This window comes from Carcharhinus amblyrhynchos, chromosome 9 (genome assembly GCF_965287045.1).
Source record: "Carcharhinus amblyrhynchos chromosome 9, sCarAmb.v2.hapA, whole genome shotgun sequence".
NCBI lineage: Eukaryota > Metazoa > Chordata > Chondrichthyes > Carcharhiniformes > Carcharhinidae > Carcharhinus > Carcharhinus amblyrhynchos.
In genome coordinates, this window is record NC_137332.1 from 27558348 (window position 1) to 27630436 (window position 72089).

At 42.5% G+C, this 72089-nt stretch overlaps 1 long non-coding RNA gene across 1 annotated transcript; it reads left to right on the plus strand.

The window, feature by feature from the left end:
- The first annotated feature begins 9678 nt into the window (after window positions 1-9678).
- Window positions 9679-59499, plus strand: LOC145348334 (uncharacterized). The gene is made up of 3 exons (XR_013887928.1): window positions 9679-9739; window positions 46527-46651; window positions 59430-59499. It is a non-coding gene; the product is annotated as an uncharacterized LOC145348334 (long non-coding RNA).
- Window positions 59500-72089: the final 12590 nt, after the last annotated feature.

Genomic DNA, 72089 nt, shown 5'->3' on the forward strand with positions numbered 1-72089 from the left:
TATTAATGTCTTCCAACATTAAAGACTGGCACAAAGTATTTGTTTAACTCCTCTGCCATTTTCTGATTTCCCGTTATTATTTCCCAGTCCCGTTCTCGAAGGGGCCTATGTTTAGTATAGCCTCTCTCTTTCTTCTTATATATTTAAAGCAGCTCTTGCTGTCTGTTTTTATATTACTTGCAGTTTATGCTAATAGTTTATCTTTTCCCTCTTTATTTTTTGGTCACCTTTTGTTGGTTTTTAAAACTTTCCCAATCCTTTGGCTTACCATTAATCTTTGCTACATTATACATTTTTCCTTTTGGTTTAATATGATCCTTAATTTCCCTGATTAACCCCTTCCTAGAATCCTTCTTCTTCATCGGGAATGTGTCTTTGTCATGAGTCATGAATTATTTTCATAAATGTCAAATACTGCTGATTAACCATCTTTCATGCAAAAGTTCTTTCCCTGTCCACGCCAACAAACTGCCCTCGTTTCTTTGTAATTGCCCTGATTTAAAGTTAGCACAGTTGTTTCTGACATAAGTTTCTCACTCTCAAACTTAACGCTAAATTTTACCATGTCATAGTTTACCTTGTTTTGGTCGCCGCACTTACGCAAGGATATTTTGGCCTTGGAGGGAGTGCAGAGGAGGTTTACTAGGCTGATGCCGGAGTTGAGGGGGTTAAGCTATGAGGAGAGGCTGAATAAACTAGGCTTGTACTCGTTAGAGTTTAGAAGAATGAGGGGAGATCTCATTAAGACGTATAAGATGATGAATGGGATGGATAGGATAGAGGTGGAGAGACTCTTCCCGCTCAGAAAGGACAGTAGGACTAGGGGGCACAGCCTCAAGATAAAGGGGGGGCGGTTTAGAATGGAGTTGAGTACGTTCTTCACTCAAAGGGTGGTGAATCTCTGGAATTCTCTGCCCGTTGAAGTGGTGGAGGCTGCCTCGCTAAATATTTTTAAGACGCGGGTTGATGGGTTTTTGAAAAGCGAGGGGATTAAGGGTTATGGGGAGAGGGCGGGAATGTGGAACTGAGCCACGACAGATCAGCCATGATCTTATTGAATGGCGGGGCAGGCTCGAAGGGCTAGATGGCCTACTCCTGCTCCTTTTTCTTATGTTCTTATGTTCTTATGGTCACTATTTCCTAGGTGATCTTTTACTCTGAAATTGTTTATTAAACCTGCCTCGTTTCATGTTACTGATCCAAAATAGCCTGATCCCTGGTTGGAACCCCAACATTTTGTTCTGGCAAACTGTCACAGAATCATACAGCACAGAAGAGGCCCTTTGGCCCATCGAGTCCACACTGACACATTAGAAACACTGAAAATCCCACCTAATCCCATTTGCCAGCATTTGGCCCATTGCCCTGAATGTTATGATGTGCCAAGTGCTCATCCAGATACTTTTTAAAGGATGTGAGGCAACCCGCCTCTACCACCCTCCCAGGCAGTGCATTCCAGACCACCACCACCCTCTAGGTAAAAAGGTTTTTCCTCACATTGCCCCCTAAACCTCCTGCCCCTCACTTTGACCCTATGTTCCCTTGTGACTGACCCTTCAACTAAGAAGAACAGCTGTTCCTTATCATTCTGTCCGTGTCTCTCATAATCTTGCACACCTCTTTCAGGTCACCCTCAGTCTTCTCTGCTCCAACGAAAAAACCCAAGCCTATCCAACCTGCCCTCATAACTTAAATATTCCATCTCAGGTAGCATCTGGTGAATCTCCTCTGCACCCCCTTCAGTACAATCACATCCTTCTGATAATGTGGGGACCAGAACTACACACAGTGCTCTAGCTGTGGCCTCACCAAAGTTCTACACAACTCCAACATAACTTCCGTGCTTTTGTTATCTATGCCTCAATTGATAAAGGCAAGTGTCCCATAAGCCTCATTCACCACTTTACTAAAATGCCCTTCTGCTTTCAGCAATCTGTGGATAAACACGCCAAGATCCCTTTATTCCACAGAACTTCCTAATGTCCTACCACTCATTGAGTAATTTCCTGTCAAATTACTCCTTCCAAAGTGTATCACCTTTTTAGGATTAAATTCCATCTGCCACTATCTGCCCATTCCATCTATAACTTCTTGAAGCCCAAGACTGTTAATCACCTGTCCAGTCTTTGCATCATCCGCAAACTTACTAATCCTATCCCTCACGTAGTCATCAATGTCATTTATATAAATGATGAATAATAGGGGCCCCAACACAACCCCTGTGGTACGCCACTGGACATTGGCTTCCAATCACCAAATCAGCCTTCCGCCTTCTACAACTGAGCCAGTTTTGAATCCACTTAATCAAATTACCCTGTATCCCATGTAAATTTATCTTCTTTATAAGTCTTCCATGTGGAACCTTGTCAAAGGCTTTGCTGAAATCCATATAAACTACATTGACTGCACTACCCTTATCTACGCACCTGGTTACCTCCTCAAAAAATTTGATCGAATTTGTTAGGCATGACCGCCCTCTGGTGAAGCCTTGCTGACTATCCCTGATCAAGCTTTGTCTCTCCAAGTGGAGATAAATGCTCTCCTTCAGAACTTTCTCTAATTGTTTCCCTACCATTGATGTGAGCTCACTGGTAATTCCCTAATTTATCTCTACAACTCTTCTTAAATAGAGGAGTCACATTAACTGTTCCTTGGTTGTCTGGCACCTCCCCCCACTCTGTGGCTGGGGAGAAATTGAAAATTTGGGTCAGAGTCTCTGCAATCTCCTCCCTTGCCTCCCTCAGCAGCCTGAAGTGCAATTCATCTGGGCCTGGATATTTATCCATTTATAAGGCTGGCAAGATCTCCAATATCTTGTCCTTCCCTACGTCAATTGCTGAAGAACCTCACAGTCCCTCTTCCTGAATTCCATACCATCGTCCTCATTCTGTTGCGTGAAGATGGATGTGAAGTATTCACTCAACCAACATCGTCTGGCTCCGCCCACAGATTGCCCCCTTTGTCCCTAATGGGCCCTACTCTTTCCCTGGTTATCTTCTTCCCATTGATATACTTACAGAATATCTTGGGATTTTTCATTCTTTTACCAGCCAGAGCGTTCCCATAACCCTTTTTGCATTCCTAATTGCTTTCTTCAGCTCCACCCTGCACTTTCTATATCTCACCAATGTCTCCACTGATTTGCTCCCCTTGTATTTTTTAAAAGCCTTTCTTTTCCTTCTCGTTGTATCCTGAATATCTCTGGTCCCCATTGTTCTTGGGCTTGTTATTCCTAATTATCACCCTGGAGGGAATAGGCTGGGCTTGCATACTCCCCATTTCCTTTTTGAATGCCTCCTATTGCTCTTCTGTAAACTTTCCCATTTGTAGCTGTTCCCAGTCTACCTTTGGCCGGATCCTGTCTTATATCACTAAAATCCGCTCCCCCACAATCCAAAACTGTTTTTTGTTTGCAGCTTGTCTCTTTCCTTGTTCATAACCAGCTTAAATTGTACCATGTTGTGATTGCTATCACTAAAATGCTCCCCCACCAGCACCTCAACCACCTGTCTAGCTTCATTCCCTAGAATCAAGTTCAGCACAGTTCCCTCCCTTGTTAGGCCCTCCACATATTGATTTAAAAAGTTCTTCTGTACACATTGAGAAATCTACGCCATCCAAGCCCTTAATGCCATGTATATCCTAGTTAATGTTCTGAATACATTAAATTAATTCTTTCTCATGGCTACCTCTGCCAATTTTATTTTCCCAATCTACATGAAGATTAAAGCCACCTATAATCAAAGTACTGCCTTTTCTACATGCCCTTATTATCTACTGCTTTATTATCCATTCTACAATATAGCTGCTGTTAAGGGGCCGACATATTAATCCCACCAATATCTTCTTCCCTAGTTGTTTCTTACTTCAACCCATATGGATTCAACATTTTCTGATCCAAGATCATGTTTTCTATTGCACTTATTCATAAGAACATAACATAAGAACATAAGAAATAGGAGCAGGAGTAGGCCATCTAGCTCGTCGAGCCTGCCCCGCCATTCAACAAGATCATGGCTGATCTGAAGTGGATCAGTTCCATTTTCCCGCTTTCACCCCATAACCCATAATTCCCTTGTCTATCAGAAACCTATCTGCCCTTGACTTAAATATATTCAGCGAGGTAGCCTCCACCACTTCAATGGGCAGAGAATTCCAGAGACAAATCCATCTTGTACTAACAAAGAGCATAAGAACATAAGAAATAGGAGCAGGAGTAGGCCATCCAGCCCTTCGAGCCTGCCCCGCCATTCAATAAGATCATGGCTGATCTGTCGCTGCTCAGTTCCACTTTCCCGCCCTCTCCCCATAACCCTTAATCCCCTCTCCTATCAAAAACCCATCAACCCGCGTCTTAAAAATATTTAGCGAGGCAGCCTCCACCACTTCAATGGGCAGAGAATTCCAGAGATTCACCACCCTTTGAGTGAAGAAGTTCCTCCTCAACTCCGTTCTAAACCGCCCCCCTTTTATCTTGAGGCTGTGCCCCCTAGTACCACCCTTTCCTTCCTGCTTGCCCTAACAAATAGTCACATACCCTTGAATATTTATTCCCAGCTTTGATCTCCTTGTTACCACATCACTGTAATAGCTATAAGATTATACCCATTAACCACAATTTGAGCCATCAATTTATTTATTTTGTGCTGGATGGCATATGCAGTTAAGGAAAGAGCCATTCATTTTGCCTTGTTACCATTTTTTCCTCTTGGATCCTATTTGTTGCTGTTGATTTATGTTAGTATTCTCTGTCCCTCCCTATCACCTAGGTAGCAATACCTGAATAGCTGCCTTATGATGCTGCCATATCTTTTTGCTTTGTAAGCCTACATATCCCCTCTCCAGAACTAGTTTAAAACACTCTCTACTTACTTAGTTATGCAGTTTGCAAGCACATTGGTCTCAGCAAGGTTCAGGTGTAAACCATGCCAATGGTCCAGTCCCCACTTTCCCCAGTATTAATGCCTGTGCTCCATGAACCAAAACACCCTTCTCTTACATCAGTCTTTGAGCCATGCATTCATCGCTCTAATTTTATGGACTCTATGCCAATATGCATGTGGCTCAAGTAATAGAGAACAGTGTCAATCCCCCTCACTATACTGTCCTCTACTACATCTACCTCCTTATGTGCTCCCTTGCTTGAACGGCTTCCTTACCACAGTGACATGGTCAGTCACATCATCCAACTTGCAGCCCCCTCCCTCATTTAAATAAGCCGAAAGAACCTCAAACTTGTTGGACAATTGCAGTGGCTGGCACTCCAGTCCTTTGGGTCCCTTACCTGCCTCAGCTGTGGTCACAGCCTCCTGACCCTGACTACTTTCCAAACCGGAAGAGTCTATCCTAAGGGGTGTGACTGCCTTCTCAAACAAAACGTCAAATTCACTGTCTCCCACCCTGATGTGCTGCAGTGTCTGCAGCTCAGCCTCCAGCTCAATGAGGTGCACTTGCCCTTGATTACAATGTTATCCATGAACTCCCATTTGCTGCAGCCTTGACCCATCACCTGTCCTGCCATAATTATGATCTTTAATAAGTTAACTAATTATTTTATTCAATTGTTTAATTTCTTTTAGATGTTAATTAATCTTATCACAAACTGCAGGGCAAATTCAAACCTTCGGGAAGTTGACCTTGACCACTTACCGGATATTTACCAGATTCTCACCAACATCTCACCACCTCCCTTGGAGAGCAGCAAAATCCAATTCCTAAAGGATGAAACATGTAGAAGAGCAAAGGAGTACAGTGTTCCCCTCCTCAGTAAACCCCCTCTTCTCAACAAACATCTACACTCTATCTGAAGTTGCACTCAGTGCTGGGCACATGGAGTATGCCTGAATTTTTATGTTTTGAACAAAGGGACTAGCTAAGCCTATGTATAGCAGCAAACAGTTCAAACTAGTTTCCTTAAATAATTAGGAAGGGAAATAAGAATGACCCTGGTAATTATAGGCCGGTCAGTCTTACTTTGGTGGCCGGTAAGTTAATGGAAATGGTCCTGAGATATTGAATTTATGACCATTTGGAAAGATGCAGCTTTATCCAGGATAGTCAACACGGATTCTTGAAGGGTAAGTCTTGCCTCACAAATTTGATTGAATTCTTTGAGGAGGTAACTAAGTGTGTGGGTGAAGGCAGAGCAGTTGATGTCGTATACATGGATTTTAGTAAGGCGTTTGATAAGGTTCCCCATGGTCGGTTCATGAAGAAAGTAAGGAGGTGTGGATAGAGGGAAATTTGGCCAATTGGATAAGTAACTGGCTGTCTCATAGAAGACAGAGAGTGGTGGTGGATGGAAAAATTTCATTCTGGAGACCAGTTACCAGCGATGTGCCACAGGGATCAGTGCTGGGTCCTCTGCTATTTGTGATTTTTATCAATGACTTGGAAGAGGGGGCTGAAGCATGGATTAGTAAATTTGCTGATGACACAAAAATTGCTGGAATAGTGTATGAGTTGAAAGGATGTTGTAGGCTGCAAAGAGACATTGATAGGAAGCAGAGTTGGGCCGAAAAATAGCAGATGGTGGTTAACCCTGATAAGTGCGAGGTGATTCATTTTGATACGACAAACTTGAATGCAGATTACAGGGTCAACGGCAGGGTTCTGAAGAATGTGGAAGACCAAAAGATCTTGGGGTTCATATCCACAGATCTCTGAAAGTTGCCACTCAAGTGGATAAAGCCGTGAAGAAGGCCTATAGTATGTTAGCGTTTATTAACAGGGGGTTAGAGTTATGGGGTGGGGTATAGAGCCGTGGGGTTATGCTGCAACTGTACTGGACCTTGGTGAGACCACATTTGGAATATTGTGTGCAGTTGTGGTCACCTCTCTATAAGAAGGATGTGGAAGCATTGGAGAGAGTGCAGAGGAGATTTACCAGGATGCTGCCTGGTTTGGAGGATAGGTCTTATGAGGAAAGGTTGAGGGAGCTGGGGCTTTTCTCTTTGGAGCGGAGGAGGATGAAAGGCAACTTAATAGAGGTTTATAAGATGATGAGGGGGATAGATAGAGTGGACGTGCAGAGACTATTTCCTCGGGTGGACGTAGCTGTTACTAGGGGCATAACTATAAGGTTCACGGTGGGAGATATAGGAGGGATGTCCGAGGTAGATTCTTTACTCAGAGAGTGGTTGGGGTGTGCAATTGACTGTCTGCTGTGATAGTGGAGTCGGACACTTTAGGAACTTTCAAGCGATTATTGGATAGCCATATGCAGCACGCCAGAATGATAGGGGGTGGGATAGCTTGATCTTGGTTTTGGACAAAGGTCAGCACAACTTTGAGGGCCGAAGGGCCTGTAGTGTGCTGTACTGTTCTATGTTATGTTTTTATGTTAATTAACGCTTCAGCTGTTGCCAATAGATAGCTTTTCTTCCACTACTTAGGCCCCTGGATGAAACTTAAAAGTTAAACAATACCTGCAGTTAAACATTAAACACAAGCACAATCAATATTATATTTTATGAAAAGATATGTAAAATTTCTTTCTTCTCTCCAAACGCCCAGATTCTGTCCAAAGCCACACTCTGTACTTTTGTTCCTTATCCCACTGCACTTTATCATTTGTCACCTTTTTTGCCCAGCAGATCTTTTCTATTCTCCTCCAAACCCACATTTCAATGCTAGTTGGTCTTATCTAAGATCCAGATCACGTCCGTACAAAATGACACTCCAAATAAAACTCAATACTAGGTCATTTCTTGAGTTGTTTATTCGGCTTTCAGCTTGCAACTTTCCCGTCTTACCAAGTACAACCTTCACCTATGCATCTATTTATAAAACCAAACACTTCATGTGCCATTTTAATGGTCTTCTCAATTTGTCCTGGAACCTTGAAAGTTTTGTGTACTTCTACCCATATACACGTTATTGTTTACTACATTCCTGAGCTTTGTGCCATCTGCAACTTTGAAATGACGTCTATATACCCAAGACCAGAAACATAGAAAACAGATGCAGGAGTAGGCCATTCGGCCCTTTGAGTGGAATATATATCAAAAAGAACGGTGGTCCTAATAGTAATTCTTCCCTCCAGAGTGTTAAACAACTTGTACCCTCTGCTTTCAGTTTCAAAACTAATTTTGCATCCAAAAGGACTGGTCCTTTAATTTCATTAGTAAGTCCATTATATGGTACTTTGTCAAATGCCTTTTGAAAGTCCATATACATTTTATATATATTTGCATTTAGGATGTGATTGCCGTTCGCTGAGCCAACATTTATTGCCCATCCCTAATTGCTCTAGGAGTGGCTTTTTATGGCCATTTCAAAGGGCAGTTAAGAGTCAACCAAAATGCTGTGGCTCTGGAGTCACATGTAGGCCAGACCGGGTAGGATTGGCAGATACCCATCTCTAAAAGTGAACCAGATGGGTTTTATATGGTTAACGTTCGACTTTTAATTCCAGATTTTGTATTGAATTTAAATTTCACCATCTGCCACAGTGGGATTCGAACCCAAGTCACCAAAGCATTCGCCTGGATCGCTGGATAACTCACAGCCAACACCACTAGACAACTGGCTCCCCAATCAATAATACTGTCCTCATCGGCCTGCTCCATTATTTCATCACAGAACTCAATTCAAGTGAGTCAAACATGATTTGCCTTTAAGAAATCCATGCTAATTTTAATTTATTCATTCCGAATTCCAAATGTCAATTAATTTTGTTGCAGACTATCGTCTCTAAAAGTTTCCCCGCCATGGTAAATAGGTTGATTGTTTAACAAAAACACATAAAAGAAAGAAAGCAAGCATATGCTCGTAAATCGGGATATCAAATTTGTACAAAGGGATTTAAAAAAGTCATGAAATCAGGGAACAAAAGTTAGTTGGGGGGAAGTGAGACACATTGTCAAGTCTTTTTCCTTGGGGAAAGCAGATAAAGATGAGGAAGCGAGGAGGATTATAGTCTGAAATATATCGTGCAAGACTAAAGCCAGGCATAAATCAATGAAAAGATTGTGCTTGTATCTATTTATAGACGTTAGCCATTAGATTTGCTTAGCCGCTTTAAGTGTCTAAAGTAAAATGGATGAGGAATTGAGCTTTATAGCGCACTGAACTATTGGAAATAAAATATTTTGAAAGTCTGGTTTAAAGAAAAAGGTCTCAAGGAAAGGAAAAGCCTTGTCTATATAGTTCATCAAAAGATAGACTCTGTCTGTTTAGTGCAGGCAATCTAAGGCTTAAGTGACAGTTCTCACCGCCCACACTGGGTGGGGTCCCTCTGGCTGAGTCATGAACATTATCATCGATAAGAATTCCCCGCACAGCAGGTGAAAGTTGCATAGCCTGCTGTACTTCACAGATCAGTAAACCGGTTCAAGAGCAAGGTGGGAGTTTGCAGATTCTGTTGTGATCCTGTCTCAGTGAAACGATTTATTGACAGCAATTAATTCTCCACTTCCACTATCCCACCCCCTTCCCTTCTCGTTCCTTATCCCCTGGCTAAGCTGCACCAGGGTGGAGTTCTGATTTTTTTTAAAAAAAAGAAGCCATGAATGATCTGAGAAGGTTTTTTATTTCTAGCTACTAACCATGTCCCAGCCCTAAAAGGGAGGAGAGAGGAGTTTCAGGGGCTGTCCTTTTTAAAACAAAGTCATTTTTTTCTTTAGAAGAAAGTTGAATGCAGTTGACCACCAGATGGGATGTTGTAGCTATGAAGTAATGATGTTGAAATATGTTCCTGTTGAGCACGAGTCGTCTGGAGGGGAAGACAGACTTGACTGTGAGTAACAAATCTAAACTCTTTTAAAAAGTCTTCCTGCGTGTAAGTCCTTTATTCACTTTAATCTATCTCATTTCGAGTATGTAGGCATAGTTTGGAGTTACTGTGTCTATGAACAAATTAGCTCTTAGCAATGTTCGTTTTAACAGCGGTCTGTTGTTGGTTATATTTTTTTGCCTTTGACTCATTTTGAAAGGGTGTGGATTTCTGCACAAATAAAATTGCACTTGTTGCTAAATTTAGTTCGCCGGGGCTCCTTTATCCTGGCAAATCTTTTGATGCAAAATTCTTTATCGTGGTGTATTTATTGTACTAAATAAGATTGAATGGTCCATTTTGGCAAGTCAGTGAGACGGATTCAGAAAGCAGCAGTTCATTTGAGTCAAACGAGACGTGTACGTGGCTGATGGGGTGGCTTTAATATATGTGAAGGAACTACCTTTGTCTTTTCAAACATGGCTGGATTGAATGGCGGAGTTTGTAGAAGGGAAATCTAGCCAAAAATATATCTGCTCGCAACAAAGTTTTGCATTTTATAACGTCTCTCTTTTTTTTAACTCTTTCCATGGCTAGTCCTGATTGCACTGACATCTTTAGTACATTGTTGGGCTCTCACACTATTAATCTGTAATCCATGGTAGTTATCGCTAAATACTGCTTTTGTCTGTTGAAAAAAGGCGTTGTTTGTTGAAAAGTCTTATTCTCGTCCACTTAATTCACCAATTGAATGACTACCTTTTAAGTTTTTCAAAAGTTAAGAAGTCAGACGGAAAACAGAGATTTGTGGCCTATAGAATCTAGCCCATTTGAGACCTAAATTTTTCTAACACTGGTTGGAATTGGATTGTTAGAATTCCTGTTAGAAGTCATTGTACAAACCAGACACACTGGTCATCACCACTATGTCTGTTCAATGAAATAAAACTCCTCCGTTAAGGTCAAATGCTCACAAATCATACTTCCCCAAGTTCACTGATGCTGCTCAACTAAGATCTTCTGACTGCTCTGACATTCCTTGGAATTTGCCTAAGCATTTGAGGTGTAGAAGGAACCATTAATCTATTGTGCAACACTGATGAAAGGGATGGCCTCCTTGCTCCAGCCAGTTTGGTTTCCTGGAGAAAACGATAGTTGTCTGACCCCGGGTGCAACGAAACCAATTCTGCCTCTATACTCCCATCAACTTTCTGATTGATCACTAAAAATTTAGCCCTGCATTGGGTGACGATTTCTTTCCTGCTTTTGTTGCAATTTACAGCGTAATCTAATTATTAGAAATTTATGATCTTTGTAAGAAACAGTTAGCTCTGGAAGAAAGAATTGGATAGAGATTCTCTACCTGCCCTCCCCCCGCCAAAAAAAAAGTTATAATGGCATCTCAGCAAGGACCACAGAAACAAGATGTTATAACGAAAGGTTTGTCGTAACCAGGTTCTCATCATAACTTGATGACTTTTATATTATTTGCACTTTGCCTCTGAAGAAAAAATGGGGGAATGAAAGTGACAGGAAGGCACATGATACGAGAGAAAAAACCAGCACATTACAAAGCAGGAGAGAAAAGAAAGGCAAGAATTCTGTCATTAAAGGTTGTGAAGAAAATTTTGAGAAAAATAAACTTTTTCCAAATTAACATATTCTAAAGGTTTTTTTTTACCTTCAAAGAGCTTCCTGTTTGCAAAAGCCTGCATTGCCGATTTTCGTCGTTAGCACACTCTAAGATCAATTATTGCATGGTCATTTTCCAGTGATTCATGCTCAGGATAGTAAAAGATTAATCCCCAAATTTAACTCCTACAAAATCATCAAGTTTGACGTTAATATTTTTGCACCATAACACCCATTTGCTTGAGTCCCACTCCCAACTCTATCCTCTCAACGCCCACTGTTAAATTCTGACATCAAATCAAGCTGTCTTCTGGTCCTAAAATGTAAGCTACTTTAAAATGAAAACTCAAAACCTAAGGCTAGTGGTTCATTTGATTTGGAGATAAGTTTGAGATCTTATATTTAATAAATTAATCAGATGGGCTTGGTGGGAACATACATCACCCTAGGAAGGAGCTGGTATTTGGATTTTTGTTTGAAACACGCTCATCGTGAGTCTTTTCTTATTGCAAACATGTAACTATGTGAACTGACAGGTTTATGTGAGAGAAGAGCTGTGCTTAGTTTACTGAGCTCCGGAAAAGTACAGGCCCTGATGCGAATTAAGCCGTTTGCTCATTTCGTCGTTGTATCAGTGAATTGGCATCTGCGCGACATTCCACGTGTACAGAGTTAGCTGTGAGCAAAGCATCATTGGAGTGGAAAGAGCTAAGAAAGGATCTAGCTGAGTAGGAGCGTATTTTGAAAAGTGTAATGTCTCTCTCGAGTGGTTACATTCATCTATAAGTTTCATATGCTTAAGAGATAAAGGGTGATGCAGAGTTTCTGAGGCTTGTCCTGTCCTGTAAAAAAAAATTGTTCATTATGACCACTACCAGATCAAAAGGAATGGCTGTTAAATAGTGTATTTAGATGTTTTGCCATTATGTTGACCTGTCTGAGACCAGGGTCCAACTTATGGGCTGGAATATTTTGTTCTTCAGAAACTCGTCGGGTGGAATTTTCCTGCTATTCCCGCCAGTGGGATCTTCCGGTCTCAGCGAAGTCAATTTTCAACGGCTCGCCGCATTTTCTGGCCACACCCTTGCTGCGATGGGGCCTCAAAATGTCGTCCATTATTAAAACTGATGGCCCAATTCCTCACAAACCTATTCGCCGTAAAGATTTTCCTCTGTTTCGGTGTAACGTTTTGGTATTAGGTGTTCACTGGAGACTCATAGTGTCTTTTTTTTAAATAGGTGATATAGTTTTGCTTGTACGCTCTGCAAACACAAGCCAACAACCTTGTTTTTTGAAGGAAGCTGGATTCCCTGCTTCTGAAAAGAAAATTCAGAAGGGCGACAAGTATATGGGATTCTGAATCTGCTGTCTCTTTCGAAAAATTTCACACTCGACCGGATAAACCCATTGTCCTCCCTAAGAAAGCAAATTCAAATTAATTGCCCTGAGGGATCAGAGGGAGTGGTTAATTCCTTTAAAAACACATATATAAAAATGTGAAAACATCTTCTCTGGCAAATCTCTAAAGGTAGAACAGCCGAGAGTCGGTCAGGGAAATGTATAGAGGACTTAGCTGATAACTTTCTGTAATTATCAGTAACGCTGAAAAAAACCTTTCTGAAGTGGTTTGCCATTGGTGAAGAAATGCTACTGCAGCAGGTGACAATGTTAATCCCGAAGAAAGGCCTTCATTTGTTGATTGGAAAATATATTTTCTGTTTCCTTTCGACGCCTGATCAGTGCAAATGCTGTGAGCTCGCGCTCCATCTTGTTTCAGTTATTTTTAACTGGATCCTTGCTGGGGCTTTGTTGAATTGTATTCAAAATTAATCAGTGGTCTGGTGAAATGTGGCATTTGCGTGCTAACTCGCTGTGCCAATGGAGTGGTCAAATCAGCAGATTCCCCTCCGGGATCTCCCCTCCGGCAAAGTGAGTTTCAAATTCAGTATAGTCTGCATGAGATGGAAAGAATGTAACAGCTTCATTTAGCTTCTGAAAGCTGTCTGCCATTTTTCACCTCAGGATTGGGCTTGCCACCCTCTCACTCAGTGGAGGGTGTGTGACATGGATGGAAGGGGCACTAAGTTGGGGAAATCCTTCGAGAGATCAAACCTGCCACGTATGAACTTTCAGCACTGTTACTGTGACCGTACTTATTTATTTACTAATTGTTAGGACCTTGTGTTAACCAATTAACTAAAGGTCCAGCTTGAACAAGCCAGTGGGGATCACTGGTTGGTGAATTCTTAATAGGTCTAATTAGCCTTAACCCAGTAAATAGTTTATAACAAGAGCGAAACACAGCTGTAACCATTCTAATAAAGGAAGCAGACACCCATACCCCACAGGGCTGTAAAATGGCTCCTGCGGAGGAGGAATGGAGGAAGGCGGAATTCAGATAAAGCGCTGTAGGACTATGACATTTTCAATGATCAACCTCCATCTGCAACAAGTTTACGCCATTTAAATTCCACTAAGTCAAGGCTGCTAAAGGCCACGCAATCATTAGGGTGATTGTAGCCACAATGATAACGATCCCTGGAACCATATGTTCCTACCTTTAATTTTTAGTTTGTTACAGAAAGAAGATTGTTTCCCAGAATGGTGATGGCGAAATCTGACTTTACAACCATGCTGCCGTGGCTTATTAACATTTAGAGCTTGCAAACCTGGGCTGAGAAATGCTTATCAAGTCCTTACTTGTTCCTAACCCTGGCAGTGGTGCAGCCCTCCAGTATACTTGGTTTTTTTAATTGTATGTTGCTTATATATTTCAAAAGCAGCACTGGTTAAAATGTCACAGTTAGTGCAATGTTCTCTGGACATCACATACACTGGGATATTCTGTACTCAATTTTCCTCATGCATGATCTGTACTTACTATTCAATACACATTTGTACTCAACATTTTCTAATCTCTTCTCACAGTTTTGCACGCATGACAATAAATTTGTCTGATAGCCTAAGTCAAGCAATAGCCAATTGGTAGCCCGTTTTGTATCATCCACTATCATTTTTCTGAATGAGGTAGATAAGAAAACTGAGATCCAATCTATGTTGAAGAAAAGAAATATATAGATTACAAAAATGCTAAGAGCATGTTGTTAAATTGGGGAACCTCCGTGAATTTGTTAAGGGAAGGGTAACAGCCACACCCTGATTTCAAAATTAGAGCCATGCTACAATTGACGTCAGTGTTACATTAACTGTAACGGCTAGAGGGTAATTTAGACCAGAACTGATCCTTATAGCTCTGGCAGCAAAAAGAGAATACATTTCAGTTTTCCTTCCTAGAACAATAAATATTTACACCATGACTGAAATAGGATCAAAGATCTCAAATTATCTGCACAAGGAGGATATGCCTTTCAGTTTGTACTTGCTATACATTTGGTGTGCTGAAGAAAGATTTACTCCCATTTGATTCATGGTCCTATTCAGAACCTATCTTTTGCTTATGTTGTGATAAATCTGCGAGTAAAATTTTATGACTTTCAAGTTAAACTCTTCAATTTGGGAAGCTGATAGGTAAATACGCCATTGGGAATGAGCGGTAATCCCGTGCAGGAGTTTGACGGACCTCATTTCAATATAGTTTTAACCATAGAATTGTCACAGCACGGGAGGAGACCATTCTGCCCGTTGCATCTGAGCCAATCCTCTGCAACAACAACTCAGCTAGTCCCTGCAGCCCTGCAAATTTTTTCTTATCTCTTCAGAGAATTAGTCAGTTCCCTTTTCAAGTCACGATTTAATCTTCCTCCAGCACACTCCCGTGCTGTGCATTCCAGATTTTAACCACTCACCAAGTAAATTGCCCTTAACTTTAAATCAATGTTCTCTGATTCTCAACCCTCCTGCTAATGAGGACGGTTTCTCCACGTCTACTCGGTCTAGAACCCTTGTGATTTTCAATGGTTATGCAGCATATTCACCAGTATAATTGTTTGGCTGTTTCCCTAAGTAGAAAGCCCACATAGCAATGCTCTGGGTCCTGACTCCCCAAATGAAATCTGTAACACACACAAGCTATTGCAATTGATATTTAGGTGAGATTTAATCCCATCAACGTTGGCATAGTCAAGAACAGCAGCTATATTTAGAAGATGCTATTCTGATTCCTGAAATGCTTGTGAAAAGTTAACAAGATATACCAGTTAAAGAAGATCATTTTAGATTTTGATTATGGTTGATAAATCAATCATGTACAGTGATATAAGGAAGCTGTAAATACTATGAAAATATTACCACTTCTTTGAATGGGCAGCACGTGATTTAAGCCAAACCACATATTACCCTCTATAAAAGTGTCAAATAATGGAACAAGTTTTGAAATTAAAATTGCATTAATGTATTGTGTTTACAAGCTTCAGTTGTCAGTATTTGCGTCCCTGGCAGTTGTAAAACTTATTTTTGCCCTTGAGTTATAGTTTATAGTACTATGTTAACAAATGTCATGTTTCACTTGATGGCCCTGCTTTTACCGGCACGGTCGCCCGAGGCTCTTAAGATCGTGCCCGAGCCCAATGGGGAACGCCGTTCTGCGAGCCTCACCCACCGTGGTCTCAGATCGGCTGTGCCAGTAAAATCAGGGCCTGTATGTTAACTTTGTCATCATGGGTGCATGACTGCATTTGGTGCAATTCAATATAAATGGATCCTGCCCTCAAGCATGCCACGCAGTCTTCCTGATCTGGGTGTTGCCATCCTTCAGAAAGCAATATTAACTCTTCATACAGAAGCTGCATTTTCTTCAATGTGGTGTTGTGAATTAGAAGATTTGGATGTACCGGTTGCGTCTTTACAACTCTTTAAGATTTACCATTTTTGCGGGTTGTTTTCCTATTTTCCCAATCTTCCGATCGTAGTTAACAACTGAGAAATTAGTTTCTAATCTGCTCCTGTAGCCCTTTCTATCTATCCTTTATATATATAATTTCTCCTGTCTGATTACATATAGTCCTACATATCTCAGAAAGATGTGCTGCTTAGGTGCATTGGCCATGCTAAATTCTCCCTCAGTGTACCCAAACGCCGGAGTGTGGCAACTCGGTGATTTTCACGCTAACTTCATTGCACTGTTAATGTAAGCCTACTTGTGACACGAAAAAATAAACTTAAAACTAATATCAACCCTTAATTGTCCATGTACTCTATGCATTAGGTGAAAAGGAAAAGTTAGTTGGAAGATACTATTCAGTTCTTCTATGTTTCGATACCAGCTCCTGAAGCAACTAGTATATGTATTTTAAATACGTGAAATATTATCAGTGCTATTCAAATAACAATTAAGAAATACTGCTAATTGAGACACTACGCAAATATGAAGTTGCTGCAATGGGACTTTCCCTGGCTTTAGGTCAAAGAAGCTTTCCATGAGTAAATTGCCAAAATAATTGCGTTTTCATGATTTTGTTCGTGATTGAAAAGCTTTCAGATTTGCTAAATGCATAACATGCTAACTTGTCTGGTAGGAACACAGGCACCATGTACATTTTATAAAATGACACAGTGAAGCCAGGTGCTTTTTACAAGGTAAGAAGGACTTTTTTTAATGTATTAATGACTCCAAAGTGCAATGGAACAAATGCTGTGACAAAGGGTCCTCCGGACTCGAAACACCAGCTCTTTTCTCTCCTTACAGATGCTGTCAGATTTTCTGAGATTTTTCAGCATTTTTCTCTTTTGGTTTCAGATTCCAGCATTTGCAGTAATTTGCTTTTATTTTGACAAATGCTGTGTGCTTGTTTATGATAACCACATTTACAGAATGTAGGGAGCAACTGAAAACTCACTGCTGCCTGGAATATCTTAACATTCTCTCCATTATATGTCCTACATAAATGGTATGAGAGAACCACTGACTCTTGAGTAAGCAGCCATGCAAGTCATGGAGGAACAGGCATGCTATTCCACAAAGGTGGGCAATTTGTGAGTACTATTTCAATTGGGAACACCTCTTATATGTTATCAAGTTAAGGTATAAAGCAAAGGACCAAAAAAATGAACACCTAGAATAGACAGTTCAGCAAAATGATACACAGGCATAAACCAAGCTAACTGCAGGGTGATGGCAGGAATGGTGTAAGTAAGAAATGGGTTGGGACGTGCAGACATAGTAGGGTTTCTGATGCTTAGGGTTTCATTTTTATTCCCGAATTCAGGTCACAATCGTGGTAAAAAAAATCAAACAAATAATGCCTTATGGATCAGAAGTAAAACAAAATGTTTGTAATCAAAAAATGTATGTAAGTAGTAAAATTAGATCACAGCAAGAAATATTTTGTAGAAACAAAAATCTGGGAGCAAATGTGTTCACTATTTCTCCTGAATATCCTCATATTTATTTGTGGCTATCTTATATGTACGGTCCCTTGTTTCCACACAAGTGGAAGAATCTACCTTACGCTGAATCTACCAAACTCCTTATCAGGTTTTATCCTAAATTCACCATTATTAAGGATAAACAAGTCCAAAATCACCAGAAATACAATTTTTTTGTGAGATAACTGTAGTGGTTTCTTTCTGGACGCTCTAGACCTCTGCCTTCGAACAGAGACTGTGTGAATTGCTGATTGAAAATTGTATAGAAGTTCTAAGAAAAATTCTTATTTTACAACACAGGACCTTGACTTGCTACATTAATGAGGCTGAAATTGACCGGTTTTCTCTCTGCTTATTTTCAGACAGGTTGGAAATGGAGGTTGATTGATTGAGAGTGTGAATGCGGTAGTAAATTAAAGCCAAGTTCTATGTCCCCCCTACCCCCCTCCCCCCAACTACCCCCCCCGCCCTTTCCTTGTGTGTTCTAAGGTGGACGGGGCGTGTAAAATTGCAAGGATATGATTCCCTTGAGGCCTGACTTGAACTGAAATGTCACAATTTGCTGGGGCAGGCATGGTCTCGGAAGGGACGCCCACCCTTGCACCTTTAAGGCCCTTGAGTGGCTGCTTAATGGTCTGTTCCTGCCCGAACTCAATTTTTAGACTGGTGGGTAAATGACAGATCAAAGAGAGAAAGTGAAAATTGAATTATGTTTGATTTTGGGCAAGAAGAGGATGGCGATGGGAGTGCCTCCATCTGAACCTCCCTTATGAATGGGGCTGCCCTATCCTTACAGCTCAGTGACCTCCAGACCTCCCTTTTCCCCCACCCCAACCTATCCCCTGAGACGCCGACCGCTCCCCAGCATCCCCCCACCAGGTCTTCCTCACCCCCCTCCTCACCTCAGCCCCTGCCACTCAACTTTCCGCTGAGGTCTGGCACTTAGTTCCAGGCAGCTGTTTACAGTGCCTCTTCTGGCCACTGTAGCACTGTTCCTGGAATAATGGTCCTGCCAGTGCTCTTCAAGGCAGGACCTACTCCAGGTAAAGGCAAAATACTGCAGATTCTGGAATCTGAAACAAGGAAGAAAACGCTGCAAAAACTCAGCAGGTCTCGACAGCATCTGTGGAAAGAGAATAGAGCCAACATTTCAAGTCAGAATGACTATGGTGTCTCTGACGAAGGGTCATCCAGACTCGAAATGTTGGCTCAATTCTCTCTCCACAGATGCTGTCAGACCTGCTGAGATTTTTCCTGCATTTTCTGTTTTTGTAGTTACTCCCGGTGACAGGCAGGAATCTTGCTTTCTGCCAGTTAACACTCCATTAGAGAATGAAATGGCATTGGGCCTGCAGTCAGAGGGGATGCGTTCCCTCGCAGCTCTTCAGATGGCGGGGGCCGGGCTCCCACCGCCCTGGAAATTTTGGCCTGAATGTTGTGATTTTTGGATTTGGCACATTGCCGCCTGCGGAGGCAATAAAAATTAGCTTCCAGATTTCTCCACTCTTTCATCATCTGCAATGCACAGACTCTCTGCTCAGTAATGTTACAGTCTGTAATCTAATGAGGGGCCCAGATGGTTTAAATATACAACTTCGAGGAGGAGCATTAAGAGCAATTGCAAGGCAATTATTTAATCAATGGGTTTTGATGGCAGCTAACATGATTCGTAACTTTCATGTGAACTCTGATGATGAATATTATTACCTTTGATCTTATTTATTAAATTTATTATTTATACTTTCACATCAGTTTTGAAACTAGACAGTGACTCATCTGTGAGGACATCTATGCACGCTCGCATGTCCTAGCCGCACGATTGTGATTAAATAAGGAGATTAATTATCATTAAATGCTTTCTTTATATTCAGCGACAAGTTAATTGCAGGTATAGCTGGTCAATAAATATTTATTTATTGACAGTTGTGTCCACAGATGAGCTTTCTGTTTCCATCCCTGCCTCCCCGCTCCATTGCCTACGGATTACCACACCCATGAAAACCTTCCGGGAATTAAAGTGGGTAATATTCAACTCTGGCCAGAATATAAGCAGTGCAGAAGTGGATCAGCTGCCTGTTATATACCCCACTTGACTTTTCTTCCATTGATTTCAACCAGCAAGATTGGCTAGTGACTCCCCACCTACCCATTTTATGTCCCCAGCAAGATTGGCTAGTGACTCCCCACCTACCCATTTTATGTCCCCAAGTGCCTCCTTTAATACCCCAACTCCATGTGTGCCAGAGAACCTTAGAGGCAGTGGCTAGTCATCCTTTCAAACTTTTTACATTCTTCAGAGGGTGCCTCCATTTTGATGCATCCTTGTGCCCCTTTTTTCCCCCATCCTACATCAACAACATCCACCTGTCCAGGTGGGGCTGCCAGCTAGCTGGAGCCTCAGGCGTTTCCACTGTTCCTCCCAGCTGCACAGCCCATCCTTAGTTATACAGGGCTACCGACGGCAGCCTCTTAACTGGCTGCCACCATGAAAGTTTTCTTTATGGTCCCACCACAAACACTCCCAGGTTCAGTTTGGTGTCGGGATCAGGACCTTGGAACTAAAATCCAGCCTGGAGTCTCTGTTAATATATTGGAAAGAGGAAGTCCAGCCAAACACATTAAATATTCATTTGTTAGTACCCCACAGAGTACTTTCAGGATTCTTGGAGTGAGTTCAGTTGAGACTTGCTGTCTTTCCACCATTCTTGCTGAGTTTTTTACTGCTACTGATGATTTATGTCATATCTCGCTGTTTGTTTCCATGTTTTTGGTGGCAATTGTTATTTTTTCCCTTGCGTTTTATTTACTTCTGGTGAGCTGCAGCTTTTGGAGCTTTACTTTTAGTGAGTCAAAAGGCTCTTTTAAAAAAATTGTTTAGTATCAAGCCCCCTTTAAGGAGAGATAACTGCATCATTAGCACTGTGTCACCAGCAAGGTACCATTGAAAGAAGATTCAAGGTAGTGGGACTCCTTCTTGTAAAGGAATTCCATTTTTTTTCCTAATTCTCTCTTTAAAAGGCTCCTTGATGCCAGATCTTTGTATTTAACATGCCCACTGAGAGATTTATAGACATTTGGCCAGAAACAACCCCCTATAAATACAGCTTCACAGCACATTAGTGATTGCGCTTCCATAATAACAGCTCAAATGAAGAGGGCCCAAAAAAGGGGCAAAATAAATTTTAAAAGCACTGGATCTTTGTGGGAAAGCTGGATTGTATTAATGTGGAAACTGTTTGATCGGAGTGTGCGATAGTTTTTGAACGCCATGACTACCCGATCACTTTCAAGCAGTGTTAGCCTTTCTCTTTGTCTTTTGATGAGGAAAATATTAATCCTCCTGACTCATTCAGGCATATCACCCACCTCTCAATGCACTGGAAAACTTACAGATCCCAGACAACATTCACAAGAATAAATTTACAACATGAACATTTGTCTTTTCTGGCACTGAGCTCCCGCAACAATATATATTTACTTTTGAAAGCATGCTTAAACTCCTGTTTACCCTCTGAGACCCTGATTTGCCTGATGGTCTTCATTTGTTAGACATAGCAATATCAAGGATTTTTAGCAGTGAGGCATGACCCAAACGGGCATTATTAGAAAGAGAGGAATGGAACAGGTATTTTCTCTTTCCTACCTACTGCATAGGATCTCTTGGCATAAGCTATCTTATTTTTGGACCACTGCTCTTGATCCATCTGTTCAGAGATGCCTGATGTCTATCTCTTGACTTTGTTCTCTGCCTTGGGCGTTGGTTTGTGTTGGCAAGGGTGGCATTCATTGCCCACCCTGTGTTGTCATTGTTTGAAGCAGCTGAACTGGTTAGGTTAGTTCAGACTCAACCACGTTAGTATGGGGCTGGAATTATAAGTCAACCAGATTGGGTAAGGATAGCAGGACTATTCACTATAGGAGATTCAGGGTGTTTTACAACAATCCTGTATTTTAATTTGTTGTTTTTCCCCAGGTTTTTGAGAACTGAATTCATGTTCTCAAAGTGCCATGCTAGGATTAAAATTTCGGGCCCATGTTTTCGCCACGACGGTCAGGTGAAAATCCCAGAAATGGGAGGAAATTTCTAAATTTTGCCCTGACCATGTTGTGGACTGGAATTAGGTTGGGGTTGGAGAATCACATTGGCCGTTTTTACTGGCTAATTTAATCACCAGCTGCCTCCACTGCAGTGAGATTTTTGAACCCTAGCTAAGTATATCCCAAAATGTGCAGAGCAGATCAGGTAAGAGGAGGTCATAATATGCTGGATTCCTTAAATAATGAGAGTATCCTTTTAGAGAGGTGCCACTTCCTTTTGGATAAGATTCTGGGACGCCTTTTGTCGAGGTAAGGCACCCTTTTGTCGAGGTAAGGCACACTTTTATTGAGATAAGGCACCCTTTGAGACAGTTAGGATTAAACATGATTGTGTACTTTTAACACACAAATGTGTTGGAACTGTCTAGGAAGTGTCAAGCTGTCCAGGAGCTGTCAAAGGACACTGGTGAGTTGAAATGAAAGGAGTAAGGGCAAGAGCAATGGATATGGGTGGTATGAATTGTCACAGGGTTATGAGGGGCAATGGTAGGGGGCTTGAGAGGCAAGAGCTGAAAAGAGTTATGAGATACCATGAGGGGTAGATGGGAATATGGATTGGCACAAGTTGGCATGGATGGGACCATAGGGAATGTGTGGAGGAGTAAGGATGTGAGCACTATAAGGATATTTTTTGTTTTATTATATTTTTTAAAAATTTGGACCCAGCTTCTACTGCAATGCCCCCCAAATCTTTTTCGAGGTGTGACCCTGTTTTAATACCTCGGACTTCATGTGACTCTGAGGTAAAAGTTTGGAATGGGAGTTGTCGAGCGGGAGAGGTGAGGAGTTGATTGATGAGCGGTGGAGGGGCTGTTAAGTGTAAGCCTATCTCTCCCTTTCATCACCCCCATCTTCCCCTCCTTCACCTCCTCCAGTAGAATCTATTGGGTTATTAATCCATGCTTCTGGATTACTACTCCAGCAGCATTAACATTACGTTGGCATACCACAGTAATTTACACAGTGGGTAACATGTGTTTTATGAGAAAGGAAACATATTGATCCTATTTATACAAAGCCAGTTGCGGCATTTTCCTTTGACTATGGTGACCAGACTGAGCAAACTGCTATTCAGCCTTTTCACTCATAGCTGACAAGCCGACATTTTGAGTTATTGGGGTCCTTGCAAACTGGACTGGCTTTGGAATTTCTGAGACACCTAATGTATTCACCAAGGCAATGACGAATGAAAGTCTCTACAAACAATCTGACAGTTAGTACACAACTACTTTCCGTGATTTGTCAACACGATGCAAATGCAAAAGATTTCTCTCAACGATGCTTAACAATTAATTTACCAGATAGTTATTCTAAGCTAACAAAATATCCGTCAACAGTTTCCTAAAACTTATTGGTTAATTGAAGAATAATAGAATATTAAAAATTATTATTAAAAAAGCAATATCCTCCTCGGGAACCCAGGTAAAACAGATAACAGCCAGTCGCTGAATCCTGAGATTATCCAAGAATCGGGAACCCAGGTAAAACAGATAACAGCCAGTCGCTGAATCCTGAGATTATCCAAGAATCTTCTGTCATCTTGTGATTGTTGGCTTTGTTTCATTTGTTGCCAGGGTTCATACACCAAGAGCCCAATTTCCTTGTTAAATTAGCACATGATGGCATCCACCCTGAAGGAGCGATGATTGGGGCGCAGTGACAATAGGCGAGATTTTCCGGGCAACCCACCATGTGTTTCATGGCAGCCTGGCATTTGCCAGCGGCGGGATCTTCTGGTCCCACTGTTGTTCGTGGGGTTTCCTGTTGAATGCACCCCTTACTATCAAAAAACCTTCAGCCGGGGTGTGCTGTTGGCGGCACTGGAAGATCCCGCTGACATGAATGGCCTGACAATTCCAGCTTATTTACCACCCCGCCCTCCACGGGAATCGGAGTGGGCGAGGGGCAGACAATGGAAAAGTCTGTTGACCTTAGGTGGGATTTTACAGTTTTGGGATAACAAGGCATAAAATCCCACCCTGTTGCCAAAATTTTACTGCCTTGCCCACCCGAGGCTCATAAAATGCCATCTGAGACAACAGAAAATGCTGTTCTGCAAGTCTCACCCACCCCAATTCTAGGAAGGGCATTCCAGTACAATTTTTTTGCCCTGTATCTTTATCATATGGGGATCTAATTGGTCCCAGTAAATTACATAGTCAGCACAGTGCAAAATGAAAATATTGCAAATGTTGGAAAGCTGAAGGCGAAACAGGAAATGCTGGAAATAGTCAGACGGTCTAGCAGTATCCGTGAAGAGAGAAGAAACAGAATGAACTTTTACAGATTGGTGACATTTTATCAGCACTGATAGGTCAACAACCTGAAACGTTAACTCTGTTTCTCTCTCCACGGATACTGCCTGACCTGAAGAATATTTCCAGTCTTTTCTATTTTCAGTCAGCACGTTAAAGCCTACTAAGTAGTATCATTTCAAAGACCAAAATTAGTCACTGTCAAATTTGTGTACACAGGAGTGAATCAGACTCTGGGCTCAGGGAAGCCTGACCTCTGCACTTGCGTGGTTGGAAAACTACATCTCCAACCCATGTGTGGCTTCACATTCTATTTTCTACCATTTCACTCTGGGATCAGATTTGCAGTGTGGTTTGCCAGCTGTACAGGAGTGCGTGAGAAGTGGCTGGTTAGAAGATCCTCCTTGGCTCTTCAGCACAACTTCAGCCCAGCTCCCAACAGTGTTTAGAAGTCTCCTAAGCCACATCCCTTACCTCCATCAGCCCCACCCAACCCATGGGTGCCCATGCCCCCTCAGATATCCCATGCCACCCTTATACACCATGTATCCTCCATGCTCACTCAAATTTCCCCAGTCACCTGTATGCCCCCATGTATCCTCCATGCCCCCTCAGATTATCCATGCTACCTTTATGTGTCATCCAATTACTCAGAGCAAGACCAGACCTGCCATGATCTGATTGAAAGACAAAGTTGGCTCAAGGGGCTGAATGGCCTAATCCTGCTCCTATTTCTTATGTTCTTATAGACAGCCAAAGGAGTACGGAGGTTTGTTTAAATAAACACATCCAAAAAAAAGTGTTCTGTGCAGTTGAAATTCAATGTAACTTTTCATAAAATTCTTAAAATACAATATCACTATTAGAAATAAATATTTTGAGGCTGTGTTAGGCCTAATACATCCTATCCATCCATCACCAAATTGCCTATTATCCCCAGTACTGCATTAGTCCCTCTTCATTGCCTCATCTTCATTGCAATTAAGACTGTCACCCACACTTTTTGTCATCTGTACATCAGAACTTCCCTCACTCCACAAGCAGCTAAGGAATGAATGACTACCAGGCAGAGTAGGAGGATTAGGCAACCTCCTGTGGTCATTTTGCTTTGGGTACTGTTGGAGGGAATGGCCACTTAGGCGAAAGCAGTAACTGCCCGATTCGTTGTAGCATGGTAGGCTCTGCTGCACGGGACAGAAGAAGTTTTGGGAATGCAACAGTTATAGGAATTCAATTGTAAGAGGAATAGATTGACATTTCTGTGACTGCAAACAAGACTCCAGGATAGTACGTTGGCTCCCTAGTGCTGAGGTCAAGGATGTCTCAGAGTAGCTGCAGGAAATTCTGGAGGGGGAGGACCAGTAGCCAGTGGTCGTGGTACACACTGGTACCAATGACATATGTTTAAAAAAAAGGGATGGGTTCTCTAAAAGCTGAATATAGGGAGTTAGGAAGCAATTCACAAAGTAGGACCTCAAAGATAGCGATCTCAGGATTACTACCAGTATCACATGCTAGTCAGAGTTGAAATAGCAGGGTATATCAGATGAATACGTGATTGGAAAGATGGTGCAAAAGGAAAGATTTCAGATCCCCGGGATATTGGAACTGGTTCTGGGGGAGGTGGGACCAGTACAAACTGGACAAGTTACATCTGGGCAGGACTTGGGCTGATGTTCTGGGGTATTTATTAGTGCAGTTGGCAAGGGCTTAAACTAGAACAGCAGGGGAATGGGAACATAAGCAGGGTGACAAGGGAAAGGAAAACAGACATCGTAATAAAAGTAAGAACAGTAAAATGCAAAAACAGTAAACAGGGTAACCAAGGGTGAGAGGCATCATAAAGCCATGGTACAAAGAAAAATTAGGTTGCTTAGAAGTTGTAAAAAGGCATGTCTGAAGGCTTTGCATCTTAATGCCTGAAGCATTCAGAATAAGGTAAATGACTTGTTAGTGCAAATTGAGGTAAATAGATGTGATCTTTTGGTCATTACACCGACATGGGCCAAATTCCGGGTGGGCAAGGTTCCCAGAATGGAAATCTCCTTTGGCCTCGGCTGCGATTTCACAGTCTCACCTGAGCGAGGCTGTAAAATTCCACCCGTGATTAAAAGATTGAAGCTGGGAATTTAATATCCCGGGATATTTGACCTTTTGGAAATACAGGAAAGAAGAAAAAGTTTGTGTGGTTGCACTGTTAATTAGAGATGAAATGAGGTCAATTGTGAGAGATGATCTCAGCTTGGATGATGTGGAGTCCATTTGGGTGCAGGTAAAAAATGTTAGTAGTAGGAGTAGTGCATAGACACCCAAACAGTAGCCACACTGTAGGTAGGGGTATAAATCAAAAAATAATAGGAGCGTGGAAAAGGAATCGAGCAATAATTGTGAGTGACTTTAATCTTCATGTTGATTAGGTTAATCAAGTTGGAAAGAGTAACTATGGCAACAAATTCATAGAGTGCATTAGGGATAGTTTCCTAGAACAATAGGTCATGGAAAGGACCAGGAAACAGGCTATTTTGGATCTGATAATAGGTAATAAGGCAGGTTTAATAAATGACCTCAGAGTGAAAGATTTCCGAGGAAGTGCTGATGGAATGTAATATTCAGTTTGAGAGTGAGAAACTTCAGTCAGAAACAGCGGTGTTTAACTTAAATAAAGGGACCTACAATGAAATGAGGATAAGAGTTAGCTCAAGTGGATTGGGCAGATAGATTAGCAGGATCACAATAAGCTAATGAAATGAAGGTAGAGTTAGCCAAAGTGAACTAGGAAGATAGATTAGCAAGAAAGACGGTAAGTAAGCAGACATTGAAGGAGTTAATTCATGACTCAGCAAAAAAAAAATCCCAGTAAGGAGCAAAGATTCTAAGGGAGGGATAAACCAACCATGGCTAACTAAGGAAGTTAAAGAGAGCATGAAGTTGAAAGGAAAAACATACAAGGAGGCAAAAGTCAGTAACAGGGATAAATTCAGAATCCAGCAAAGGAAAACTAAGAAGGTAATAGAGAGAAAATAAACTACGATTTCAACTCATCCAATGTTTCATTGCCTTACTCGACCCACTGCTAAATCCTACTTGTCTCCAATTATTTTTGACACCATCGATTCCAACAGTTCCAGTGCATCTCTTCAAGTTCTTCAATATTATTTACAAATTCCACTTTTACTTCTACAACTTCCAACACCCCAGCAGCTGAACTCATATTCTTCAGTCTTCTAAGTGTGATATAGTGTCACCTTCTCTCCCTCCATCTGATCTGTCATTGATGTTAGAACATTCATTTTGTAGAATTCTTCTCCAAAACGCGTCCAACTTGCTACATTTGTCCCCAGCTTTCACTGTATTTTGAATTGGCTCACATAGCCTTTCCCCTAATTTCTTCATGCTCACTTATCTCTGCTCTTGTTCAATGCTGTGAAAATTTTGTCATGTTAAAGGCAATTTTTAAGTGAAAATTGTTATTGTAAGTGGGTACCATTCAGTGAGTTTACCGAGTTGGCTCTGGTCATCATCCATTCACTGAAGTTACTTGTATCAGAATGAGAATGTTAAGTGTGTAAGCAAAATCATGAAATATGGGGCTTTTCATTTTGGACAGGATTCTCCGATCTTGTTCATAACTGCTCCGCTACCAGTAAGAATGGAGAATTCAACGTTCAGCCAAAACATCATTCACTGTAGCGACACCGGAGAATCCCAGCTGTGGATGAGGTTGGAGGTTTCCAACCCTTTCCTCACATGCAGTAACACTTATCCTGCTAGATAAATAAAAAGTCAGTGCTTCTAGCACACATCATGTTGAATGATGTTTTAATCCTGTCCAAGTTGAATAAGCTGTTGACTCAGTTATGCAACAAACACTGCGAATAGTGTATAAATCCTGATCCTACTGAATGAATAAGACCTGGAGTTAGTTAAGCCACAGATATCATGGCTGGCCCTTTAATCCATTTCCCTTGCTTAATAAGGAGGAACATAGTTAGCCAAATAAATATAGTGACTCATTTCTTGACTTTTGCCCTTCAGGATAAATGGGGACTTTATACAGTTAGTATAACTAATGCCGTAAATCGTGCTTTCATCCGTACCTAGCTAAACAGGAAGTTCATATAATTTCACAATAAATTAAGCAGACATGAATTGTCTTAAATCAAATTAAATTCAAAAACATCATAAATATATTTGTTGAAGTAGCAGGAAATAGTCAAAAAGAGGCAAAAATGATAAATCGATCTTATTGTCAATTAGATTAGAAGTAAGAGACACACAGCACTTTGTGCTTGGAGGAAGAAGAAAAATATTGGTTTTCAGTCAACGCGTATTCCATTTGGAATTCGTTCTGGAGAAAATCTAAACTTGAAAGGATGGGGGGGTAAATATTTCAATTCCATTTCACTGACTATTAATCAAAACAGAAAAGAGTTTATATATGAGGGCTGACAATTATCAGGCCCAAATTTCCAGCTTTCTACTGCCCGATTTTTCAGCATGAATTGGACAACAGTCGATCAGAATTTTAAATAGAAACTTTATAAAATCCTCACTGAAGGCCTGCCTGAAGTGATTTTTGAGCAGGCCTCATTTTCAGCAGCCAATGTCTCTTCCGCAATTGGTTGGAGCCTCATTAAAATATTTCCAAAATAGAGAAAATAACGGTAAAATGCAGCTTTTTCACTAAAAATAAACAAATTACAGTTCAGAGTTACATCCAAAGAAGCCTTGCGTAATGCTTTAATTTAAACAATGGGTTCAGCTCCAAGGATGGAAAGCCTACAGTCAACTGCAGTAATGTTTTATGACTGTGGGCTTTGCGTATTCACTTTCTTCTGTGAAATCACTGGAAAATTGGGCCTGGCGTATGGGCCTTGCCAAGTTTACTAACTTCAGTCTCTCCCTATGAAGCAGCTCATATTTCTATGGAGCTGAATCACACTGCCCTATATCTACTTGTACAATACCTTAAGGCAGAATTTTCCAGCCCTACCAGCTGCCTTTCATGGCAGTGCCCCAACGGCAGGGCTGGCAAACCATCCAAATTTCCATTGACTTTGGCAGGACCGGAAAATCTCCCTGGTGGCTCGCTGTTTCCACCACAGGAAAACCGGGTGGGAGGCGGGGCTGGAGAATTCCAATCTTAAAGTTCAGTTGCATCCCTTGGCAATCCAAACCTGGTGCTCAGTTATTTTGTACCTGTCTTTCTCCAATTTCACAGATTTATTGAAATGTATTAATTCACGAGATGTGGGCATTACTGGGAAGCCTAGCAATTATTGTCATCTTTAATTGTCCTTGAGACAGTAGTAGTGAGCCACCTTTATGAGCCACTGGAGTCCAGGTTGGGTAGGTACGTGTATAGTATTACTTGAATGGGAGTTCCAGAATTTTGACCTAGCCACAATGAAGGAGCTGAGATAAATTTCCAAGTCATGTACCATCCTGACTTGGTGGGGACTTGCAGGTGGTGGTGTTCCTATGTATCTGCTGTCCTTCTGGCTGGTAGAGATCACAGGTTGGAAAGATATTGTTGAAGAAGCCTTTTTGAGGTAAAAGTAGATAAAGTGATATTTGATTTGAATCATTGATCTATTTTTCTTCCACAAAAAATGTATGATTAGTATTGCTTAGCTTGAATTGATACAAAATAGAGAATATTTTCCACATTGGTGGGTTGTCTTACTTGTCTAAAAAGAGAATAATCCCCCATGTTCTGTCACAGCCACTATTTCATTTATCCTGTTGCAGTAGTTTGCTGTCTGACTGTTTAAATGCCTTTTATTCTGAAACCCTTTAATCCGTTTTCCTTGCTTAATAAGGAGGAACATAGTTGGCCAAATAAATATAGTGACTCATGTCTTGACTTTAACTTTTCAGGATAATGGGGACTTTATGCAGTTAGTAAATCTAATGCCGTAAGTCGTGCTTTCATCCATACCTAGCTAAACAGGAAGTTCATATAATTTAACAATAAATTAAGCAGGACATGAATTGCCTTAAATCAAATTAATTCCAAAAACATTGTAAATATATTTGTTGAACCTGTTAGAAAGTCTGACATTTCCATGTACCAACACAGATCAAAGTGTTTTCAAGCGTTAGTTGGGCTTTTCCAGACACCGATGAGGTATTTCCCAGTGGCAGAGGCCATCTGCCATTGGCCAGTGGCAGGATTTTCCAATCCCACCGATGTCTACAGGGCTTCACATGTCCTGCACCCACCACCACTGGGGAATGTGCTGCGAGGAGGTGGGGGATTGCCATCAATGGGACCAAAAGAGATCCCGCTGATGGGAAAGGCTGAAAATGTTGTTCATTGTGGTAAGAGAAGCCTTTGTGAAAACCCAAACATTTTCAAGGACTAGATTTAAAATAGGCCTGTAAATAAATGGTACTGTCAGGGGATGTAAGATGGCACATTCTTAACACTAAAAATGGGAACTATGTTTATCCAAATTTGCTTCTCCCAGACATCAAGCAATTCGTTAAGTGCTGATTTCAAGTCAAATTGTTCTTCTAGGCTGAGGGAATGAAATTTGGAAGATTTTAACTTTTGGACCTCATTTTACATGGCTTAACCATAGAACAAAGGTAAAGCTTCTGCCTGGGGGACACAAAATGGGTCCCTGGCCAAGTATCTTTGGATTGGGGCCCATGGGGAGGGGTACATGTACTTACCACCCATATCCAGTTGCCTGAGAATTAAGAAGGCTATCTTCTCCATTAGGGGCCTAATGTAACTGATGGCATTGAGACATCAGATTGTCAGCATTTCACCTACAGGTCTGACTACAGTGAAAACTAACTAATCGAAGCCGAGGTAGGTGTGTTTTTTTAACATTTAAAACATATTACGAGGATCACTTTCCAGATCCTCCACTCTGTCAAACATCACAGACTTGTCATACCAAACATCGCCCTCCTCGTGGGCCCCAATTCATACTTACTTTGCCAGGAATCCAGAGGCAGAAGCTTTAGCCTCCTCCTACAATCGAGCCATGTAAAATGAAGTCCAGGAGGTAAAACCTTTCAAGCTTCATGCTCTCACCCTGCAAGAACTATTCTCGCCCCAAATTAAAATCGGTACTTAAATAACGTATTGTTTAATGTCTGGGCAAAGCAGCTTCAGGTTAACATGATTACCATTGTTACTGCTGATTATGGTAGAGATCTCTGAACACAGAACAGTACAGCACAGGAACAGGACCTTCAGCCCCTGCTGACGTTCCTCAGCGTTTTCTTGCGGCAGGATCTTCCGGTTCCACCACTGTCAATGGGAATTCTTATTGAAGCCACCGCATGCCACTGGGTAACCCACGGCTGGGGACGTGCCGCTAGCGGGACCAGAGAATCCCACTCATATTTTTGAAACTCACGAGAGTTGCCTTTAAAATCTCAAAATGCAAAGGCACTTTTCCCCAATTTCTTTTTGTGGAAAAACAGTTACAAAAATCCAGAAATGGGATAGTAATATACACTGAGATTGCTATCACTCTAACATGTAGTAAGCTAACACCTAACAACAATAAAGTTTCATGATACTGAGGTACTTCCATTGATTACAAAACCTACAATCTATTATCTAATCATTATGATTTATAATCATGGAATAGAATCCCTACAATCCAGAAGGAGGCCATTTGGCCCATTGAGTCTGCACCGACCACAATCCCACCCAGGCCCTATCCCTGTAATCCCACATATTTACCTGCTAATCCCTTGACACTACAGGGCAATTTAACATGGTCAATCAACCTAATCTGCACGTCTTTGGACTGTGGGAGGATACCGAAGCACCCAGAGGAAACCCAAACAGACACGGGGAGAACATGCAAACTCCACACAGATAGAGACCCAAGCAGGAATCAAACCTAGGTCCCTGGTGCTGTGCCACCCATAATGTATTCCTAGAAATCAATATGCAGCTGCCTAGTAGAACATTCAATTGATAAGCTATCCTATAGGTACTTAAACACAACAACAATGTGAACAACTCTGAAATGCTTGTGAAATGGCCTAGCAAACCACTCAATTCAAGGGGAATTAGGAATGGGTGATAAATGCTGGCCCAGCCAGTGATTCCTGAATGAAAAGGACTTGTTTTCACATTGTGCCTTTAATGTAGTAAAATGGAACATGGTCTTCACAGGGGTGTAACAAGATGATATTTCACACTGAACTTCCAAGAACCTTTGGGTGAGGAGAATGTGTGGAGCATTTTAAAGGAGAGCAGGGTAGACAGGCAAAGAGGTGTGGGGAGGTGATTCCAGTGTTTCAGGCTTATACAGCCAATGATCTAGCTGGGGATGTTGGAGAGGCTACGGGTGGTGGTGGTGGCGGGGTGGGAGTGGGTGTTGCTGGCTAGGAAATCTGTGGTGGACAAAATCACATACCACACAACCACCAGAACAATAAAATTTTAAGTCTACCTTATTTCAAATAACTCTAACCGTTAAGTCCAACCCTTAGATGTGGTGGGCTAGTCAGATTAAAGATCATTCCGCAAGCAAACCAAAGTGTTGAGTTTTCTAGAGCAGTAACTAACAGGGGAAACTTTTGAACTGATGTAGGCTAGCTGCTTTTGTAGCAGCTTTGTTTTATTGCATTCCTCAACTTCCATTAAATCTCTTTGATTTCTACCTCTTGTGTGGGTGGGTGAAGGGGGGACAGGACGATGCCATGTATTTTGATTGTATTTTAATTAAATTTTCCTGACCTGGGATGCTGAAGAGGCAAGAATTTGATGAACACAGATATCTTGGAGGGTCGTTGGCCTGGGCAAGATGATGGAGATAGGAGGGGCGAGGCTGTTGGAGGGATTTGAAGACAGCGATGAGAGTTTTAAAATTGAGGAGTCAGTATAGGTGAGCGAGGGCAGGGGAGATATGGGAATCGAATTTGGTGCAAGTAAGGCACAGACTGCAGAGTTTTGAATGACCTCAAGTTCACTAATGGCCAAGAGAGTGCATGAGAAGCGTTAGACCTGGAGATAGCAAAGGCATGTGTGAGGATTTCAGCAGTTGAAGATTTGAGGCCATGCAGAGATGAAAGATATACTGAGCAAACTGATGGAACCGTGGGCTGACAAGTCTCTGGGTCCCTTTGAACTTCACCCAAGGGTCTTGAAAGAGGTACTTAACGAGGTAAATACCTTGGTGTTAATTTTCCAAAAGTTCCAAGATTCTGGAAAGGTTCCACATGCTTGGAAAGTAGCAAATATAACCATTTATTCAAGAAGGGAGGAAAGCAGAAAACAGGAAAACATAGGTCAGTTTGCTTGATGCCTATCATTGGGAAGGTGTTAGAACTGATCATTAAGCAGGTTATAGCTGGGTACTTAAAGAAATTCCATGTAATTGGGAAGCCTCGGCATGGTTATGTGAAGTGAAATCATTTTTAACAAATTTATTAGCTTTTTTTGAAGGAGTAACTTGTGCTGTGGTTGAAGGGAAACCTGTAGACATACTGTATTTGGATTTGCAGAAGGCATTTGATAAGGTGCCATGAAAGTTGTGTCAGAAAATAAAAGCTTGTGGCGTAGGGGATAACATACTAGCATAGATAGAAGATTGGCTGGTTGGTAGAAGACTAAGAGTATGCATAAATAGATCTTTGTCCAATTGGCAGGATGTGATCAGTGAAGTTCTACAGGGGTATGTGCTGGGACCTCAGCTTTTTACAATTTACATCAAAGACTTAGACAAAAGGAGTGAAGGCTTGGTAGCTAAATTTGAAGATGACACAAAGATAGGTAAAAAAGTATGTTGTAAAGAAGACGTCAAGCGTTTTCAAAGGGATACAGATAGGTGGAATGAAGGAGCAAAAATCTGGCGTCTGGAATATAATGCAGATAAATGTGAATTTGTTCACTTTGGTAGGAAGAATAAAAAAGCAGAGGATGACTTAAACGGAGAATGACTGCAGAATTCCAAGGTGCAGAGGTATCTAGGTGTTCTAGTGCAAGAGGCACAAAAATTTCTGGCTGCGTTCACCCAATGATCAGAAAATCCTGCCCAAGGTCAATGGATCTTGCATGGTCCATGTCCCGTTCTCTACGATTTCCAGGCCCGACTGGACGGGAAAATTCTATCCCACATCTCACATATGTGCAGTTTTGGTCTCCTTATTTAAGGAAGGGTGTAAATGCATTGGAAGTGGTTCAGAGGAGGCTTACTAGATTGATGACTAGAATGAATGAGTGTTTTATGAGGGACGGTTAGACAGGTTGGGCTTGTCTCTACTGGAGTTTAGAAGACCAAAAGGTGAGTTCACTGGGACATATGTGTATGTGAAGTCCTGAATGGCCTTGGTAAGTTTGACATGGAAAGGATGTTTCCTGTTGTGGGTGAATCCAGATCTAAGGGGCATGTTTTAAAATTAGACGTAGCCCTTATAGGACAGAGATTAGGATAATTCTTTTTCTCTGAGGGTTGTGCAACCTTGGAACTCTGTCCCAGAAGGCAGTGCAAGTGGGGAGGGGGGTCATTAAATATGTTAAGGCAGAGTAGATAGAATCTTGTTGGGCAAGGAATCAAAAGTTAATCAGGGTGAGGTGGGCGGAGGGGAAATGGGGAGGTGGTAGTTGGGAATGTAGAACACGAAACACAAACAGATTAGCCATGATCTGATTGAATGAAGGTCCAAATGCTCTAATTCTGCGCCTGTTTCCAATGTTTGTATGTTCATATGATATTATAGCAGTGGAAATATGTGGCCTTAGTGATAAATTAGATATGTGACTGAAAGCTCAGGGTCATAAATAAGAGCGAGCATACAGCCTGCCTGGGACCATTGCCAGGGATAGAATTGGTGACATGGGAGAGGAGTTTGTGGAGGGAACTGAAGGGTGCCCAAAGATAGATCTTCGTGACACCCGAGGTAACTGCGCACCAATGGGGAAGGAAGCCAAATATGACAGCGCTAGCAGTAAAACTAATGATGGCACCCAACATTATTGCCATTTGCATTTGAAAGGCAACAACATTTTTGTCACAAATAATTTTCAGTCCATTACCCTCAACCTTGTTTTGACATGTTTGGCACCCAAATCACTTCTTGCAGGAGAGAGAGGCTGATCTTCCCTGGGGTATAGGTGTCATTGACTGCACCTACACCTGTTCAATGCTTTACTGGTATTTATTCCCAGTTGATGATAATCCAAATCGGCTACAACCACCACTTAATAATTATGCCTGTGAATAATTATATTTCTAGGGAGCGCCATAATATAAAGGAATCATGAATTCCTTACTTTTTCTAGATTAGGCAAGTTGAATGGTTGGCTCTTGAGTTACTCTCTCAAAGCATGGCCTGTGGCATTTCTACGAAACCTCGATGTTGCCTAACGAAAGACATACAACAGAAAACATTAGAGAAACAAGAACCTCATTGAGCAAACATCTCAAACAATGCTCGAGCTGTTTCGATCACTGTGGGAGTGTTCTACAATAGGCCCCTGAGAGTTGGCAAAATGTTGGTGGTGTGCTACACACTGCACAATATAGCCATTAAAGAGGCACACAAGCATTTATTTCTCATGCCCAACATCTTGCTGTTCTGACAAATGGTTACCAGAGGTGGTAACATGCTCTTTACAGATATTGTTGGATTTGCTCTTATTTCCAACATTTGACAGTTATTTTATGTATCCCCTCAGTAGCCCTGTTAATGTGGAAACCATTAATTTCAAAACTAAACATTGACAGTAATGTGTTGTGAATTTATTGATAACGCTAGTCCAATAATACTGCATGTTAATGTGATGTGTGTCTGGGCCTGCCCCTTGTGGAATGTGTATTTGTGTCTTATCTTCCAGCTCTAGTTCTACTTCATGATGCTGTAGCTACTGAACATATAAAGGTTTTCTGCTGCAAGTGGGCATGTGAATCAGCTCCTCGTTGCTTTCAGTGAGCAGCAAACCCAGGTGCTCCTGTCTGTGTGTCAAAGATAATCAATCCCATTCTACCAATGAGAGCCTGTGCTCACCCATTTTCTTTCCCTGTTGGGTGCCGAGAGTTACAGGCAAGGGAATGGCAGTGATTTGAGAAACATCAGCTCTAAGGCCAGGAACGATTGTGCAGAGCCAATCCTCCAGTTTCTCACCAGGGTGGGATTTTAGAGACAGCAACCATCCAACTTCAAGTCTTTTTGAAGTGGGCAGTGTATCACATCATTGTTGTTGTAGAAATTTCAGACTTAAGAATGGCAGCATGTTACTTAGGCCCAACATCATCACCATTGGTGGAGGGGGTGCATGGTGGAGTTTGTAATTTAAAATTGTAAGGGTCTCTACCATTGTACAATTGATTATCGGATAATCAATTGCACTCCCACACACAGTAACTTGTGCAAATGGAAGACAGTGTACTGACCTGTTTCATGGAGGGAGGCTACTTCTAATATGCAAATTCAGGGCTGATGACAAATGTTGTATCCTAATTGCAAATGTTAAGATACATATGGGTGGAAGCCCAGAAACAAATGCAAAGAATATTTTGTAATTTTCTGGAACTCAAACCCATCACACGGCCTGCCACCGCCCCCCCCAACCCCCGTCCCTACCCCAGTTATTCTCTGCCTCAGGGTGATGTTGTATTGATGCATGGAGCTTGCCAGCTGCATGCAAATAAGACCTGGGCCTCAAAATGGCTTTACGTTGACTGGGTGGATTGCAATTCCCAGCTACAAGTGCGAATCAGTCTTCAATCATTCTTAACTGCCCCAGTCTAGGTTTTCCATTGTTTGATTCTGCTATTCTGGTTCCCAAGCATATTCACTACTTGTGCGCATTTGTAGCAATGTAATGCTTTGGATCAATTTGTGTTAAATAAACAAAGACATTTATAAACTCACCTGACTCCTGTAACGCAGCATTTGTGGCCAACTATATTTATGGCAACATTCATATAGTAATCATGATGTGGAGATGCCAGCGTTGGACTGGGATAAACACAGTAAAAAGTGTCACAACACCAGGTTAAAGTCCAACAGGTTTATTTGGTAGCAAACGCCACTAGCTTTCGGAGCGCTGCTCCTTTGCCAGGTAAGGAGCAGTGCTTCGAAAATAGTGGTGTTTGCTACCAAATAAACCTGCTGGACTTTAACCTGGTGTCATGAGACTTCTTACAACATTCATATAGCGTAGGATACATGCACCTTGCTAATTCCCAATAACAGGTATGAATAAATGGGCAGCACAGTGGCACAATGGTTAGCATTGTTGCCTCACAGTGTCAAGGAGCTCTTGTTTGATTCCCAACTTGGGTCACTGGCTGTGCAGAGTCTGCATGTTCTCCCTGTGTATGCATGGGTTTCCTCCAGGTGCTCCAGTTTCCTCCTACAGTTCGAAAGATGTGCTAGTTAGGTGCATTGGCCATGCTAAATTCTCCTTCAATGTAACCAAATAGGCGCCAGCGTATAGTGACTAGGGAATTTTCACAGTAACTTCATTGCAGTGTTAATGTAAGCCTACTTGTGACACTAATAAATAAACCAAATTGTCACAAGTTGGTGCGCACTTTCTGCTGCACTTAGGTCCAGACTCAAATCATTCTGGCAAAATACGTCTGAAGGTGGCACTCTGTTTGCCTATATATAAAATCGATCAAACAGCAGGAGGTTCTGGTTCTTTGCCTTTTGCCAGATTCAAGTCACTCATGGCGGTGACTTGAGCAAACCTCAACTAAGTAAGTTACTTTTTAACATTCAGTCCAAGCTGAGGTTCCTTGGGTTCAGCTCAGTACACAACACATACAGCTGTCCACATTAACCTGGCACCTTGCCTGAATGGGTTTCTTGTTTGAGTCAAAAGTAGTTTCTGTTTCACTTGTTGAGCTTTAATCCATGCATCAATTATTTTTGTTGACTGGCTTCAACTCAACAATGGGGAATTGTGACTGAGTGAGATCAACCTATAACTTCATCAGCTAATCCAAAAAAACATATTGAGCTGTTTAAAGAGGACATGTTTTTCTTTAAAATACCACAAAAGTCACTGACTAAAGATGGCTACCACCAGTCACTTGTTATCTGGTATTATAAATTGACTAATTTTCTGGAAACTTCCTGTACAGAATCCACTGCAGACATGTTGCATGGAATTTCTGACCTGGGGGATGTGAAGGTCACTTCAAAAAAAGGGACTCTTGAAAGGAAGATATTAAGGAGGGGGAGACAAATCACTCTTTGGTTGCTGTCCATTGGTGCAGTGTCCCCCTCCTCCCCTCCCAGGTTGAATTTCCCTCTCTTCCTACCCACTCCCTCACTTAAACTCATGCTCTCCCCTTCCACTGCTCTTCTCCCGAACCTTCCCAAACCCTCCTTGCCCAAGTACCCAGATCTACCTGCTCTGGAGATCCAAGGCCTTGGTCTCCTTTCTTTAGTCGCAGTTCTGGGGATGGCCACTGAGGCCTTCTTGGAACTTCTGGAAACAGATTGTTTGGCAACTCCAGAGGGTGACACCTCACCCCAAAGAAGGCAGAGATCCTACTCGGCCATGATTAGTCCACTCCACTGTGCATCACAGGTGGTTGATGTGAAGTGTGGGATGCCCCGGGTGGGGATGGGGGATGGGACCCCCATTATTCTGTCCGGTGTACCTTCATCAGAAAAAAAAACTGAGGAAAACTCCATTGATTTCAGAAAGCCAGATCATGGAATTAAAAGGAAGGAAATTGTCTCCAATAAGATGCAGTTACCTGGATTTCAATTCAACTCAAGGAATTTAGAAAGAGATTATCTAACTTCAGCTGCAAGGTTCAATAATCCCTGCCTCAAGGACAAGCAAAGGACTTAATCATATATTTGTTTAACTTATCTTTGGACTCTAACTTTTCTTTTGTGTGTGTGTGTGTGTGTGTCAGTACTTCTTGGGTTTAGTAACCAAACCTGGTTTGATTTGTTCATTATTCAAAATTTGAATTGGAAAAGGCAACTATGGGGAAAATACCTTTGGAAAACCTTTGTTGCAATCAACTAAGGAGGCTGAAAAAAGCAGTTTGTCTTCTCACGCAGTCGTAACAGCTTCCTATATTTATATACTTAGTTTCCTAGTACATGCTTCTTATTCTAGAGTCATAGAGGTTTACAGCACGGAAACAAACTCTTTGGCCCAACTTGTCCATGCTGTCCAGATTTTAACCTCTAAGCTATTTCCAGTTGCCCATGTTAGGCCCCTATCCCTCTCCACCTATCGTACCCATGTAACGGTCAAAATACTTATTAAAATACAAAATGGCACCCGCCTCTACTATTACCTCTGTCGTTCCAGACACTCACCACTTTCTGTGTAAAAAATTGCCCCTCTAGATCCTTTCGTATCTCTCCTATCTCATCTTAAACCTATGCCCTCTAGTCTTAGGTTGCCCTACCTTCCGGAAAAAATATTGACCTTATCTATGCCCCCCATGATTTTATAGACCTCTATAAGATCATCCCTAAGCCTCCTACACTCCATTCAAAAAAGACCCAGTATATCCAGCCTATGCTTATAACTCAGACCAACAAGGCCCAGTAGCTTCCTAGTAAATCTTTGCTGCACTCTTTCTAGTTTAATAATATCCTTTCTATAATAGGGTGACCAGAAATGTACACGATATTCCAAGTGTGGTCTTACCAATATCAAGATGTCACAACTCCTGTATTCAATGTTCTGACAAATGAACAAGTCCTGTATTCAACGTTCTGACAAATGAACAAGTCCTGTATTCAATGTTCTGACCCGAGACTCCACTATCATAAGAACATAAGAACATAAGAAATATCAAGGAGCTATGAACCTATAACCCTAGATGTCTTTGTTCTCTAACTCTCCCAAATGCTTTAATATTAACTGAGTAAGTCCTGCCCTGGTTCAACCTACCAAAATGCATCACCTCGCATTTGTCTAAATTAAACTCCATCTGCCATTCACCAACCCACTGGCCCAATTGGTCAAGATCCCGCTGGAATCCTAGAAATCTCCTTTACTGTCCACTATGCCACCAGTTTTGGTGTAATCTGCAAATTTACTAACCATGCCTTCTAAATTCTCATCCAAATCATTAATATAAATGATTTTGATAAACATAATCATTAAACATTATCATTAATATAAATGATAATGATAAACTGTGGACCCAGCACTCATCACAGAGACACATCATTGGTCACAGGTCTCCAGTTTGAAAAACAATTCCCTACAACCACCCTCTATCTTCTGTCATCAAGCCTGTCTTGTATCAGTTGGCTACCTCATTCCGGATCATGAGATTTAAATTTATGCAACAACCTACCATGCGATACCTTGCTAAAGCACATGTAGACAACGTCAGCTGCACTGCCCTTGTCTACCTCTTGGTTACGCCTTCAGAAAAACTCAGTCAAATTCGTGAGACGTGATTTTCCACTCGCAAAGCCATGCTGATTGTCCCTACTCAGTCCTTGTGTCTCTAAATGCCTGTAAATCCTATCTCTCAGAGTACCTTCTAACAACTTACCCACTATAGACACTAGGCTCACCAGCCTATAATTCACAGGCTTTTCCCTGCAGCAGGGATTATTGTTTATTGGGCAGGGATTATCTTGATTATTACTGGAATCATATAAAATGTCAACAGTGGAAATTTCTTTAGTGCTCCCTTAGTGTCATATTATTTAGTTGTGAGAAGGTTGTTTTGCATCCTACACCACTCCAGGACTTCTAGCAAGGGAAATCTTCACCATATAGACCAGGAAATATGTGCATAAAAAAATGTATTCAAATGGTGCCCTTCATGACTCTAGACATCTCAAAGCACTTTACAGCCAATAAGGAATTTTTGAAATGCAGTCTCTGTTGTAGCAAAGAAATATATTTGCCACTTGTGCTTCACGAGACAGGCTGCAATGGAATTGTGTGACCTGCTGCATGCAGATAACATCTGGGACAGAAACAACTCTTCTCAGACCTTCCAGTCAACATCCGCCAAGTCAAAGCCTGCAATATTTACATGTAACAGGCATGTGCCAAAACACAGTGCGAGGGGGACACTTCCAACACTGTGAGGATGGTCTACCAGCGGGAAAAGTAGCGGGATTCTCTGAAGTTCAAATTGTCCAAAAGGCCACAGATCGACCGGGACTTAAGGAATTGAGTTATAAGGAGAGATTGGATAGACTGGGACTTTTTTCTCTGGAGCGTAGGAGGCTGAGAGGTGATCTTACAGAGGTCTATAAAATAATGAAGGGCATAGATCAGATAAATAGTCATTATCTTTTCCCAAAGGTAGGGGAGTCTAAAAGGTTTAAGGTGAGAGGGGAGAGATACAGAAGTGTCCAGAGGGGCAATTTTTTTCCCACAGAGTGTGGTGAGTGTCTGGAACAAGCTGCCAGAGGTAGTAATAGAGGCAGGTACAATTTTGTCTTTTAAAAAGCATTTAGATAATTACATGGGTACAATGGGTAGAGAAGGATACAGGGCAAATGCGGGCAATTGGGATTAGTTTAGGGTTTCAAAAAAAAGGGCGGCATGGACAATTTGGGCCGAAGGGCCTGTTTCCATGCTGTAAACCTCTATGACTCTATGATCTGGGCATTTGTTTGTTTCTCCTCAGCTGCCATCCCCCTTTGTGATAAAAGTGTATTCCATCTTTTACACACGTTATTTCATTGTGTCAATGAAACATGATGTTTTACATTGTACCTCCCAGATGGCTCAGGCATTCCCAATTTAGATAGGTGCTTCCAAGACCCAAAAGCAATGTGAGGTGCACACTAACAACATCTATCTCCTGATAGTACAAACTCCTTCCTTATTTACTCTCCAGCACAAAGGCTGCCTCTGTCCATCTCTGTACCTCTCCACCATTACTTTCACCCATCTTCCGCTGAAGCCCTCAACCATGTCTTTCCCACCCAGATTTGATTATGCCAATGCTCTCCTGACTGGCCTTCTAACATCCATTGTTCGTAAACTTTAGTTGATCTAAAACTCTGCTGCCAATACAATGTCCCAAACCAAATTCTGCCCACTCATCAACAATACCCTTGCTGACTTGCATTGGATCCAATTCCTCAATGCATCAAATTTGATCCTTAAATCCTGCTATGGCCTTTCTTTTCCCTTTCTTTGTTACCTCCACTAATACTACACCCACTTCTACCACTGAGCTCTCCATTCATCTGGCCTCCTGTGTCTCTGGTCTTTTTCTGCCTAACTGGTAATCAGGCTACCAGCCCTTGAGGTCCCAGGCTCAGGAAATCCTTCCCTACTCCATATGACTCTCCATCACTCTCTTCTCCTTTAAAATCCTCCTTAAAATGTATCTTTCCGCTCCGAATTTTGGTCACCCATTCTAATGTCTCCTTGTTAGGTTTGGCATCCATTTTTCTTTTGTTGAGCACCATGAGGCATTTTTTTACCTGGGTGGTATAAAAATGTAAGTTACAGATACTAGGTGTAATACGCCGTGGTGGAATATTTTGAAAGGAGCATGGCAACATTGTTCTGCTCTTTTAATTACCGTCGCTGCCCATCTTGAAGTGGAAGCAAAAATTCTCGATCCAGGCTACAAAATCTCACAGGGCTGCACACAAGGGAACCGAGTACAAGCAATAACAATTTGCATTTTTATGGCATTCCTCACATAAAGAAATGTCGCAGAACACTTTACAAGGGGCATCGAGCTGGATAAAAGGAGGAAGTTAGACAGAGACAACGCCACATCAACCATTTATTGTGTTTTCTAAATCATCAGGGAGAGGGGAACTTTAAAGAATGCTATGTTTTGGTCTCAGTAATGGAATGATCCAAGAAGCAGGAAAACATACTCTGCACATTTTATTTTTTCAATACTGCACATAGATGACCTCTATACGAAGCAGCGTCTTAGATAAAACTAATGATTTTACTGGGAGTGAAACTTCAATGTTACCAAGGCCAGTTTCCAAAGTTGGTGATGGTATGAAGTATAAAAGCTTTGAAATAACATTGATTCCTCCATGTCTTGTAAAAATCTATGTGTGTACATAATTTGAAAATATACTTCGGGGTCATTTATTTGATGTGAAAAATCTATAAAGTGTGTTTGCTACTAATTGTTAGCAGGCAGAAAAAAGATGTGCATTGTCTGCATCTGGAGCTTTGTAAAAGTCAGCACGCTCATAAATTATCAAGCAGCAGGAAATGCCTCCCTTTTTTTGTCTCCAGAGAACTTGAAACTTTTTCTCCCTTCCTGCACTTGCTTGCTAATGGCATGAATAAAACTTTTAATTAGTGGGGATCTTTGAAAGGCTCAGCCTCAATGACAAATGATTTAAAGGATGCCTTTATTCAAAAGCTGACAGGGACTGGATTTAAAGGCAGCTTTATTATCAAAAAAGCTTGGGGCAACTTGAAGGTGAGAAAGCTAACCCGCCCTTTGGGCAGACCCACTACTCTCATTTGAAGAGGAGGGGAATGTAATTATTCTTTGGCACTTGGTAATAAACTGGAAGAATGAACATATCACTTACCTCACATCAACAGATGAGCTACCTTCTTTGAGACCAAGAGTCACTGAAGCCATATTGCTTCAGGCAAGCAATGAAGGATGCACGATTGTATTGCTGAAGAGCAAAGGAGGGGTGGGCATCTCTCTGGGAGGACATAACTATGAGGGAATGAACCTTATTCTCTCCAGCTGTTAAACTGAGAGATGATTTAAGCTATTCTTTGGCCTTAGTCAACTTCTACAATGGAAGCAGCAAGGAGGACAGTATTCGCTAAGTGGCAAAATTAATTAAGATCGTAAACGAGGAAACTGAAATAACACCATGCCATGTCAAGCTATTTATTTTAATTGATTTATCACCATCACTAAAATATTGCAGAGAGTAATTTGAGACAATTTGTTTAAGCATTCCTACGTTAGTTCCCACAGTATAATTTCAAGACTTGAATTAGTAGAGATACCAGCGCCTGTCCAAATGCTATTTTCTTGTGTCTCAGGTAGTTCTTTCCTTCCTCCTACATAGTATATAACGGGTACAAGATTTAAGTGTTGTGTTGAATTACTCTGCAATAATTTTGATCCAAAGTAAGGAAAGAACATTTGTTTTATTTGGGTGTCAGTTTACTTTGTTGCTTTGTAAATAGAACGGCACTCAGCTAGAATGCAGGACAATCTTTGTTCTTTATTCATTGAGGTGCTGTCAAGGCCAACATTCCACTGCCCATCCCGATTAGATTACTTTAGAAAATGGTGATGAGCCACCTCCTTGAGTTGTTACATTCCATGTGGTGAAGGTACTCGTTCCAGGATCTTGACCCAGTGACAATGAAGGAACGACCATATATTTCAAGTTGAGTGGCTTGGAGAGGAACTTGCATGCATTGGTACTCCCATGCCTTTCCGCCCTTCTAGATAGTTGAGGTTGTAGGTTTGGGAGTTGCCATTGCAGAAGCCTTGGCAGGTTTCTGACCCAGCCGCGGTATTCCAAAGGTTGGGGCTGATTGTATGCTTTAAACAAGACTGATAAGAAACCACTGGTTAAGGGAAAGCAGATGGAAAATGGGTGAAGTAGGCCTAATTACCAGTGACAATTTGATAAGATGAGTTGAGCCAATAACTTAAAATTTCTTTCTTTTGGTCTTTCCACAATGCTGGGATAGGTTAGTGTTAATAACATTGTATGTAATGGCATTTTTATGTTGCAGAGATGTGTCCATTGGGAACTAAAACATTGCTAAAACATTCCAAAACCAATGGGTGTTGGAATGGCAAAAATAACTTACTTTCTTCAGGTTCAATTGAATTTGGTTCTCAGGAGTGAAAGAACAATGGTACAATCCACTGCCCAGTCCTGTGAATACCCCCAAATGGGCAGTGATATTATTCAGTGATTATGTCATATGTTGGTTTTGGAATAATTCCAATAAATCAGCATTTGGTTGGCAGGTCAGAAATGACTCAGACTGTACCTGCCCCCCATCCCACCACAGTTAGGTCAAAAGTTTGGTATTGAATCGTATACTCAGTTCCAAACTAACTTCAATGGTGGCACAGTGGGTAGCACTGCTGCCTCACAGTACCAGGCCTGGGTTCAATTCCTGGCATGGGTCACTGTCTGTGCAGAGTCTGCATGTTCACCCTGTATCTGTGTGGGTTTCCTTTGGGTGCTCCGGTTTCCTCCCAATGTCCATAAAGTGTACTGGTTAGATGCATTGGCTATGCTAAATTCTCCCGAACATGTGCTGGAGTGTGGTGACCAGGGGATTTTACAGTAATTGCATTGCATTATTAACATAAGTTGAGTTGTGACCCTAATAAATAAATTTTAAAACTTTAAACTTCTTAGAAATTGGGAACAAACATTTACAGTTCAGTTCCATCGTTCTTCACTGCGGCCTGCATACAGATAAACACAACAGGTGAAGGATTTACAATCTTGAGATGACTGAAGGTTTCTTCAGATGGTCTTCCTATCCATGTCTATATTCCTCAATCATCAACGATACGAAGTGTAAATACCTAGTACAATGGGTGAAAAAAGATATCCTGACTCGAGTGCTGAGATCCAACATTGAGGCATCACAGCAAAACTATAACTGACCTTTAATGTTGATGATATCTAGATGGAATGTAGCTCGAGGATGCTTTAGAAGTTGGCAAATACACTTTAGGCTACACAAACACAAACCTATTTAACTGCCTTTATAAATAATGTCTACAGAGTTCCTTAGTTCTTTCAAAGAACTTGCATGAAAGCAGCAAATTGAATATGAAATAGGTCAGACTGATTTAGCAATTAGCTGACTGAATTAAAGCAAGCAGTATTTAATTATTATGTAATATATTCCAACAAATGTCCTCCTGTTATGGAAAAAAAAAGGGGAAGGGAATAATAATTTAGCACATGATCTGGTTCTATGTCCTAAATCAGTATTACATCCTTTCCAACTCTATAATACTGCGCAACTTGAAAATTCAAGATGTATCATGGAACCATCAGGGAGCACAGCAGCAAGAATACTTTAAAGTGAAGATTTACTATCTAAGCATATGTTGCAATTAATACCTAGTACCTCATTGGCAAAGCAGTTTATTGGTAGGATCAGGTGACCAGTATAAATCATTGAGCTTTCCCTGGCTGGGCCTGATGTCACTTAAATCCTTCAACTGGATCAATATTTTAGAAATTATTTATGTCCTTATTTTCTTCAGTTTAATGCTTCGAATCAAGTAAGGACATTTGCAGTTAATTTTGCGAGTAAGCATTGTTTTTACTGCACTTGATGTTATTGTCATGTACCAAAGATGGGAAATGGCCACATCTGCACTGACCCCGTATTTATCTGACATTTGATTCGTGCATGTTTGGTGAAGCTGTTGGAGAAAGAAAAAACATCAATTAAGCTCATTGGTTGAAAGGGGTGGATGGGATGATCCAGTTAAAGAACATGTTACATACAGGTCTAACTCAGAGTAGCATTGGCAGGATGAATTAGAAAGAGTGCAGCAGCTCAGAAATTTGTTCTAACCTGATTGCCTTTCACCTTCTAGTTGTTCAGAGCAGTGAACAGAGAAGCTGTCAAAATCTGACTGCCATCCACTTAAATTTGGAGAAATTTCCATGTAAAGACAGAGATAAGTCATCCGCCTGCCTGCTTGATTACTTTGCATTGCTGGTAAGTGCCTCTTCTCCAATCAAATTGAGTTGGGTTTTGTTAAAGCTGGGAGTTGGAGAACATTTTTCGAGTGTTCAAGCCTGACGCTAATATTGGTGAATTTCTGATTTGGGATTAGAGGACTTATTTCCTATCTGTTAACAGACGACATACAGATGGTGAACATATTTGGTGAAAGCACCTGTGACATGGTTAATAGACCCAAGTTTAAAACCTTTCCCAGGGTGAGATTGTCCCGGAAATCCCCAAAGGCTGATGGTGAGCGGGTAAAGTGGCGTTCAATCTGCCAACGACAATGTCGGCAGCACTTAGTGCCAAACAGTTTCTGCCGTGTTTTCCACACCGTATTGCATAGCCTCTGATTCGCTCGCCACACCATCACCTCAGTGCTAAAACATCTGGGTGCTACATTTAAAGCAGCCCTCGCACACACCAGCCACATTTCATAGGTTGCCAGGAAGTGATGGCTACCAAGAAATCCACCCTCAAGTTTTCAAACACCTCCCTGGGTGCCCTATGAGGCCCAATGTATTGTCCTCTACCCACATACACGAGGAAATCCAGCCAGCAAGATCACTAGCCCACCATGGGAGGCAGTGACGGCAGTGGTCAGTGCTAACACCCTGGGGAAGAAGACAACCATCCTGTGCAGGAAGAGGATGAGTGAGCAATCTGTTGTGCAAAGGTAAATCACTCTTCCCATCACTCACACACCTATCACACAGAAATCGCGCTCACTACCAGCTCAAGGGACACCACTGCTCCCCTTCGCACACACATTTTCATCTCCCTTGTGGGTTGTGTCGTCATCTCACTGCTCCCACTCACCATCCACACATGTCAGGCATCTGCCTTGGCACGCATCCTGCTTACAGTCTCTCCTTCTGTATTTATGCAGGAAAAGTTTGCTCACAACAAGTGGGAGAGATCCCAGATGGGTGGAGGGATGCCAGAGCTGAAGGTCCGCACGGACTTTGAGGACAGAGCCACCCAGCTGGCCGGGTGGGATGCCAGCTGCTCCTGTGCTGGTGGTGAAGTCAGTGGCAATAAACCAAGTGAAGATCCCGCATTTGTATCATCCATTAGACAACAATGCTGGGAGTCATGTTGTCTGTCTCTAAAAGCCCCTGCCATGCACTAATGACCTTTCTTTCGCAGGCACATCTTACAGAGTCTACCAGACAAGGACTCCTGGCCTAAGAGCAGTGCAGAAGAGGAACTCACAGACCCTGACACTGAAGACCTGTCACAGCACTCACCCACACCCTCCACCAGCAGAGACACACATACCTCAGTGAAATCTAGATTTAGAGTTGCCTTGGAGCCACAACCTGATGGGCACCATGCTGTCAGATCCACAGCAGGCAGAGGAAGGGACATCCCAGTATGCCAGCATTCAGGGGGTTGCTGGAAGGCAGAAATCTGCTGCGCCCCAGTCAGATGACGAGTCTCTGGACTTGGTCATGCCTTGGTTGCTGGAAGGCAAACTTGGGAAAATCAGGAAGAGATCATATAATCAAGAATTCTACTGTGCAGAAGGCCATTCGACCCATTGAGTCTGCACCGACCACAATTCCACCCAAGCCCTAGTGCCATAACCCCATGCATTTACCCTAGCCACTCCCCCTGACAGTAAGGGTCAATTTAGCATGGCCAATCCACCTACCCTGCACATCTTTGGACTGTGGGAAGAAAACAGAGCACCTGAAGGAAACCCACGCAGACACAGGGAGAATGTGCAGACTCTGCACAGATAGTGACCCAAGCCAGGAATCGAACATGGATCCCTGGCACAATGAGGCTTACCATTGTACCACCATGTCGCTCCAATACTCTCCTTGCATTGAAAGACTGCATGGGGTAGTGTGTCTGCCTTATGTTTGAGGTGTTTGTGCTGACACTGCAACGCATTGAGGTCAATACAGCTAGGTAGCAGCTGCCATAGGGCACTTAGCCCAAGACATTTGTCCTAGTGCTCACAAAAGCCACGTAAAAATAATGGGCTGTCCTTATCACCCTCTATGAATCTAGCGGCAATAAACGTGCCTTGTCTGGATATCACCATTGCCTCCTGGCTGGCGTCCGATCTATTGAGGACCTCCTCAACCTCATCCCCTTTGACATCCTTTTCATCAGAGGAAATCTGCCATTCCTTCTTGGGCAGTTCCTCTCCCATGGCAGTGCCAGGTTGTGCAGGGCATACCTGATGAACCATGATGCGTGACACCCTCTGCAGATTGTATTGCAGGGCTCCATGAAACCAGTCCAGGCACCAGAACCTCACCTTGGCTGTCCTTCTGGTCTGCTCTACCAAAGTGAGTTGCAGCAAGAGTCTCATTGTATCTTGACTCAGCTGCACTCTGTGGTCTCCTCACAGACATCATCAGCCACATCCTCAGTGGATTGTCATCATCCCCAAGGAGCCAACACAGAAGCCTGTGTGAATCCTGAAAGATATCAGGGACTTGACTGGGGCTGAGAACGTAGGAGTTGTGCAAACTCTCCGGGAATTGAGCACACACCTGCAGGATGCATTTGGTGTGGCCACAGACCAGCCGAACATTCAGCAAGTGGAAACTCATAGGCCATTCAGATCTCCAGGGCTTCAAGCTCTAAACCATGTGAACTGCAAGAGTGCAGCCGATGGTACCCCGCACCTGTGTGAAACCAGAGATTTGAGCAAAGCCCATCAGTCTTGCATCCTGACTTGCCTGATCTCGATCAAAGTTGATGAAGTTGTGTGCCCTTGCGAAGATTGTGTCCATCACCTTCTGGGTGCACTTGTATGTGGAGCCTTGGAAGGAACAACTAGCATAAAAAATTGTAACTTTCAGCAACACTGCAGTGATTCCCTCTAAATCCCCATGGCGCTAAATATTGCAGAAGATGGTAGACATGACCAACTAGTTCGTTAGACATGAGTAGTCTCCAGTGACATTGGTTCTCTGACATCTGCAAGTATGCTAGGTGCTGTATGTGGTCGAGGGAGATTGTCTGGGGTTTATCCACTGCATGTGAAGCAGACTTTGCTCTGGTTTCATGGTTCTGCTCCTGCCTTTAGTGAGCCAGGCACATCCATTTACATCTCCTTCTCTCCTGCCTATGAGCAAGCAGAATGACATTGATATGACCAGCCTCTATGTTTTGAACTTTCTCCTTTACTGCAGTATCAAAAAGAGAGAGACTTGACTGAGGGCTTCTGTCTTCTGAGGATCACCCTTTGGCCATTTATCATCTGAAGCTGCCTCTCAAAGCCTCATGTCCCAGCCACAACATTGATGCCCAGTCTTTATTAGCATTCTAGTTTAGCACCATCCCTTGCCCCATATCAGATGACTGAGTGGCCACAGCTTTGGCTAATCTACTGCATCCTGAGTTCTCATTTTAGGCACAGACATTGTCCTAACTTTACCTCAAGGCTGTACGTTCAACCTAATCTTTGGGAGGCACATGTCAATACACACCTCATCACAAAGCTAAGGATGAGGAGTGCTCTCCTTAAGCATTGTGTCATTGCCAACTGTCTGAAGGAAGGAATGTCAGCCAATGGTGTAGGCACACCATGGGGAGGCGGGGATGACCATGGCAAGCTTCACAGATGTAAAATCAAACCTTGGCTTTCTCACAATATTTTCCACTCCCTTCGCCAAAACTGCCTGACTCTAATAGGGATGGAAAATCCCAGCCCATCATCCATAGATAATTTAGGCTGACTTGTCAGTGTAATGTGCAATGAGCACCATATTGTCTTTTTTCAGATGATGTGTTTAACCGTTGCTCCAACTGTCAAGTCTGTAGATGTGAAAGGTTCCGTGATACATTTCAGAGCAGGAAGTTCCTGCAAATACCTGGCCAATGTTTTTCCCTCAACCCAACTGGTCATTCGTCTTAGTTACTGATAATAAGATCTAGATGTGTGAACATTAGGCTAGTTAGCCAACCTTTTACAGAAATTGAGTGAAAGTGTTACGGTTCAGGTCACAAGCTCTAAAGTGTTTTATGGAGCTCGGCTTGATCATAGGTTTTGCATCTTCAATTTGGCTAGGATAAGCGTGAGATGTTTCACTTTAGGTGTGATTCAAATGACCCACTAGGGAGCTTTTATAAAACAAAGTTTAATTGAGAATATAGTTAACATGTATGGAAAGAAAATAAGCAATAACTTTATGAATTACAAACATAAACAAAACAACTACTTAAATGTAGAACTCTTGACAAATATATTTAAGGTGTTTCGATCAAACCAAAACCTTCCCTTTAAACAAGTTCAACACAGCAAAGCCTAATGCTCACGTGATACTAGAATTGAGTCCTTGGTTGGAGAATTGAAAACTCTCAGTCTTGTAAGTTCCAGTAGTCCCCTTGACACATTCAGAACAATTTGAAGTTAGAAAGGTGTCCCAGAACCCCAGGTAGACTCTGGTCAAGCAGATTTTCTACTCCAGGAAGGCAAGACCTGGTTTTCAGATGACGAGCAGAGTTTCCAAATAAAACAGGGAGAGAGAAAAACACTTCTTTTCAGCTTGCTGTCCCTTCTTAAAAGCTCAAACCTGCAGTTCAGGACTAGAAATGAAACAGCTCCTGTCACCTGATTTGCCAACCAGTTTTCCTCCTAACAATGCAGGGTCACAAAGCTAAGCTCAGAAAGTACCTGAGGCTCCTGTTTAAGCCACTTAAGGAGCAACAAAAGGACATCTGGTAGACATCTCGGCAGCAATGAGAAGCATTGAAACTGTGAGAGCTCTAGAGATTGTGATTAAAAAAAACCTTTTACTAATGTCACAAGAGTCAAGCACTTTAATTGCCATATCCTGAGCATGATCGAAACTCGAAATGAATGCATGTTCCTTTTCTTTTCCCCAGTTAGACTTTGATTACTTCACAAATTAGCACAGTGGTTAGCACTGCTGCCTCACAGCACCAGGGGCTCAGGTTCAATTCTGGCCTCGGGTCACTATCTATGTGGAGTTTGCACATTCTCCCCGTGTCCACGTATGTTTTCTCCAGTTTCTTCCCCAGTCCAAAGATATGCGGGTTAGATTGATTAGCCATGCGAAACTGCCCCTTAGTTTTAGAGGGATTAGCAAGGTAAATATGCAAGGTTACGGGAATAGGGCCTGGGTGGGATTGTGGTCAGTACAGACTCGATGGGCCAAATGGTCTCCTTCTGCACTGTAGGGATTCTATGATTCTAAACTGAAGACTTTGAATAATATTCAAACCATGGGAATCCAAATTAGGATAAAAATAGCTTTTATATTGTTTGCTGCATCTCAGAGAAACGATCTCGCTGCACTACTCTCTCTCATTTGGATTTGAAAAGAGCTGCCAGTCTCCATATAAGTCATTGTGGAGAGCTGGACTCTAGCATGCAGTACATAAATACACCGATTGACTTTACTTGGCCAGTGCACATGCACAAAGTAATGATGTTATGACTCCAGTTTGACAGGGAGCTGGGAGGGTGAGTGTGAGGCCAACAGATGAAGGACCTGGCTAGACCCTGGTTCTAACGACAGGAGGTCTTTAAAATGTGGCTTCATCTGCTCCCAGTAGCTGGCCTAATTGACAGCCTGACTGCTGGGCATGAGGGAAGCTCAGTTCCAGCCAGGGACTTTTGGGGACCGTCGCTGGCAAGCGCAGGTAGGGTGGAAGTGGAAAATTGGGACTGTGGCAAGAGATGTCATCAGTTGGAGCTGAGAGTCTCATTTTGGGATTGGGGGTCAGTGATTGGCAATTGGGTCCAGGGTTGGAAGTCATGCAATCAGTGTCAGGAGGTGTGGGAGGGGGGAAAACTCTGGCATCCGGGGTGGAGGAATGGGGAAGTCTATAATCGGGGTGATGGTCAGCGTGAAGTCGGCAATTGGAGCAGAGAGGATGTCTCAAGAGGCTGGTGTTGAGGAGTGGCAGAGGCCTGTGATTGGAGCAGTCGGAGAAAGGCCTGGAATCAAGGGGGTTGGAGGATCTGGGGATTAGCCTGGAGTGGGAATGGCAAGAAGCTGCTGATTGGGAATTCTGCGAAGCGGCCCTCAATCAGGGCTGGAGACGGGAAAGACTGGAATCCAGGGTTGGAGGAGGCTAAACTCTTATAGGAAAGGCTGAGAAAGAGCACTTCAATGCCTCCAAGCACACATGGATTGTTCTGAGTTTCCCTGTCCCCTGAGATACTCAGTGGCGTTTGTATTGTGGGAGCCCAGTTATAATGTATGAATTGAGAGCCACGCTGCTCCACAAGAGAACAATAAAACACTCTGATACCCATCACTGTAAAAATGTGACAGGCTAGAATGTAGTCATGATCTGCATACTTCACTTGTTAAACCAACCCCTCCTCCCAACCCACTTCCCCAACTCTGATCCTCTTCATCATGGAGGAGTTAATGGTGAGGGCTATAATAACAAATGGCTATAATGGGTGAGAATCTCCAGCCTCCTAACCGTTTGTTTCCCACTGGCAGGAGGTGGTGTGCTGTTTGCTAGCGGCGGGGTCCTGCTGTTGTCAGTGAGAATTCCCACTGACATCACCTCACACCGGTGGGAAACACATGCTGGCGGGACTGGAGAATCCCACTGACATGAACAGCCAGGGAATTCCGGCCAATATGTTGACATCATTGTTTCATCGAATAGAATCATAGGATCCCTACAGTGCAAAGGCAGCCATTTGTCCCATTGAGCCTGCACCCATAACAATCCCACCCAGGTCCTATCCCTGTAACCCTGCATATTTACCCTGCTAATCCCCCTGACACGAAGGAACAATTTAGCATGGCCAGTCAACCTAACCCACGTGTCTTTGGACTGTGGGAGGAAATCAGATCTCCTGAAGGAAACCCAAGCAGACACAGGGAGAATATGTAGACTCCTCACAGACAGTCATCCGACTCTGAAACTGGACCTGGATCCTTGGTGCTGTGAGGCAGCAGCGCTAAGCAACGTGTCACCCCTCAGCGGAATGTCACTGCAGTTCCTTGGAGCTGCTCCCGTATTTCCATGGTAACTTCTCTGGAGGTGTAATGGAAATCCTGTTTATGTGATGGGGTTTTCTGCCAACATTTCTGGCAAAGATTTAGCAACTCCAACAAAAGCAACTCCAAAAAAACTCCAGGCCTGTGTTTAAGACCAAACAGAAGTGCCTGGTTGCAAGCTTTAAGGAAGAAATAATTGCGATTGCCGCCATCTTTCTTTGATGCACATCTGGAGGTGTTGGACAGAAGGCTCCATAAGAATAATCTGAGTGTACTGCAACACTAATAATGGCTTATATTTATATTGCACCTTTAATATAAAACCTGTGCAGGTGCTTCAGAGGAGGATGTATTATCAAATGAAATTTGACAGTGAGTCACCTAAGGAGTGACCAGGACAGAGAACTAAAAACTTAGTCAGAAAGATAGAGTTTAAAAAGCCTCTGGAATGAGGGGAGATGAGAAGTTAGGAGAGAGAATTCCAAAGCTGGCCAGTAAGGCATTAATGCCAGACTGACAGAGAATAGGGCAGAATTTTCTCATTCCGTCCGTCACGGGAACAACAGCGGCTGTGACGCGGACCGTGCAAATGTCTGTTGACCTCGGGCAGGATTTTCCAGCCTTCAGGCTACAGCGTCTGGAAAATTGCACTCATAGAGTCCAGTACTTCAAAGATCATGAATCTTGACCACCAATGTTTATTGTATAGAAGACCTGAACAAAAAAACTCAATGTAAACTTGTAAAATTTGCAAATGATGTCAAAACTGCAAGGATTAAGGAGGCAGTCAATCATTTGTTCAGAATTAAATTGTTCAGAATAATACAAAAGCCGCAGCGCTTAGCACTGCTGCCTCACAGCACAAGGGATTCCGATTTGATTCCGGTCTTGGGTCACTGTGTGTGGAGTTTGCATGTTCTCCCCATGTCTCCGTGGGTTTCCTCCGGGTGCTCCGGTTTCCTCCCACAGTCCAAAGATGTGCAGGTTAGGTGGATTGATCAAGCTAAATTGCCCCTTAGTGTCCAAAGATGTGTAAGTTAGGGGGAATTCGTGGGATAAATTTGAGGTTACGGTAATAGGACAGGGGTGGGACTGGGTAAGATGGTCCAGACTCAATGGGCTGAATGGTCTCTTTCTGCACTGTAGGGATCTTATGATTCTATCAATAATGTAACTGGACAGACCAATGGCAAGTGAAATTCAGTACAGCCAAATAAACATATTGCATATTAATTGAAAGAAAATGAGGTTATGGATATGTTACAGAGGAGACACAATTAGCACAAGAGTATTTAAGAAACCTGTTTGAACATAACTTGTTTAATAGGCCATGAAATCCTGGGGTGGAACTCAAACCAAGAGCTTCAGAGGCAGGGTCACTACCCATTGGTTCATAGGACTTCCCTGTGCAATGTTGATGACATTGACAAAAGAACTTCAGAACACATAGCCAGAAAGAATAGAATATATGTCCGCAGAGAAACTTCTGAGGCTTTATAATAAGAATGCCATAGTCTCAGATGACCAAAGACTGCTCTCGCCTTTGAGTGGAAGAGCTGACTGGTGGCGACTTTAACCTGGAAATTACATATCCCAGGCAAGGGGCAAGGTTGGGAACACAGAACCTTCATGAATAACCTCAGCCAGTATGGGAATTGAACCTGTGCTGTTGGGAATTGAACCCGTGTTGTTGGGAATTGAACCCATGCTGTTGGTATCCTCCTGCATCACAAATCAGCTGTCCAGACAACTGAGATAACAAACCTCTTTATAATGCTTTGTAAGGCTGTATAATTCACTGATGAGAGTCCGTGTGCAAAGATCCCCGAAAGTTGGCACCCAGGTTGATAGGGTTGTTAAGAAGGCGTATGGTGTGTTAGCTTTTATTGGTAGAGGGATTGAGTTTAGGAGCCATGAGATAATGTTGCAGCTGTATAACTCTGGTGCCATCGCACTTACAGTATTGCGTACAGTTCTGGTCACCGCATTACAGGAAGAATGTGGAAGCATTAGAAAGGGTGCAGAGGAGATTTAGCAGGATGTTGCCTGGTATGATGGGATGGTCTTATGCGGAAAGGCTGAGGGATTTGAGGCTGTTTTCATTAGTGAGAAGAAGGTTAAGAGGTGACTTAATAGAAGCATATAAGATGATCAGAGGGTTAGATAGGGTAGACAGTGTGAAAATTTTTCCTTGGATGGAGATGGCTATCACGAGGGGGCATAGCTTTAAACTGAGGAGTGATAGATATAGGATAGTTGTCAGAGGTAGGTTCTTTACTCAGAGAGTAGTAAGAGCATGGAATGTCCTGACTGTAAAAGTACTGGATTCGCCAATATTAAGGGCATTTGAATGGTCATTGGATAAACATATGGATGATATTGGAATAGTGTAAGTTTGATGGGCTTTAGATTGGTTTCACAGATCGAGGACTGAAGGGCCTGTACTGCGCTGTAATGTTCTATGTTCTACTGCGCACAGTTTAAGTCAATCTCCTTCATAACTCTGTCAGAATTCATGCATTGGAAAGAACCAAGAATGATTGGGACAGATTAGAGAAACTCAGTTTCTAGCAGCTGAGAGAAAACTAATGGAATATCCAATTAAGGCAAGAATTAATGGAATCAGAAATCTAAACCCAGATATTACTGCAAAATGTCATATATTTAAGTCAGTGAAAATGAAATGTAAGTCATATACTCAAAAAAAAATGTTCACTCAAATCTGGATAAATGGAATCATCTACCAAACTATCAAGTCACAGATGTTCAGGCTGGCTAGCGGATTGGTTGAGTTGAAATGCAAGAGGGATGAACTTCAGTGGAACTGTTTCTGTCCTTGACTTTTTTGTGTTCCAAAGTTGATTATTTAAAAAATGTTGGTCTGCTGTAAATCTGTATCTAAAACCATAGAATCATAGAATGATATAGCATAGAAGGAGGCCTTTTGATCCCAGTGCCTAATCTCTTCTGCGCCCTCTCTAAGGCTTTAACAATTTACCTAACATGTAGTGCCCAGTATTGAATTCACCGAAGAGGCCTAAACAGTGTAGTATAAAGGTTTAGTCTAAATTCTGTTTTGTACATCATGCAAGAGGTTTTATAGACCCATCAGTCAGAAACATGGGGAGAACACATTATTTGGGATTCCTACACACACAGGCAAACATGCATTAACTCCACAGTATGTTAGTGACACCAAGAATCCCACATATCTTTGTAACAGTCACTTCACATTGTCCTGCCACCTTTACTACTGTATTTATTCCACCAGATCTCTCTGTTCCAATGCCACTTTACAATGGTTTCATTTAACTTATTTGCCTATTCTCATTCTCCCAAGCAAAAGCGATTGCTTTAGACTCCTTCGTGTTAAATTGTATCTGGCCTTTTGTCTGCCAGTTTACCATGTCCTTCTGTGTGTGTATTGTCCTCCTCATTGTTGTTTACATTTTTGAGTTTTGTGTTAGATCTGCAAACTTTGAAACTATGGCTTGATCGTCCAGTTCCAGGTCATTCATATATATCAAAAATAGTGGTCCCAATTCTGACCACTGGTAACACCATTGTGTATGTCCATTCACTTTGAAAAATCACTCTTTGTTTCCTATCCCTTATATATCATATCTAAGCAGCCACAATCCCAGGCTTCCATTTTGTTAACTAAACAAGAAAATGCTGAAATGAAGCATCAATATTCCCTTATGTCTGTACATTCTTCGTAGTTTATGACAAATAGATCCACAATAGACATAAACATATTATCACCCAGTTAGTCACTCCCAAAGTGACTTAACTGTAACCTCAAAGGTGCTTTCTTTAAGGTCTGATATTTCCATCAGGCATTTTTTTGTTACTCACAGAGAAAGATTACCAATTTTATATTCATTTGTGCTAAATTCTGATCACTTTGGCTCTCTCATGCCCAATAGAAATTGAATTGAGTTTGATTAAATTCTTAGCAATCTGCAAGGACTCCACATCAAAAGAGGAGACTGTCGCTCAGTTGTTTAGATATTGAATATTGCTGGAAAGGGAGACATTTTGCCGCAACTTCACAACTTGCACCCATCTGGACAAATACAGGAATGCAAACTTTCAAACAATCACAACCATTTCTACAACAGGAGAAAAAGGTGTGGCTTGGTTGGAAAGTCAACTGACTGGTTGAGGAATTGTCCTGGAGAAAGCAACAGGGAACCGAACCTTCTAGTTAATTCAAAATTGATGCAAGGCTTGTGTCTGCAAACTTTTGTCTGCAGAGAACACCTCCCTGCATAAGTCACTTCCAGAATGTGTAAATAAGCCACGTTGCTGGCTCTACTGATGACCTTAAATTGGATGTCAGTATAGCTATAGGCACACTTAGGATTGTTCAGTTTGTGCTGCCCAATCACAGAATTGCACCTAACACCAAACATTTAGGGCGGGACTTTACAGCCTCGTTCATCCTGAAACTGTAAAATCACATACGAGGTCAACGCACCTCCTCATTGTCCGCCTCTCGCCTGCTCCGATTCTGGTGATGGTCGGGGCAGTAAAATTCTGGCCTTAGTTTTCGATTTTGCAAGCACGGACTGGTTTGAGTACAGAGTATGTTCTGCTATCTACAACCTAAGGAACGTGCTGCTTGATTCAATCACTGAGATATGCAGCCAATGTGCCAGATATCTCATTGGCACTGAAATTTGTACATAACTTTGCTCAACTGTGTTGTAGGCAGAACATCCCGTTGATCTGACAGCAGCATTCTGTTAATGGAAAATATCACTCACATAGCTACTGCATGGTAGTAGTATGAGACACCAACCTTAACCTGTTGTTCAGATTTTTGAGGTACTTTCCTTTTCTAGGGTAATTTGATATAGACTGGGCACTTTTCTGGTTTGAAGGTGGCAGCCTTTGACCCATTCACGAGTTTATGCGATACAGTGAACAATGATCTGATCAGGATATCCTGCAGACAATTAATGTTGTACAAACTGTAGTAGAAATTGTTTACAATTTCACTTTCTAGCATTTGTTCTGATGAGTGCAAGAGGGAAAACTTCAGTAACCTATCTCTCTTTTCAGCAAAAAAGAGATTCTTCCCTTTAATATGCACTGGATACAAATCCAGGAAATAAAATTCTAAAAGTTATTTTTTAAAGTTTATTTGCTGGTGTCATTCGTAGGCTTACATTAACACTACAATGAAAGTTACTGTGAAAATTCCCTAGCTGCCATTCTCCAGCACCCACAGACCAAAGATGTGCGGATTAGGTTGATTGGCCATGCTAAGAAATTGCTCCTTAGTGTCCAGGGATGTGTAGGTTAGAGGGATTAGTATGTATAATATGTAGGGATATGGGGCTAGGGCCTGGGTGGGATTGTGTTCGATGCAGACTTGATGAGCCGAAGAGTCTCTTTCTGCACTGTAGGGTTCTATGATTCTATGAGGTATACTGAGAGAGAATTTAGTGTGGCTAAACCAGCACATCTTTCAGACAGTGGGAGGAAGTTGGAGCACCCTGAGGAAACCCACGCAGACACAGGCAAACATGCAGCCTCTGCACAGGCAGTGACCCAAGCCAGGAATCAAACCCGGGTCCCTGGTACTGTGAGGCAGCAGTGCTAACCACTGTGCCGCCCAGTGCAATGACTGTGCATTATCTCATTGCACCACCAGTTTCACCATGTGAATTGATTTTAGTAAAACATTGTTTAGATTTGAGAGCAATTGATCCTTAACTTTCACCATTTAAGACAATTCACCTGGTTGCACTATAGTATTATGTAAACAAACGCATATCCCATGATTTTCTCTTTCACAGGTGCTTTACTCTTCTCAAGGAAAGATTCAGTCACAATACGAACTGATCTGAGAGCGAGACCTTTGTTTCGATATAACACAATTGGAGCTCCTTTTGCGAAATGACAGATCCAGTAACACACTGGTAAGCTTATACATTCAGTTGGTTTCGTATCTGGCACGATTTTTCTGACCATTCCCTGGACACCATCCAGTTGCCCGGCTGCACAAATTATCAAAAAGAAACAGTAACTCTTTGGCCGAGTCCCCATTCTTTCTACTTTTCCTCTTTATTTCTGGAGGTCTCTTTACAACAGGCCCATCAGAAACAGTTAAATGAAGCAAGAGGAGGAGTTGTTGCCACCATCCTGTCTCCATACAATGATCTTCAACTCACTGAATGCGCCAGCACAGGGTTGCCCTAAGTACTTAGCAATGTGTCCCGCCTCTGAAACCCTGCTGACTAGAAAGTCTGTAGGTGGCTTTAAAATGACTGGAAAGTAAAGGTGACAAAACTGTCTTTTTTTAAATTCATTTATGGGACTTGGCCAGCATTTATTGCCCATCTCTAGTTACCCTTAGGAGGGCAGTTGAGAGTCAACCACATTGCTGTGGTTCTAGAGTCACATGTAGGCCAGACCAGGTAAGGACAGTAGATTTCCTTCCCTAAAGGACATTAATGAACCAGATGGTTTTTGCAACAATTGACAATGGTTTCATGGTCATTATGAGACTTTTAATTCCAGATTTTTTTAATTGAATTCAAATTCCACCATCTGTCATGGCGGGATTCGAAATCGGGTGCCCAGAACATTAACTGAGGTTCTGGATTAATAGTCTACTGATAACGCCATTGGACGCCTCCCCTAATAGAACATAGAACATAGAACATAGAACATTACAGCGCAGAACAGGCCCTTCGGCCCACGATGTTGCGCCGACCAGTTACAAAACAATGACCCACTAACCTAAACCAATCCCTTCTCGTCCATAAACCTATCCACGGATCTCTTAAACGCCCCCAAACTAGGCGCATTTACAACTGCAGCAGGCAGGGCATTCCAATCCCTCACCACCCTCTGGGTAAAGAACCTACCCCTGACATCTGTCCTATAACTACCACCCCTTAATTTAAAGCCATGCCCCCTCGTGCTAGATTTCTCCATCAGAGGAAAAAGGCTATCACTATCCACCCTATCTAAACCTCTAATCATCTTATATGTTTCAATAAGATCCCCTCTTAGCCGCCTTCTTTCCAGCGAAAACAACCCCAAATCCCTCAGCCTCTCCTCATAGGACCTCCCCTCCATACCAGGCAACATCCTGGTAAACCTCCTCTGCACCCTCTCCAAAGCCTCCACATCCTTCCTGTAATGTGGGGACCAGAACTGCACACAGTACTCCAAGTGTGGCCACACCAGAGTTGTGTACAGTTGCAACATAACGCTGTGACTCCTAAATTCAATCCCCCTACCAATAAACGCCAAGACACCGTATGCCTTCTTAACAACCTTATCTACTTGATTCCCAACTTTCAGGGATCTATGTACACATACACCTAGATAAGCAACAAAAGATTTTTTGAACACCTTCCCTCTTAAATTGATGTATCCACACAACTGTGTTCAGTTATCTAATTAAACCTGCAGTGTTCTTGGATGCAATGGACAAAGCTGGAAAGATGTCCTCTTCTACTTGGACATCTGAGCATAATTTTACTCAGATGTAGAAAATTAGATGGTGTGTTGTGGGTGGGGGGCTGTGGTTGATTCAGCATCTTGTTCCCCTTTTATATTTCCCCACTTGTCTCCTCCTTTGCGTCAGTATGGAAAAAAGTGGAGAGCTTCCCATGTGTGTCATTAATCTCAGTTTCAGATCCACTTCGCTTTATAAATAGAATGCAGAGCAGAAGTAGGTCCATCTTGGAAATACCCCGTATTATCTTTGGATTTTGTCTAAAATTAAACAAAAAGTCATCCAGGAAAATTACCTCCCAGGCTAAACACTCACGGACAGAAGGTGAGCTTGCCAGTAATGCTGACTTCATTGCTGCTTCCAATTTCCTCTGGAAAATATTTGCATTGCAGCAGCGTTTTCGTTTTTTTTTTAAAAAAAAGACCCTTTACTGTTTCCAACTCTTCTCGGGAAATGCCTTTTGATAAGATGATCACTTTTGGCGACACCTTAATCGTCCCAAAAATAAACGATTGCGACTTGTCTAACTTTCAGCGAAAGTTTGTGGGTTTTGTCAGGCATGGCATCTGGAACGCTGGAAGCTCTTTATTAGTAGGGAGAGGGGAAAAATAAATTCCAAGGCTGCTTCTTCGTTCAAGAGCTGATGAATTTTCCTGATGCCACATAAACCTTTCAACAAGCAAAACTCGACCCTGACCAGAATTCTCTGGCCGTTCCTGTTCCGGCATTGCTGCCAGCATGTACGGAGATTTTGGTGCTTAGCCAAATCTCTGTTCACTGCAGTGGGACTGGAGAATCTAAGCTGCAGGCGAGTTTGGAGAATCCAGCCCCCTACAGCAAATTGGTCACTTGAAATGTTATGATTTACTTGTGCAAGCTCACGTGTCTCCTAGCTAACTTCATATCGCTCATCAACAATAGCCCTTCTGCTGATGATATTAAATTTTTAAAAAAAGACCAAGACCCTTCTCAGTTACCTACTATCATCCTTGTAGTGACATGGTACAATGACAATCATGTTGTTGACTAATGATAACAATCAATGTGGCTCAACTTTCCCAAATTCTGTAATTTTGCCAACAATTTTCTTCTCACAGTCAATGGGTATCAAAACAAACATTGCCTAGGAATTTTCAATTGATGCCCTGGTGTGGCACAGTGGCATAGTGATTAGCACTGCTGCCTCACAGTGCCAAGGACCCAGGTTCAATTCCAGCCTTGGGTCACTGCCTGTGTGGAGTTTACACATTCTCCCTGTGTCTGCGTAAGTTTCCTCTTGATGCTCCAGTTTCCTCCCACTATCCAAAGCTGTGTGAGTTAGGTTGATTGGTCATGCTAAATTGACCCTGGTGCCAGGGGGATAAGCAGGATGAATATATGGAGTTATGAGGATAGAGCTAGGGTGGAATTTTTTTTATATTCCTTTGTGGGCATGGGCGCCGCTAACTGGGCCAGCATTTATTGCCTCTGCCTAGTTGCTCGAGGGCAATTGAGAGTCAATCACATTGCTGTGGCCGTGGCGTCACATACAGGCTAGACCAGGATTTCCTTCCTTAAAAGACATCAGTAAACCAGATGGGTTTTTTCGACAATCAGCAATGATTTCATTGTCATCAGTAGATTCTTAATTCCAGATTTGTTTCTGTTGAATTCAAATTCCAACATCTGCCATGGCTGGATTCGAATCTGGGGTCCTAGAACATTAACTGAGTTTCTGGATTAATAGTCTAATGATAATACCATTAGGCTATCATCTCTGTACTGATTATGGTTGGTACAGACTTGATGGGCCGAAGGCCTCATTCTGCACTGTAGGAATTCTATAATTCCATCGTGGTATCGCACAGCTAGCAACTAACAGGAAAATGTGCCTCATATATCCAGATCAGCATCTTTATGTTTCAGTAAAAGCAGATGGAATTTTGTTTACATAACTCATTAATTTTAAGATCAGTGCTGGGGGCTAAAATACTCCACCTTTCAGTTGCTGAATGGCATTCTTTTTCTCGGTGCAAGAGCCCGTGGGCGAAATTCAATGCCCCCCACCCTCCCCCTGACAGGTTTTGTGGTGGTGGGGCATTTAATAGGTGACAGCCACTGCCTTCCTGCCTCCACCCCAATAAAGTTCATGGTGGGAAGGCAAGTGGAACCCACCCTGCCACCAATTGAGGCCCTTAAGTGGGAAATTGATGCCCATTTAAGGGCTCCTTCCCACCACCACAGGTGTGCAAGCAGGTGGGCAAGCAAACTCATTTGATTTGTCTGAGGTGCATGGGGTCCTTGATTATACTGGCTGCTTTTCTGAGGCAGTGGGAAGTGTAGACAGAGTGAGTGGATGGGAGGCAGGTTTGCATGATTGACTCGGCTTTGTTCACAATGTTTTATACTTTCTTAAGGTCTTTGTCAGAGCATGAGTCATACCAAGCTATGATACATCCGGAAAGGATGCTTCCTGTGGTGCATCTGTAAAAAGAGAGTTGTGGCAGACATGCTGAATTTCCTTAGTCTCCTGAGAAAGTAGAGGTAGAAGTTGGTGAGCTTTCTTCATGATAGTGTGGGCGTGGGACGACCAGGATAGATTGTTGGTGATCTGGACACTTAGAAACTTGGAAGTCCCGTCCATTTCACTCATCCATTTCAACTCCATTGTGTTGTCATGTGAGGTTTCTTGCAGAATCGCAGGGTGGGTCCCTCATTCAAAGGAACTGAATGTCTCATCAAGAGACCTGACATCATGAAGGAGGGGTTACTGAGAGTTCCTCCCCCAACAACACCCTCCTTCTCCAGGATGGGTGTCATACTGGCAGCAGCCATTGTCTCCTCAGTGGTGTTGCCCTTCAATAGATTGCTGTCTCTAATCATCCATCAGTTTTCAGCAGGTAGCACAGTGTCCCTGGAGCTCTTATTCCTGGGAAGGCCCGACACTGTCAAGTGTCTGAGAAGCACTTAACTTAGTGAACCTTCCCTAAAAGAATGTACTCCTGTGAGACCCCAATCACCTCCATTAAAACCAGCCTCATATATACATCAGGTAATACTGTAATGATTAAAATAAGCATTAATTACATTGTATATTAGTTCAGAAGTGTCTTTGCTCAAAACAGTCCCTGTCTGCAAAAGTGGCTATACCCTCAGTGGTGCATGTAATTCTGTAATTATTAAAATAAGCATTAATTACATATGATAAAGGATTACCACATACTTATCATTCACTTTTGACATACTGACATGAATCACAGAATTCAAGACTTGTGGCAACACAGGAGGCCATTCAGCCCATTGTGTTGGTGTCGCCTCTCAATGAGCAAACACCCCTACAGATCCCAGTTCTGCATTATGTTAGTAGCAAAGAAAAGAGTTTCAGTAATGAGGTATCTGGAGCATTCACATGTTAAGAAAATGTTAAATAGGCAGCCTACCTGGTAACTTTGCCCATGCCATCTGTTGTTGCTGATGCACAGTGTTACACACAGTGCAGAGGTTTTCAGTTACATTCGCGTCTACTTATCTTATTCATGAATCCTACTGAGATACAGTTGAAACGTTAGCCTAGATTTTAAAGTCTGTGGTGAAAAAGCAGTGCTGACTGATGACTTTGAGAAAACCTTCTCGCAAGTGTTTAACCAAGGCCAATGTAGCTTTGAATTTGGCACCATCTTTGGCAAATAACAACAGTGCAAACAGCGAGTTGGCTGATCAATCAGTGGTGAATTCTCATACACAGCAAAACACAAAATTAAAAGCATGGATTATAATTTGCATTTTAACTAACATAGAATCTCTACAGTGCACCATCGAGACTGCATCGACTGTCTGATGGGGTATCTTACCCAGACCCTCTCCCCTGCCCTATGCCCATAACCCCACTCATTTCATTTGGCCAATCCATACAACCTGCACATCTGTCAACTTGTGGGAGGAAACCAGAACACCCAGAGGAAACCCAGGCAAACACAGGGAGAACATGCAAACTCCAAACAGACACTCACTCAAGGCTGGAATTGAACCCGGGTCCCTAGAGCTGTGAGGCAGCAGCGCCAACCACCGTGCCACTGTGTCACCCAAACGTCACAGTAAGCTATGTATTTAGGGCAAGATACCTGAATTTATTATTGTGCGGTTAGTAACTTAGCAAGATGAAAAAGGGTAAAACTAAATTAGGAAATGTTTGTGTTATTTGGTATTGAATTGTTCCTTGAATTGGGAACTTATGAGACTGCAGGACTCCTGGATATTGGATCTGGATATTGCTGTTAAATGGGTGAACATTGATGACATTTCAGTCAACTGTTCCATGAATCGTTACTGCTGAGCTAACACTGAAGGAGAGATTGTCATTACCAGTAGAAGGCTGCTGTGGCTTTCATTGTGGGTTAATTCTATTTATCTATTACTTTGGTTTGTTTTCTCTTGAGTATACGATGACCATGGATGAATGAGAGAGACACCCACTCTCAGGCATTTGGCAGTGTTGTCAGGAATATAAACAACACTGCAATATGGTAGTGGGGGAGATGGAATGTGCCTTCCTAACTTCATAGCCTGGCCAATGCTCACTGAGTCCCCTCAGCTCCCAAGGGAGCATTCTATCATCTGCTTTGGTGCAAAATGGGGTGCTGGGGAGTGAAGCGGAATTATAGAATAGAATCCCTACAGTGCAGAAAGGATCCTTTAGCCCATTGAGTCTGAACTGACTCCCTGCCAGAGCATCCCACCCAGACCCTAGCCCTGTAACCCCCACTTATTTATCCTGCCAATCCCCCTAACCTACACATCTTTGGACACTAGGGGGCAGTTTAGCATGGCCAATCCACCTAACCTGCATTCCTTTGGACTGTGGGAGGAAACTGGAGCACCCAGAGGAAACCCACACAGATACAGGGAGAACGTGCAAACTCCACATAGACAGTCACCCAAGGATGGAATCAAACCTGGGTCCCTGGTGTTGTGAGGCAGCAGTGCTACTCACAGTGCCACTGTGCCATCCTAAACATTTACCACCAGAAATTCAGCAATAAGACTAGCAAGTCGCCTCTTTTATTAATGCATTAGAGTAGCTGCACTTCTAAAAAGCTGACAGTGGAGGAGCAGCACGATGCTGCAGAAGGAGCAGCAGTGCTCGGGGAAATGAGCTGACCCTTGGTCGAGCATCTCTAGATTTATAATGTGCATGTTGGGCCTGCTAGGGAGTGAATGGTAGTAGCCCAACAATGCCTCTCACTCACAGCAATTCTCTTCATTCTTTGCAAGGCATCGCCTTCTTCCCACTTGCTGTCTTTCAACAGTAACACTGAGACAAGTAAGGAACTGCATTGAATGGGCTTCTGCGTTGCTGCTGCCTTACAAGCAATGAGTTCCTGGGACATTACTCTCCACAATCAAAAAAAAGAACTCATTGGCACTAACAGCTTTAAAAGTTGTTTCTAAAAATAAACATTCTTTAAAATTTTTTTTTCAATTTTTGCTTTGCAAGGGCTGAAATGCATTCACAATTGTTGTGTGCATTGAGTAATGACCATTTTTGGCTACATGACTAAGACGGGAGTTTTTACATGCCAATTTTTTCCTCAAAAGGATCGTTTCAAACTTATTCACTGCACGTCTGATACTATCGTGATACTTTATTTTTAACTGATGACATTACTGTTTCAGGAAACTCTCCCCTCATCACCCACCCATTGCTAAAAAGTCCTGATTCTATGGTCATTGAATCATATTTCCTCTCTGATACAAATAGACGATAATGTCTGTCAAGCTCTTCCTGTCTAGCTTAAACAGTAACGTAATTGCTTTTTGTCTTCAGCTTATTGCATCAGTCAGGAGCAATGTTCATAAAAGGCTGCATCTTGCTGAAATGACAGTTCTGTGACTTCATTCACCATTTTCTTACTTTTAGTCTTAGTCTAAGCTTATTCTGCAAATTGTGGTTCACAGCTGATAGCAGTTGCAGGATTTTATATTATATATAAACAGGGTAGGAGGTTTACAGCCCTCGTCTGTTACAACAGGTTCCAGACAATCTGTATTTATAATATTGCCTTTCATGTCCCTAGACACTTCACAGGAGCATTATCAAATAAACTTTGGTATACGGTCACATGAGGGGTTACTGGGGCAGATGACCAAATGCATGGTCAAAGGGGTAAATGTTATGGAGCATCTTGGAAGGAGGAAAGAGAGGCAGAGAGAATTGTGGAAAGAATTCCAGTGCTTGGGACTTTGGCAAATGAAGACAAGACTGCTGTGGAAATGCTGGCATTAGACTGGGGTAGGCACAGTAAGAAGTCTTGTGATTCCAAATAAATCTGTTGGACTTTAACCTGATGTCATGAGACTTCTAACAAGGCAAGTCGACCAAAGGCAGAGTGATTAAAATCACAAATGTGCAAGCGGACAGAATTGGAGGACTACAGACATCTTGAAATATTACAGGATTAGAGGAGAATACAGAGATAAGGAGGGGCAGGGCCATATAGGTATTTGAAAACAAGAATGAGAATTTTAAAGTCAACACATTCTTTTCTGGAAGTCACTTAAGATCAGTGCATAGAGGGTGATATAATCCATCTCCCAGTTAATTTATTTGTTCTCTTCTTAAACACTGGTAGTATATTTCTTATTTTTTGTGTCTTGGTATTTGTGCCTGACTTTCTTTCATTCTCTTCTTTCTCAAACTTGCTCCTTCATTTACCATTCTTGCTTTTTTGTTGTTCTTGCTATTTTCCATTATGTTTTTTTCAGACTCACTGACTTGCAAAGCATTATCTATAATCTTGAACTGATTGGCTTATAACTATAGATAATGAAAGACTTAATTTATAATTGACAGAATTCATGCGCTAAATATTTAATCACCTTGGATTTTGTAAATTGACTATTGATATTTGTATAAAGGGACATTGAGGGGGAGGGATATGGTCATTATCCATTTAAGGATCAATGTGCAGAGTCAGGGTCACATGGCCAAGGGAGCCAATCAGGGATCGAGATGAGGTATCATCCTGCGAAACATGGGCTTCTGTACTTGGGAGCTGATTGCAGCCACGAGGCTGCCAGCCTCTGCTTTGTTATAACCTATAATTGAACGAGTTGTGTTTTCCCTAAACTGGTGAATGGACATCTTGACAGCTTATGAAACACCTCACATTGGAAGTTCCATTTATCTGCCCTATGGCATTTTGAGTGTGATGGCTAATAGACATTTGTCTCTAGTCTCAATCATGAACTTTGTTCTTATCTCCTCTCTGTTAGCTGTGATATTCAGCTCAATGTGTAAGAATGATGCAACAAAAATTACTATTGGATTGTGCTTGGGGATTAAGGTTTTGGTTGGTCAGATAGTGAATCAACATCATTTGTAGATACCTAGGAATCAATTAATACCACTCTTGATGCGCAATTACTCCCAGAGAATGTACCCCCTCTACAACAATTAAGGCATCAATAATTGTTGCAGAATAATAGAAAGCCAACCATTAACATGTGCTAAGCACTGAAAACAGACTGATTAACATGGTGCCCTCAGAGTTTGCAGACGGAGTTAACTTTTACACCCTTAAATCTAGATTAGATTCCAATCTAAATCCTGGTGATGTAAAGAGGATTTATTGAATGGTACTAAACCATGTTAGGGAGAACAAATAACAAAGAACAAAGAACAACCCAGCACGGGAAACAGGCCCTTCGGCCCAACAAGCCCGCGCCGCCGCATCACCCTACACCTATTCTACCCTGCGTGTCTACGAATAGAACCCCTGACTTAGCCAGATTCAGGGGAGAATAGTGTCAATTTGGTAAAACCAATCAGCCTAAGAGCACATCTTTGGGGTGTGGGAGGAAACCGGAGCACCCGGAGGAAACCCACGCATCCACAGGGAGAATGCACAAACTCCCACAGACACAGGCCCAAATCCATGTATCTGCACAGCCAGCAGTGTTAGTCACCGAGCTGTTGCGGCGCCCGTCTACCGGTCCAGGATCAAGCACACACACCGACACGAAGTACTAGGCCACTCCTGGAACCTCCAAGAGCAGCCCACGCACGACCCACCGTGTGCATGCCCCTCGTTTGACAACGAGGTGGACCTCCACCTGCGGAATAAAAGACAAAAACGTCAATCACAAGCCTGCCTTTCCGGTGTCTCCCAAGGTTCTAACCCTTATTTAATAACCCCTACCATAACCCTCCATCCTCGTTTCACTCATGTGCCTATCTAACTGAACCTTAAACGAGTCCAACGTTCCCGCCTCCACCACCCTACTCGGTAGCGCGTTCCATACCCCCACAACTCTCTGCGTAAAGAACCTTCCTCTCATATCCAAATTATATCTCTCCCCCCCTCACCCTTAAATCATGTCCTCTTGTATTTGTAACCAATCTAGGGAGCAGTCTCTCACTATTGACTCTGTCTATTCCCTTCAGTATCTTATATACCTCTATCATGTCCCCCCTCAATCTCCGTCTTTCCAAGGAGAACAGTCCCAGTTTCTCCAACCTTTCCTCGTAACCCAGCCCCTCCATGCCAGGCAACATCCTGGTAAACCTCCTCTGCACCCTTTCCAGAGCCTCCACGTCCTTCCGGTAGTAAGGTGACCAGAACTGGACGCAGTACTCCAAATGCGGTCTAACCAACGTTCTATACAACTGAAGCATTAGACGGCAGCTTTTAAACTCTATACCCCTTCCTATAAAGGCTAGCATTCCATAAGCCTTCCTGACAACATTCTCCACTTGTGTCGCAACCTTCATGGATTTGTGAACCTGCACTCCCAGGTCCCTCTGTGTTTCTATACTCCTAATTTGTCTACCTTTAATCACATAACTCCTCTCTACATTATTCCTTCCAAAATGCATCACCTCGCATTTGTCAGGATTAAATTCCACCTGCCACCTATCTGCCCAATGCACCAACCTATCTATATCCTGTTGTATCACCTCACAATCCACTTCGGTACCTGCCAACCCTGCCACCTTGGTGTCATCAGCAAACTTGCTGATCACACCACCTATGCTCTCTTCCAAGTCATTTATGTAGACTACAAAGAGGAGAGGTCCCAGTACTGAGCCCTGCGGCACACCACTGGTCACTGGCCTCCAGCCGGACAAAGTCCCCTCCACAACTACCCTCTGTCTCCTATTACCCAGCCAGTTCTCAATCCACCTAGCTACCTGACCTCGTATCCCATGCGCCTTAACCTTTTCTACCAGCCTACCATGAGGGACTTTGTCAAACGCCTTACTGAAATCCATATAGATGACATCAACGGCTCTCCCATCGTCAACCGTTTTTGTCACCTCCTCAAAGAATTCCACCAGATTCATAAGGCAAGACCTCCCTCTAACAAAGCCATGTTGCGTATCCCCAATCAGACCGCAACGCTCCAAATGCTCATACATCCTACCCCTAAGTAATTTTTCCATTAATTTCCCTACCACCTATGTCAAACTCACCAGCCTATAATTTCCAGGGTTATCCCTGCTACCTTTTTTGAACAGCGGTACCACATTTGCTACCCTCCAGTCTTCTGGGACCTCACCTGTGTCTAAAGAAGAGACAAAGATTTGCGCCAGAGGCCCAGCAATTTCATCTTTCACCTCCCTAAGCAGCCTGGGATAAATACCATCAGGCCCCGGAGCTTTATCCGTCCTTACGCTACCTAAAAGCCCTAGCACTTCCTCCCTTGTAATAGATATTTCCTGCAGCTGATCCTCAGCTCCCTCTAACAGACCGCATGATTCCGAACCCCTCTCCTTCGTGAATACCGACGCAAAGTATTCATTCAGGAGCTCCCCCATTCCCTCCGACTCAATACATATCTCCCCACTTTTGTCCCTAAGAGGACCAATTTTCCCTCTAACTACTCTCTTGCTCCTAATATAGGAATAAAATGCCTTCGGATTTTCTTTAATCCTACCAGCCAAAGCCATTTCATGCCCTCTCTTCGCCCTTCTAATTCCCCTTTTTAGCTCCCTCTTACTCTCTCTATATTCCTCCAGCGCACTCTCCGTACCCAGTCGTTTCGACCTAACATACGCCTCCCTCTTCTTCCTGACCAAGTCTTCAATATCCCCCGTAATCCATGGCTCTCTAATCCTACCTTTCTCATCCTTCTGCTTAACTGGAACATACCTCCCCTGCAGCCATTTCATTTTGCCCTTAAAAGCCTCCCACTTGCCAACCGTGGACTTGCCAGCTAACAGTCCCTCCCAATCAGTGTCCTGCAGCTCCCTCCTAATCCTGCCATAGTTCGCCTTTCCCCAGTTCAGCACACTCCCGTTTGGCCGGCACTCGTCCCTTTCCATTTTTATCCTAAAGTAGACGGACTAGTGGTCACTATTAGCCACATGTTCGCCTACCTCTACCTCACCCACCTGCCCCGGCTCATTACCCAACACTAAATCCAGTATAGCCCCTCCCCTAGTCGGGCTAGTTACATACTGCTCTAGAGACCCTTCCAAAACACATTTCAACTCCTCTCCCTCCGTACCCCCAGCTCTAGGCCCCCTCCAATTCACTCCAGGAAGATTAAAGTCACCCACTACAACCACCCTATTCTTCCTGCACCTATCCAAAATGCCCCTGCAAATGCCTTCCTCCACTGACCTCGGGCTGTTGGGTGGCCTATAATACACCCCTAGCAACGTAATCTCTCCCTTTTTATTCCTCAACTCCACCCACAGTGACTCAATCCCTATCTCTTCTATATTGTCCTCCCTCTGCACTACTGTGATGCTTTCCTTGACTAACAGTGCCACCCCTCCACCTCTCTTCAACCCTCCTCTGTCACACCTAAAACACTTGTACCCAGGAACATTCAGCTGCCAGTCCTGCCCTTCCCTTAACCATGTCTCTGTTACAGCCACCACATCTAACTGCCTCACAAACATCAAGGCCCTAAGCTCATCCGTTTTCCCTGCCACACTCCTAGCATTGAAATAGACACAGTTCAACCCACAAGTGTCCCTCGGAACCTCCTTCTCCCTGAT